Here is a 67599-nt window from a genome sequence, read left to right as displayed (position 1 = left end):
TTCAGCCTCTGGGCTGCATGTTTGACACCCTTGGGCTAGGATCTGGGAAACCCAGATTGGAACCCCCACTCTGCCATGGAAATTTATCCGCTGATATTGGAGCAATCATTCTGTCTCAGCCTAAACTAGGGATGCCAGCCTCCAGATGTGACCTGGGGATCCCCCGGAATTACAGCTCATCTCCAGACTACAGAGATGTTTTCCCTGGAGAAAATGGATGCTCTGGTGATTGGACTGTAAGGCATTGTACCTCACTGAAGTCCCTAGCCTCCCTAGGCTCCATTCCCAAATCTCCAGGAGTTTCCCAATCCTATCTGGCAATCCTATCCTCCCTTCCCATCCCCAGCCGGTGGCCAGAGAGGACCTGGGGACCCTACCTGAGATGGACCGGAGAAGGCTCTACCCTCTGTTCTTTCTGGTCAGAGCAGACCAATCAGATTAAAAAGACAAATGGAACTCTGAAGGGAAGGGAAGAGTAACTGTCAACAGCCAGCCAACCACAGTTGGGTTTTGGATGGAGAAGGGGGTATCCTTGACCTGACATGGAATCCTGTAGAACTGGTTGTTTGCCACTTGTGAGATAAGTTAGGCTGAGAGTGTATGTCTGGCTCAAGGTCACCCAGCAGGTTTCCATGGCATGAGTTAGGGTTCCCAGCCTCCCGCTGGGGGCAGGGGTTCCCCTGGTTTGGGGGTTTCCAACCCACCAGCATGGATCTGACCAGCATGGGAATCCCCACCCCCAAAGAGCTCCATCATCACCAACATGCCCAGCGCAATGGTGTCACCCAGAAGTGATGTCATCACATCAGGAGCATCATGCGAGAGATGCTCTAGCATTTGAGTAAAAACTCTATGGCATCATAGAGATTTTAACCCAAATGCTAGAGTGCCCCTGTGTGACGTGCCTGGCATAATGATGTCACTTTCAGATGATGTCATCATGCTGTTCACGCATCCTCCCTCACAGCAGCCAGGTAAGAGTGGGGATTTGGACCTGGATTTCCCAGATCCTAGTCTGAAACTTTAACCTGTACACTGTGCTGGCTCTCTGTTGCTGCACTGTTCTTCTACAAGTGCCTTGACTGCTTCTACAGAACCAACCTTACCTGTGTTATCACAAGAAGGATGGACTTAATTGAAATTCTCTCTCCAAAGCTGCATTTGCTTATTTTGTGTGCTGTCCACCCATAACCTAAGAACATATTCATCTTCCTTTTTACTAGCCTCAGACCTTTACAAAGTCACTTGTGGCTCTCTGCTTTAAGTGAGTTATAAAGGGCACCAGTAATTCATGAAAATAATGGCGGCTCTGTCAGATCACCGTGGCTCATGTTGTTCCCAGGGTATTAGGCTTCCTCTGATGCAATTCGGGAACTGGTTTCTTTGATTATGGAGAGAAATAAAACTGGCAAGGAAAGTTTTGACACTTTAAAAAAGTTTTGAATGGGAGAGGCGCAAATAGTGTTGAAGGCCCAGCTCATTGATTCAGTGCACAAATGAGACAGGAGTCTTGGGATACAAGCAATGAGACCTGTGTCAGCTTCACACCTCATTTTCCATGTGGCTTTAGAGCAGGGGTGGGGAACCTCCATCCCGAGGGCTGTATGCGGCCCTCGAGGTCACTTGGTGTGGCCCTCAGGGATTGCTGGGCCAAACCGAGCCATGTGGCAGCTTCTGTGGGGCCTGGCTAGGGTGGCCATAATGTCTGAAGGCCAGCCAGGGACACCTTGGGGGGGGGAAGGCAGGAGTGACGTCACTTCCGGCGACGTCACTTCCGGCGACGTCATACCACCGCCGGAAACAGGAAGTGACATCACTTCCTGTGACATCATTTCCCCCGCGCCACCTGCCGGAAACGGGAAGTGACATCACTTCCTGTGACATCATTTCCCCCGCGCCACCTGCCGGAAGCAGGAAGTGACATCACTTCCTGTGACATCATTTCCCCCAAATGGCATCATTTCCCCCAAATGCCACTGCCGGAAACAGGAAGTGACTTCACAGCACTTCCTGTGACGTCCCCAAAAATCCCCCAAATATCACCGCCGGAAACAATTTTGTTCTCAAATCCTGTATATACTTCATCAGTATATGGGATAAGGCACTTTCTCAACTGTGCTGCATAATGCAGCCTATTTATTTTGTCCTGTTGGCTCTGTTGGCTCTATCTGCGCCACCTTCATCACTTTCGGGGTGTGGATCCCCCAGTGGGGTGGGCTCCCGACTCCCTCCGCCGGCTGTTTCTGATAGCCCTGCGCCCCCTCTTTCATTTGATATGTGTCCCGTGCGGGTGCCACCCTCCTGCCGGGAGATGCCGCAAAATGAGCCCCCTTGAGGCTTATGGCGGCAGGGCTCGGGGGAAGCAAGCTAGACTGCTGTTCTTTTGAGGGGTTATAGAGTGTTTCGAGCCCCTCCCTGTGGCATTGGTCCCATCGTCGTGGGACCCAGGGGGCCGGCGCAGCAGCCTGCCGAAGCAGCCTGTCACTAATAACACAGGTCGAGATGCGGAAGTGACTGACAGGCTGCTTCAGCGGGCCGCTGCGCCGGCCCCCTGGGTCCCACAACGATGGGACCGATGCCACAGGGAGGGGCTCGAAACACTCTATAACCCCTCAAAAGAACAGCAGTCTAGCTTGCTTCCCCCGAGCCCTGCCGCCATAAGCCTCAAGGGGGCTCATTTTGCGGCATCTCCCGGCAGGAGGGTGGCACCCGCACGGGACACATATCAAATGAAAGAGGGGGCGCAGGGCTATCAGAAACAGCCGGCAGAGGGAGTCGGGAGCCCACCCCACTGGGGGATCCACACCCCGAAAGTGATGAAGGTGGCGCAGATAGAGCCAACAGAGCCAACAGGACAAAATAAATAGGCTGCATTATGCAGCACAGTTGAGAAAGTGCCTTATCCCATATACTGATGAAGTAAATACAGGATCTGAGAACAAAATTGCACCAGAAGACACAAACACAAAGCTCCCTTACACTGAATCAGTGCTTGGGTCCACCAAAGTCAGTATTGTCCACTCCAGTCACAAACACAAAGCTCCCTTACACTGAATCAGTGCTTGGGTCCACCAAAGTCAGTATTGTCACATAAGAACATAACAGAAGCCCTGTTGGATCAGGCCAGTGGCCCATCCAGTCCAACACTCTGCGTCACATAAGAACATAACAGAAGCCCTGTTGGATCAGGCCAGTGGCCCATCCAGTCCAACACTCTGCGTCACATAAGAACATAACAGAAGCCCTGTTGGATCAGGCCAGTGGCCCATCCAGTCCAACACTCTGCGTCACATAAGAACATAAGAGAAGCCCTGTTGGATCAGGCCAGTGGCCCATCCAGTCCAACACTCTGCGTCACATAAGAACATAAGAGAAGCCCTGTTGGATCAGGCCAGTGGCCCATCCAGTCCAACACTCTGCGTCACATAAGAACATAACAGAAGCCCTGTTGGATCAGGCCAGTGGCCCATCCAGTCCAACACTCTGCGTCACATAAGAACATAACAGAAGCCCTGTTGGATCAGGCCAGTGGCCCATCCAGTCCAACACTCTGCGTCACATAAGAACATAACAGAAGCCCTGTTGGATCAGGCCAGTGGCCCATCCAGTCCAACACTCTGCGTCACATAAGAACATAACAGAAGCCCTGTTGGATCAGGCCAGTGGCCCATCCAGTCCAACACTCTGTGTCACATAAGAGAAGCCCTGTTGCATCAGGCCAGTGGCCCCTCCAGTCCAACACTCTGCGCCACATAAGAACATAAGGAGGGAAGGAAGGGAGGAGGGAAGGGAGGAGGGAATGGAAGGGAAGGGAAGGGAAGGGAAGGGAAGGGAGGAAGGAAGGAAGGAAGGAAGGAAGGAAGGAAGGAAGGAAGGAAGGAAGGAAGGAAGGAAGGAAGGAAGGAAGGAAGGAAGGAAGGAAGGGAAGGGAGGGAAGGAAGAAAGAAAGGGAGGGAGGGAGGAGGGAGGGGAGGAGGGAGGGAAGGAAGGGAGGAGGGAAGGGAGGAGGGAAGGGAAGGGAAGGGAGGAGGGAAGGGAGGAGGGAAGGGAAGGGAAGGGAGGAAGGAAGGAAGGAAGGAAGGAAGGAAGGGAGGGAGGGAAGGAAGAAAGAAAGGAAGGAAGGGAGGAGGGAGGGAGGGAAGGAAGGAAGGGAAGGGAGGGAGGGAAGGAAGGGAGGGAAGGAAGGGAGGAAGAAAGGAAAGAAGGGAAGAGGGAGGGAAGAAAGGAAGGCCGCCCCCCCCCGCTTTCGGCCCCCTTACCTGCGGTGGCGGTCGGCGGCGAGTCGGGCGGCGGCGGCGGGTCGGGCGGCGGCGGCGAGTCCAGCGGCGGGGGCGGCGGCGAGGCCAGGGAGGCGTCGGAGAGGCCTTCCTTGGCCGGCGCTGGCCCGGGAAGGCCTTCCAGAGGCTCTGGAAGGCCTTCCCGGACCAGCGCCGGGTGCTCCGCGTCCTCCCCGCGGCCTCCGCTGGTCGCTGGGGGCCTTCCAGACACTCTGGAAGGCCCCCAGCGACCAGCGGAGGCCGCGGGGAGGCCTTCGCTGGCCGGCGCTGGCCCGGGAAGGCCTTCCAGAGGCTCTGGAAGGCCTTCCCGGACCAGCGCCGGGTGCTCCGCGGCCTCCCCGCGGCCTCCGCTGGTCGCTGGGGGCCTTCCAGACACTCTGGAAGGCCCCCAGCGACCAGCGGAGGCCGCGGGGAGGCCTTCGCTGGCCGGCGCTGGCCCGGGAAGGCCTTCCAGAGGCTCTGGAAGGCCTTCCCGGACCAGCGCCGGGTGCTCCGCGGCCTCCCCGCGGCCTCCGCTGGTCGCTGGGGGCCTTCCAGACACTCTGGAAGGCCCCCAGCGACCAGCGGAGGCCGCGGGGAGGCCTTCGCTGGCCGGCGCTCGTCCGGGAAGGCCTTCCAGAGGCTCTGGAAGGCCTTCCCGGACCAGCGCCGGGTGCTCCGCGGCCTCCCCGCGGCCTCCGCTGGTCGCTGGGGGCCTTCCAGACACTCTGGAAGGCCCCCAGCGACCAGCGGAGGCCGCGGGGAGGCCTTCGCTGGCCGGCGCTGGCCCGGGAAGGCCTTCCAGAGGCTCTGGAAGGCCTTCCCGGACCAGCGCCGGGTGCTCCGCGGCCTCCCCGCGGCCTCCGCTGGTCGCTGGGGGCCTTCCAGACACTCTGGAAGGCCCCCAGCGACCAGCGGAGGCCGCGGGGAGGCCTTCGCTGGCCGGCGCTGGTCCGGGAAGGCCTTCCAGAGGCTCTGGAAGGCCTTCCCGGACCAGCGCCGGGTGCTCCGCGGCCTCCCCGCGGCCTCCGCTGGTCGCTGGGGGCCTTCCAGACACTCTGGAAGGCCCCCAGCGACCAGCGGAGGCCGCGGGGAGGCCTTCGCTGGCCGGCGCTGGCCCGGGAAGGCCTTCCAGAGGCTCTGGAAGGCCTTCCCGGACCAGCGCCGGGTGCTCCGCGGCCTCCCCGCGGCCTCCGCTGGTCGCTGGGGGCCTTCCAGACACTCTGGAAGGCCCCCAGCGACCAGCGGAGGCCGCGGGGAGGCCTTCGCTGGCCGGCGCTGGTCCGGGAAGGCCTTCCAGAGGCTCTGGAAGGCCTTCCCGGACCAGCGCCGGGTGCTCCGCGGCCTCCCCGCGGCCTCCGCTGGTCGCTGGGGGCCTTCCAGACACTCTGGAAGGCCCCCAGCGACCAGCGGAGGCCGCGGAGAGGCCTCCCCCACCGCTGCCGGCCCCGCGCGCGGGCGGGGAAGGCGGGGAGTGAGGGAGGGAGCGTCCCTGCGCGTGCGCAGGGGCCCTGCGCAGGCGCAGGGACGCTCCCTCCCTCACTCCCCGCCTTCCCCGCCCGCGCCCGCGGCCCACCGGCTCCTGGGCTGCCTAAACCGGGACCTTTAATGGTCCCGGTATAGGCAGCCCGGGATCCGGGATTGGGTGGCCAGATCCGGGAATGTCCCGGGAGACCGGGACGGTCTGGCCACCCTAGGCCTGGCTGGCCAGCGAAGATCATGGGGACCAGCTGCGCTGTGCAGCAGCCTCCCCAGGGCCAGGCAGGGATCACAGGGCCCGATGTACTGTGCGGCAGCCTCCCTGGGGCCTGGCTGGCCAGCCAGAATTGCTGCAGGGCCTGGAAAAGTTACTGCCACAGTTCAGTTTGCACTTGATTATCCCAGATGGTGTGGCCTAATATGCTAATGAGTGTGTGACTTAATATGCTAATATTAGGGGATGTGGTCTAATATGCTACTGAGTTCCTGCTGAGTTTTTTCTACAAAAAAGCCCTGGACCTATGCATTTGCCTAGGGCAGCGGGCCGTGTGTGTGTGTGTGTGTCAGATTAGGCTCTCCCTACATGACTTCAAATAGAAAAACAATTATTTGCATTAATTTAGCTGGCCTGAATCGTTCTCCCTCGGCAGAGCACTCTTTTTTAAGTTGATAATTTTTCATGGCCCACAAATGATGTTATAAATATCCAAATGGCCCTGCTACAAAAGAAAGCCCTGCTGGGTACAGACTTTTGGGATTCCTTCGATAGAAGTATCTTCTCAACATTACAGTTCTGAAAGTATCCTTTGGATGGATGCAGAGGTTGTTCATCAGTGTTAGCTATTACCCCACTGCTTCCCCCTCATGTAAGTGACAGTCATTGAAAAACTCCTCCCCCCTCCACAAGGGGTTATAAATTATATTGCACATCAAACCTAAGTGAAATGGGACAAGATTGGAAGGGGCTGGGGTCAAGAAGACTACATTTGGAGTTAAGATGGCTATTCACCATGGAAATATCTTTTTTTTTTTAATAAGCACATGGAAATTGGTATGCCAGCGATCGCAATGTTTAAGGAGGGAGGAGGTCATTTGAGGCCATTCACTTAACGCTTTTTAGCGTGGTCTCAGCCTTTTATACAACAAGCACACTGCAGCTCATTATAAACCAAAGCAGAAGTGTACTTCCGACAAGGATCATCTTGACTGCGTAAAGCATGCACCTCTGGAGTGGCTTTCGCATAGTTGTAATGAATGACGCACGTGGAGTGGAAGCCATTAACATTTTTCCAATTACCGTATGGAAAAATAAACAAGAATCCAGCCATGCTGGGCTTAGGCGATGCTTGTAACCATATCGTCCCGCATTTTGAGGAATGATAAGTGGATCCAAAGCAGCTTCGTGGTTTGACGTATACCTTTCCCCCACAGAATTCTCAGAGCCATACCAGAAGAGATGCTGGAAAGTTCCTGAAGGAAATTCGCACAAGTTTAAGAATGCCTCGGGGCCTGATTCTGATTAGGGTTGTGGCTAGGGTTGCCAGGTCTTACCCGGCTGCCGGCAGGGGACTTTTTTTCTCATACACATAGTGTGCATGCTGCAATGCCATCACCCGGAAATGATGTCATTGTGCCAGGCATGTCATGCGGAGGATGCTCTAGCATTTGGATAAAAATTCAGTTTCAGTTTATTTCAATTTATATCCCGCCCTTCCCACCGAAACGGCTCAGGGCGGCTCTCACTCTCTCGGCTTGACTTCGCGAACGAAGATTTAAGAAGGGTGCAGTACTCCACGTCTGCTGCAGGCTCGCTGGTGGCTGACAAGACCAATGCGGGACAGGCAGGTCCAGCCACAGTGGCTGCAGGGAAAAGTCTGATTTGGGGTTGGTGCTGTAGCAGTGCGATTCTTCCTCAATCTCCTTTTGTCCTCCAGACCAGCTATGCGTGCGTTCTCAAAGGAAGAGACAGCCTGGTGGATGGTGTGCCTCCATGCTTTGCGATCTGAGGCTAGGTCAGACCACTGGTGATGGTTGATGCAACAGGTGCCAAGGGATTTCTTCAAGGAGTCCTTGTACCTCTTCTTTGGTGCCCCTCTATTTCGATGGCCGGTGGAAAGTTTGCCATACAGAGCAATCTTGGGAAGGCAGTGGTTTCCCATCCTAGAGATATGCCCTGCCCAACGCAGCTGCGTCTTCAACAGCAGTGCCTCGATGCTTGTAACCTCCGCCCTCTTGAGGACTTCAGTGTTGGTCACAAAGTCACTCCAGTGGATGTTGAGGATGGTGCAAAGGCAGCGCTGATGAAAGCGCTCAAGGAGTCGTAGGTGATGACGGTATAAAACCCATGATTCGGAGCCATAGATGAGGGTTGTCATCACAACCGCTTTGTAAACATTGATCTTTGTGCCTTTTTTCAGATGCCTGTTGCTCCACACTCTTTTGTGCAGTCGGCCAAATGCACGGTTTGCCTTTGCCAGCCTGTTGTCAATCTCCTTGTCGATCTTGGCATCTGAGGAGATGATGCACCCTAGGTAGCTGAACTGCTGGACTGTCTTCAGAACTGATTCACCCACAGTGATGCAGGGAGGGTGATAATCTTCCTGGGGTGCAGGCTGGTGGAGAACTTCTGTCTTCTTCAGACTAACTTCTAGGCCAAATAGCTTGGCAGCCTCTGCAAAGCAGGACGTCATATGCTGCAGAGCTGATACCGAGTGGGAGATGAGTGCAGTGTCATCAGCAAACAGTAGCTCTCGGATAAGTTTTTCTATTGTCTTGGAGTGAGCCTTTAGTCGCCTCAGGTTGAACAGGCTGCCATTGGTGCGATAGCGGATGTAGACACCATCATCTAGATCTACTGCGGCTCTTTGAAGCATCATGCTAAAGAAGATCATAAAGAGAGTTGGCGCGAGAACGCAGCCTTGCTTTACATCTGTGCCTATTGGGAAGGGCTCCGAGAGGTCGTTGCAGTGTCTGACTTGGCCTCGCTGGTCTTCATGTAGCTGGATGATCATGCTGAGGAACCTTGGGGGACATCCTAAATGTTCCAAGATTTGCCACAGGCCTTTCCTGCTAATGGTATCGAAAGCTTTGGTAAGGTCGACAAAAATCACATATAGACCCTTGTTCTGTTCCCTGCATTTCTCTTGGAGCTGCCTGAGAACAAATACCATGTCGGTGGTGCTCCTGTTAGCTCTGAAGCCGCACTGGCTCTCTGGGAGGAGTTCTTCTGCAATGGTGGGCACCAGTCTGTTCAGGAGTATTAGGCTCACAATGTATAAAACAGGGCGGCTCACAACGTATAAAATCTAACAGTGGTTTTAAAAATACATCAATTTGCAACAATTTAAAACAGTAAAATAGAAAACATAGAACAAATGATTTGCCAAAATGCTACACTACAACCTTCCATAAAGTTTCCACTGTCAGTTAGTTGTAAGCCAGCCGGAAGAGGGCTGTCTTACAGGCCCTGTGGAACTGCCCAAGGTCCCGCAAGGCCCTCACCTCTTCCGGCAGCTGGTTCCACCAGCAAGGAGCCATTACCAAAAAGGCCCTGTCCCTGGTGGATTTCCGATGGGCCTCCTTTGGCCCAGGGATTACAAGCAGGTTTTGAGAGCTCAATCTCAGTACACTCTGGGGAACATGTGGAGAGAGACGGTCCCTAAGGTAGGCAGGTCCTAGGCCATATAAGTTATTACCTTTAAAGCCCCATATAGGGCTTTAAAGGTAATAACCAGCACCTTGTACCGGACTCGATATATTATTGGCAGCCAGTGCAGATCCCGGAGCCCCGGCCGAATGTGCTCCCATCTTGGGAGCCCTAATAACAGCTGGGCAGCGGCAGTCTGCACTAGCTGCAACTTCTGGGTTCAGCACAGGGGCAGTACCATGTAGAGGGCATTACAGTACTCCAACCTCAAGAACAGAAGCATCCTCCAGGAAACTCTGTAGCTGCAACGCCACTGCCCTCTCGATAAGTTTGCCCAAAAAGGGCAAATTTGAGATCGGCACCATAGAGTTTTTTATCCAAATGCTAGAGTGTCGCCTGCATGACATGACATTATTGCGCCAGGCATGTTGGGTGATTATGGAGCTCTCTGGGGGACAGGTTGGAGGCCCCACAATCGAGGAAACCTCCTATGGGGTGGGGGAATGGGAAGCCTAACTGTGGCATGAGGGGAATGCCTTCCCCTCCTTGCCATTTCCCCAAGTTGAAATGGCCCTGAAAAGCACTTTTGAAGGGACCATGGCTCAATGGGCCCTGATTTGGGTATCTTAGGCTAGACCAGTCTCATCAGATCTTGGAAGTTAAGCAGGGTTGGCCCTGGTTAGTATTTGGATGGGAGACCACGAAGGAATACCACAGTCGCTATACAGAGGCATGGAATGGCAAAGTACATGTGAAGATTTCTTGCTTTGAAAACCCAACTGGGTCACAATAACTCAGCTTTGATTTGATGGCAGAAGAATAAGGCTCAGTGGCAGAGCATCTGCTTGGAATGCAGAAGGTCCCCAGTTCAATCCCAGGCACCTCCAGTTGAAAGGATTAGGTGGTATGAAAGACCTCTGCCTGAAACCCTGGAGAACTGTTGTCAGTTAGACTGGACAAGACTGTCCAGGCACACCTATGGTCTGACTGTTGGAATGAGTGGTTCAGCATGCCTGGACATTAAGGGGTGCTACATCTCTCAATGAGAGCCAGTTTGGTGTAGTGGTTAAGTGTGTGGACTCTTATCTGTGAGGACCAGGTTTGATTCCCCACTCCTCCATCTGCAGCTGCTGGAATGGCCTTGGGTCAGCCATAGCTCTCGTAGGAGTTGTCCTTGAAAGGGCAGGTGCTGTAAGAGCTCTCTCACCCCCCCCACCTCACACGGTGTCTGTTGGGGGGGGAGTAAAGGAGATTGTGACCATTCAGACTCTGAGGGTGCGGTCAGACGTCCAGAAAACCCCGCTACGGGCATGAGTTGACACGTCCGCATCTGTGAAGCGTGCTTAGCCCGTGCGCGTCCCACGCTGATGCGCCTTGCTCGCGGATTAATTTGCTACTGCTTTTAATCCGGAACAAGACGCTTCCTGAGCGCTTCCTGAGCGCTCTAGAGCATCTGAACGTGCAATCGTTGCTGAGTCGCAACAGCGCTTCCCGCTTCCAGCTTCCCGCCACAAACAAAATGCATATCACTGCACGATCGAAGGAAGGAACTCGAAAAAATTGCTTATTAGCGGTTATTACCTTTCCGAAAAGTAGTGCAAACCGATGGCGCAGGTGTGTCCTGATTATTGAAGTTTTAATGGCTTTGCTTAATGTGGGGGGGGCCTTCCGAAACGTGCGTGCCCGGCCGTTTTTTTTTTATATTTTAGTTTATTGCGTAATAGCGATATATCGAAATAGCGATAGACCAGCCGGGGGGGGGGGGAGGTTTAAATAGCCGGAAACCCCGCCACTGCAAACGCGCATGCGCTCAGCAGAAACACACCCTCTGTAGCACACAGCAGTGCGCCTGCGCAAATAGGCAAACACAAACGCACACGCGCTCAGCACGAAACACACCCTCTGTAGCACGCAGCAGTGCGCTGCGCAAATAGGGAAACACAAATGCGCATGGGCTCAGAAAGAAACATAGCACGCAGCACCGCGCCTGCGCTACTTTGGATTGCCACCATTTTAAATTAGGCCAGCCAGCGCAAACACAAACGCGCATGCGCTCAAACGAATCCCAAACCCTCCTGTTAGCGCCCAGCACTGCGCCTGCGCTAATGCGGATTGCCGCCATCTGAAAATAGTTCCGGTAGGGTGCTGTGTGATCGAGCAGCGACGGGATCAACATGGCATAGCATCGGAACTCCATGCTGTCTGATCGGGAAACAGGATGCGGCGGATTATCTGAGATACGAAATAACGGTGCTATAAAGATGGGTTGCTGATGGATTTAATGTAAGTGTGACCGCACCCTGAGATTCAGAGTATAGAGTGGGATATAAATCCAACATCATCATCATCTTCTTCTTCCTGTGTACAAATGTTATCTCCTTGAATGGAAGCCTTTATGACTTTGTGATTTTATGACTGATCAAAACTCTGCTATATTAAACAAACATCCCAGTACTGACTTGGCATAATTATTTTTATCTTCCCCCCTTATCAAGATGGTCTTGGGCCTATTTTATTTGCATTGAGACTTGGGCATTCCCCCCCCACCACCCCCAGTTCAACAGGTTGTTACAAATCCGTGACCTGAGTAAAGCAGCTTATAAAGGAAGGCACAGTGGTGTATGAAGCTCAGATCTCCAAGAAATAAACTGTTATCCTGGGGGGGGGGGATTGCCTCAGAAACTACATTCAAAATCTACAGCATATATAATGTTGTTGTGAGAGAACTGTGACTGGCCTAAGATCATCCCGCAGGCCTGATGTGAAGGAGGATTAGAGAATCAACCACAGTTCTCCAGATTAGAGTCCACTGCTTTTAATCTCTACACCATGCTGGGTCTCATCTGGAAGGCTCAGGTTCAATCCTTGTTAAAATCAGGGGTGGAATTCTAGCAGCAGCTCCTTTGCATATTAGGCCACATACCCCTGATGTAGCCAATCCTCCAGGAGCTTACAGGGTTCTTTTTTGTAAACTCTTGGAGGATTGGCTACATCAGGGAGTGTTGCCTAATATGCAAAGGAGCTCCTGCTAGAATTCCACCTCTGGTTAAAATAATCAGGTAGCAGGTGATTAGAAAGACATCTGCCTAAGACTCGGGAAATTCCGACACAAGTAGAAACACTGACCTTGATAGACAACAGTGTGACTCAGTTTAAGGTAGCAGCATCTGACTGAGAAGGAGCTATTTGCTTGGGGGCAGAGCAACTGGAAGTCTACCTGGGGCTGCCCTTATTGTGAATCCAGAAACTACAGCTGGTGCAGAATGCGGCAGCCAGGCTGTTATTGGGGCTCTCTATGCGGGAGCACATACAGCCAGGGCTATGGGAACTGCACTGGCTGCCAATAGTGTACCGGATTCGCTTCAAGGTGCTGGTTATTACCTACAAAGCCTTATATGGCTGAGGACTTGCTTACCTTAGGGACCATCTCTCCCCACGTGTTCCTCAGAGGGTACTTAGATCTGGATTACAAAACCTATTATCAGTCCCCGGGCCGAGGGAGGCAAGACTAAAATCCACCAAGGAGAGAGCCTTCTCGAGGGCAGCCCCCTAATGGTGGAACCAACTGCCAGAAGAGATTAGAACCTTGCGGGACCTCGCCCAGTTCTGCAAGGCTTGTAAGACAGCACTATTCTGGCTAGCCTTCAACTAAAGGATATCTAGAGCACTGAATACCATCAGATATCAACAATACTGGCACCAAACTGTTTTCATTGTTAGTTATAGAATGTTGTATTATTTTAAATGTACAATGAATGTTTTACTGTGATTTTATTCTTGTGAGCCACCCTGAGCCTGCTTCAGCGGAGAGGGTGGGATATAAATCTCATTATTATTATTATTATTGATGATGATGACGACGACGACGACAATATGGCTCAGCCCTCTCCCAAAACCTGGGAGTGGTCCTGAATGACAGGACTGCAAAATACTCTAAACCTGCTTGAATTAATGGTGGCATTATGCCACAAAGAAACTTTCTGAAAAGAGCAGCAAAATCTGACAACTGCATAGGGTTGATAATGCCAAGACTTATAATAACTCAACTCTCCAAATCACATTAACAAGAAATGGGGTAGAGCAACAAGGGAGAAATGAAAGGAAACAGGAGAAAGGAACACGTCTCTGTGGAGGCAGGTGGATAGAATTGGTACTTCCGAATATTCAGTTCAAATTATAGTGAAGGCAACAAAGAGAAGGTCTTGCTAGCTTTGCAGCAATGGCCACAGGATCGAACACTGGTGCATGTAGGGTTGCTGAACTCCAGGTGAGACTTGCAGCTCACCCAGAATTACACCTGATCTCCAGACTGCAGAGATCAGTAGGGATGAAGATGAAGATGAAGAAGATATTGGATTTATATCCCGCCCTCCACTCCGAAGAGTCTCAGAGCGGCTCACAATCTCCTTTACCTTCCTCCCCCACGACAGACACCCTGTGAGGTGGGTGGGGCTGGAGAGGGCTCTCACAGCAGCTGCCCTTTCAAGGACAACCTCTGCCAGAGCTATGGCTGACCCAAGGCCATGCTAGCAGGTGCAAGTGGAGGAGTGGGGAATCAAACCCGGTTCTCCATGCACTTAACCACTACACCAAACTGGCTCTCCTACACCAAACTGGCTCTCCACAAACCAGCTGATGAACTAAAGTTCATTAAAAGTTTTGGACAGTTCATGGGACATTCACGAACTGAAGAGTTGCCATGAACTTCTATGGAGTTTGATGCAGTTTGTGGTGGTTCATAAAGAGCAGAAAGCAAGGGTTTATATGGCTTGAGTCATTCATGAGAAACAGCTAAGTGGTGGGGAGCGGATAGAAGAGGTTTAAATGACTCAGAGCCTGCTTTCTGTTCCCTGTTGGTTTTGTTGGGGAGTAGAAAGCAGGGGCTTAAGTGACTAGGGTTGCCAAGTCCAATTAAAGAAAAATCTGGGGACTTTGGGGACGGAGCCAGGAGACTTTGGGGGTGGATCCAGGAACAAGGGTGTGACAAGCATAATTGAACTCCAAGGGAGTTTTGGCCATCACATTTAAAGGGACAGCACACCTTTTTAAATGCCTTTCTTCAATAGGAAATAATTAAGGATAGGGGCACCATCTTTTGGGGCTCATAGAATTGGACCCTCTGGTCCAATCATTTTGAAACTTGGGGGGTATTTTGGGGAGAGGCACTAGATGCTATACTAAAAATTTGGTGCCTCTACCTCAAAAAATAGCCCCCCCCAGAGCCCCCAATACTCGTGGATCAATTCCTCATTATTCCCTATGGGAATCATTCTCCATAGGGAATAAAAGAGTGCCCAGTAGACATTTCCCTCCCCCGACACACTTTCCAAATCAGGGAATCCCCTGCCCCCTCCCTCTCTCACACACACAAATACTTACTAGATCTTCTTCCTGCAGAACTCTACTTGCTGTGAAAACAAAAGCAAAAGAAAGGGAGGGGCCGTTCTCCATGGAAACTATTACTGACTCTTTCCAATGAAGCCCTTCCTGTTTCCTGTTTCCTGCGCAGCCTTAAAGGCACACATTTTACAAATGGATCAGGAGCTCTACAACTACATGATGCCTACACGCATGTTCTTCCCACCCACCCCTCCGCTTCCGGATTTTTGGAGAGCGGGAGAGGAGGCTGCAAAAACAGGGGTCCCCTGCCAGGGTGGGGGGTGGTGGTTGGAAAGCCTATAAGTGACTTATGAACCATATGAACTGATTCAGTTTGCAAACTGATGTATAAGTTTGTGGTTTGGTCCGTGGTTCATCCACAAGCCAAACTGCAAAAATGTGTTTTGTGACCATCCCCGTTCCCCTGGAAAAAAGGACTACTTTGGAGTGTGGACTCTCTCTGGAGTGTGGACGCTCTCTACTTTGCTGAGGTCTCCCTTCACCATTCCCTGGGTTAACCTCCACATTCCTAGAAATTTCTGAACCTGGAATCAGCAACCCAAGTTCAGAAAGATAGCTACTCCTCTTAAAAATCTAATTCTAATGGTGCTATTCTAGTTGAGCTATGCCTTTTTAAGTCCATAGAATAATTCCATCAGATCACTTGGTTTGTTCTTCAATGTATGTAAAACAGAGAAGGGTCAGTGATATCCATTACTTTGTTCTACAACATCCTGTTGAAGAGCCTTCCATACTCCAGCTGTCTAGGCCTCACCATCATTCCTCAGAACCTCCAAAGCAGCAACCAAGTGGAGACCCTGTCATCTGTTCATCATGCTGGAGGCATCTTGCATTGAGCAGCGGGTTGAACTAGATGGCACTTCCAACTCTGCGATTCCATGGTCTAAGCAGGGCTTTTTTTTTGTAGCAGGAACTTCTTTGCATATTAGGCCAAACACCCCTGATGTAGCCAATCCTCCTGGAGCTTACAGTAGGCCCTGTACTAAGAGCCCTGTAAGCTCCAGGAGAATTGGCTACATCAGGAGGGTATGGCCTAATATGCAAAGGAGTTCCTGCTACAAAAAAAGCCCTGGGTCTAAGCATATAAGGTAAGACCCATCTTGGTCTTGGATGGCCTTCAGGTTGTGCTACACTGGCCTAATGCCATTTCCAAAAAGAATTTAGTCATATCCTTTCTTGAGCCCATTCTGGGAATGGTCCAGATTAGGTTTCAACTGAAACATAGCATTCTTGCCAATATGCCAACTGAGATGAAACTGCCATGCTACCTAGCATCACAAGACCTCCATATGATCAGCAGGCTCAGAGGATCTCCATTTTCAGATGTCCTCTGAATGCACCGTTGCTTTTTCTAGTGTGAATGTATGAATCATCTACTAGACACTCCAAGGAACAACAGTGAGAGCTTAATACCAGAAGTTTGCAAAGAATATCACCAACAGTCATCCATTTCATGAGAACTTCTTAATGTCAATATTGGTGGAGACATTATTGCTCTACAATAGAGTTCTCTCACTCATTTTTGCCTTGATGTTTGGCAAACGTCGGCTCTTTTAAGTGGCGAAGCCTCCCCCCCCCAACCCCGCTTTCTCTTTCCGAATTGCAGGATATGACTGATAAACTGCCCCTGGAATTCCTAATAGCTAAATTACAATTATTATGCAAAGTCCTATAATAGACAGCTATATGGCTTGTTAAATGACTTTGCCTTTTCCCCTCTTTTTTTTGTGCAAAGCATAATCATTTTCCTTTATTAGCTGAAGGATTTCATAATTTAAGGAAGATGAGAACCTATAAGTCACACTTTCAAATAAGGAACATGGATATTGCAAACATTAAATTCTCCCATAAAAATCTTAAGGCATCATTAAACTAGGATCAGATTAATACAATCCAGTCAACTCTGGATAGACATCGCCTGTAATAGGCTGAAACAATACCTGGTGATAGAAGATGCATAAGATTTTTACTATAACAAATTTATACTCCTATAAAACATACAGGTATCACTCAAAGCTGTCATTAACCAGTCAGGCCTCGTATTAAACCAAGCGAGTTTGATAGGAGAGAGAGGGGAAAAAGTTCCTCCCGTCTTATGTCTCTCATCTCTATTATCTGTCACCAAGCCTCTCATTTCTAATTTGAGACAAATAAGCACTCTATTCTGGTAACAGTTGACCTGAGAGCGCTTGACTTATCAATCTATTTAGATGTCTGGAGGATTTATATGTTCCTGCTAAGATCGCAGCATGATTTTATTACTTTCCCTTACAACCGTTGAGACTCAATGTGGTTCCTTTTCCAAGAGAACAAGAGGATGGGACTAGATGTTATCTCCACAAAGGGGTATTATCAGGGCTTTTTAGGCAGAAAACCCCTAGCAGGGACTTATTTGCATATTAGGCCGCACCCCCTGACATCACCATTGTTTCACACACACCCTGACACCAATCTGGAACTGCATTCCTGTGTGTTCCTGCTCAAAAAAAGCCCTGTTGTGCAGAGTGGTAAAGCTGCAGTACTGCAGTCGGAGCCCTCTGCTCACGACTTGAGTTCGATCCCAGCGGAAGCTGGGTTCAGAGCACTGGCTTAAGGTTGACTCAGCCTTCCATCCTTCCGAGGTAGGTAAAATGTGTACCCAGATTGCTGGGGATAAAGTGTAGATGACTGGGGAAGGCAATGGCAAACCACCCTGTAAAAAGTCTGCCAAGCGGGTCCGGAGCTAGGAGTTCCTGCGCCCCAGGCCTGACCCCTCTCCTCCGCCCCCTGCCCAGGGCTAAAATTGATGACATCATGAAGGCAGTGAGCACGCTCAGAGCACACTCACTGCCATGCCCCCTGACTTTGTCGAGGCCTCCTGAGCCTCCGGAAGCCTCTGTGAAGTCAGGACGGCAGTGGGCACAGGGCGTGGGGAGAGGGGGTGCCTCGTGGTGCCCCTAGGCCAAGTGACACCCCAGGTGACTGCCTACTTGGTCTACTCCCACATGCCGGCCCTGCTGCCAAGAAAACATTGTGATATGATGTCACCCTATGGCTCGGTAACGACCCGGTGCTTGCACTGGGTGCTTTTTATCATTCAGGAAGATGTTATCTCCACAAAGGGGTGCTTCATAACCCAATTTGTTGACATGCAAATGCATGTTTACTAAGAACTCCCACTGGTCTAGAGGTAGCATATGTACTTGGGTGCTGCTTAAGTTTGCATAAGATTGCAGCCTTACTGCTGCTTCGCATTATTTCTGGAACACAACCAGATGATAGTTGGTCACAAATGACCAGTTGACCACTTAGAGGACATTCCATACTGATGGCACCTGGATACAGGCCAAAAAGTAATTATGTGGGCCAGTTTGCCAACATCTTGTCAACATGGGTGACAGATTGCACCCAAAGAGTGCTTGTTATTGGTTCTTCATCCTCTTGGAGAGGAGTGACAAGTGGAGTGCTTCTAGGGTTCCCAATCCCCCCGCTTTAGCGGGAGACTTCTGGGTTCCCAGCTTAATCTCCCGGTCTTCAAAAATTGAGAAGCGGGGTGGGGGGGGTGGGGGGGGGAGAACATACCTATAGAGCTCCTGTTGTAGAGCTCCTGAGCAGTTTGTAAAATCCCTGTCCCTTTAAGGCTGGGCAGGAAGGAGGAAACAGGAAGGGCTTCAGAGAACGGCCCCTCCCTTCTTTGCTTTCGTTTTCTCAGCAGGCACAGTTCTCCGGAAGAAGACCAAGTAAGTATTTGTGTGTGTGTGAGAGAGGGAGGGGGATTCCCTGGTATGGAGGCCCTCCCTCTTTTTAGAAAGTGTGTGTGTGTGGGGGGGAGGGAAATGTCTACTGGGAGAATGATTCCCATAGGGAATAATAGGGAATTGATCCGTGGGTATTGGGGGCCCTGGGGGGACTATTTTTTGAGGTAGAGGCACCAGATTTTTAGTATAGCATCTAGTGCCTCTCCCCAAAATACCCCCCAAGTTTCAAAACGATTGGACCAGAGGGTCCAATTCTATGAGCCCCAAAAGATGGTGCCCCTATCCTTAATTATTTCCTATGGAAGAAAGGCATTTGAAAAGGTGTGCTGCCCCTTTAAATGTGATGGCCAGAACTCCCTTGGAGTTCAATTATGCTTGTCACACCCTTGTTCCTGGCTCCACCCCCAGTGTCTCCTGGCTCCACCCCCAAAGTCTCCTGGCTCCGCCCCCAAAGTCCCCAGATTTTTCTTTAATTGGACTTGGCAACCCTAAGTGCTTCACAGATCTGTCCTGGGACTTATTTTGTTTAATAGCTTTATAAATAATCTGGATGAAGGAATAGAGGGAATGCTTATTAAATATGCAGATGGTACTAAATTGGGAGTAGTAGCAAATACAGTAGAAGACAGAGTCAGGATACAGGGTGATCTTGACAGGCTGGAAAACTGGGCTAAAACAAATGAAATGAGTTTTAACAGGGATAAATGTAAAATTCTTCATTTAGGTAGGAAAAATCTAATGCATAATTATAGGATAGGGGAGACTTGTCTTGGCAGTAGTATGTGTGAAAAAAATCTAGGGGTCTTAGTGAACCATATGCTGAACACGAGTCAACTATGTGATGTGGTGGCTAAAAATGCAAACTCAATTTTGGGCTGTATCAACAGAAATATAGTGTCCAGATCATGGAAGTGATGGTATCGCTTTCCTCTGCTCTGGTTAGGCCTCACCTAGAGTATTGTGTTCAGTTTTGGGCACCACAACTTAAGAAGGATCTAAACAAACTGGAACACTTCAAGAGGAGGGCAACAAAGATGGTGAGGGGTCTGGAGACCTAATCCTATGAAGACAGGCTGAAGGAGCTGGGTGTGTTTAGCCTGGAGAGGAGATGACTGAGAGGTTATATGATCACCACCTTCAGATACCTGAAGGGCTGTCATCTCCCGTTACAAGAATCAAGTAGTAGGCTGGGATTTTTTTGCAGCAGGAACTCCTTTGCATATTAGGCCACACACCCCTCATGTAGCCAATCCTCCTGGAGCTTACAGGGCTCTTTGTACAGAGCCTACTGCAAGCTCCAGGAGGATTGGCTACATCAGGGATGTATGGCCTCATGAAATGGAGTTCCTGCTACAAAAAAAGCCCTGGGAGTAGGTAATGTGAAAGACCTCTGCCTGAGATCTTGGAGAGCTGCTGCCAGTCAAAAGGCTGATGGTCTGAGGCATGGAGATCCCAGGCTAAGCATGATCTTGTCAGATCTCAGAAGCTAAGCAGGGTCAGCCCTGGTTAGCATTTGGAAAGAACACCAAGGAAGTTGGGGTTGCTACACAGAGGCAAGCAGGGGTGGGATTCTAGCATGAGCTCCTTTGCGTATACACCCCTGACGTAGCTAATCCTCCAAGGCTCTTTTTAAAAAGCTCTTGGAGGATCGGCTACATCAGGGGTGTGTGGCCTAATGTGCAAAGAAGCTCCTGCTAGAATCCCACCCCCTGGAGGCAGGTAATAGCAGGAACCTGAAAACATCAGTGCCTGACAGATGGTCTAGACTGATGCTGCTCCTGATACATAAGAGCAGATCTAATCCATCATAAAAAGAGGCATTAAATTTTTTGCACGATTCAATTAGTTAGGTTTTGGGAGGTATTTACAACTGGCAGAGTTTCTTTGCTTTAGCTCAAACTTGCTCTATAATCCTTGTGGTACCCAGATGCTCAGAAATCCTTTCAAAACTACGAATATCACCAGAATCTTCGGCTCAGGATTTCAGAACACTATCCTGCCAAATCTCCATAAAGACTTTAGTTTTTTTCCCTGTGGCCCAGTTGTTTGGCATGGGCATTTAAATTCCAGCCTGGGGTGCTGAGAAAGGTGTCATCAGGGTTGGCCCTCCAACTAGGCAAACTAGGTGGTTGCCTAGGGTGCCAACCTTCTGGGGGTACCAAATTGGTCGCGCCCTCCCCGTGTCACTTGGTGGTGTTATCAGTGCAGGGGGGGGGGGGTGTCAGACTTTAGCCTTGTCTAGGGTGCCAGACAGTCTAGGGCTGGCTCTGGGTGTCATTAGTAACTTGAGTTAAGATGAAGGGAGGGGGGCAGGCCAATTTCACACAGCTCCATTTCTTTCAGCTATGAATCACAAACTGAACCACAAAAATGGGATTCATGCCCACCCCTAACCTCTATTCCACGCTACCCCAAGGGAGGATACTGCGTCGATTTTCCATTAATGTGTCCAATGAAAGTCAGAAATTTGGATGTGTTGCAAATGAACGGTGATTAAATACAAGGATGTCAGAGAAGCGGTCTAACATAATCAAGGATGATGTATCCAATCAACTCTGGATTTCTAGACATAAGGAATTGTCTGTGATTCAGATCCTTAATACCCATTTAACTCAGTGGATTCAGGATACTGCAGAACAGGGGGGGTTGTAGCCGGATCTTCTTTGCATATTAGGCCACACCCCTCTGATGTAGCCAACCCTCCAAGAGCTTACAGGGCTCTTCTTACAGGGCCACCTGTAAGTTCCAGGAGGATTGGCTACATCAGGGGGTGCTGCCAAATATGCAAAAGAGTTCCTGCTACAAAGAAAAGCCCTGCTGCGGTGGTAGCATCAGGAGATCAGATGCTACTGGTCTCTACATTTGACCAGGAGGCAACCCATTAAGAAGCAGACTAATGTATTTGTACACTCCATTCGTCTTTTGAGAGGCTATATGTTTTAGCGAGCTAATGAATTCTTTCATCTCCGCCCAGCTTTACAGCAACCTCTTGAGATCTTGTCACAACTGTGACAGCCGCTGCATACTGAAGGATGGTATTTTAAAATTCTTCTACTTGTGTTTGCATATAGAGTTGAACCACATGACTGTTCTTTCAGGCGTGCCAGGTTTTTAAAAAGATATTGGATTTATAGCCCGCCTTTCACTCTGAATCTGAGTCTCAGAGCGGCTTACAATCTCTTTTACCTTCCTCCCCCACAACAGACACCCTGTGGAGCGGGTGGGACCAGTGGCGTCACTAGGGCGGGGCCAAGGGGGCCATTGGCCCTCCCCCAGAGCATTCTCATTGCCCCCCCTAGGGCTCTTTGAAGGCGGCAGGCGGCAAGCAATCACAGCGGAGGAAAACGGTCTTTATTGGCGGGAGACGCGGGGAGGCTCTTTCAAGGCAGTGGCGACCGCGGACAAGGTTGGGAGAAGCGAGAGAAGGCCGGGAGGGAAGAGGAAAGCGCAGCTCTCCGCAGGCAGGCGAAAGTCTCTGAGAAGAGCCCTCCTCGGGTTTGGGGGGCTCGCGCCGAGAGGCACCTGAGGCGAGGCGGTGCTGTGGCGGCCGCCGCTCGGAGATAATGTGGTTCCCCGCGAGGTGGAGTGCGGGGCGGGCAGCCGAGGGCCGGCTTATGAAGCAGGGCAAATGTGCAGAGGCAGGGAGAGGTGGCAGGGGAAGGAGGGAGGTGGTGACATCAGAGCCCAGAAGGTACAAACAGCCCGGATTTCACTTTTAAGGCAAGCAGAGTTTAAAGAGCGCCATTCGGCCGAGCTCTTTTTTCGGGTCGCTTCCCTCCGGCGCACTTGGCCCCAGGGTGCAACCCACCCTAGTGACGCCTCTGGGTGGGACTGAGAGAGCTCTGACAGAAGCTGCCCTTTCTAGAACAACTACAAGAGCTATGGCTGACCTAAGGCCATTCCAGCAGTTGCAAGTGGAGGAGTGGGAAATCAAACCCGGTTCTCTTGGGTAAGAGTCTACGCATTTAACCACTACACCAAACTTTTAAAAATTCTTTAACAATTTTCAGGCTTCATAGCTAAGGATGGGTGTAACAGGAGATTCCTGCTAAGTCAAACCAGTGGTCTGTCTAATCCAGCATACTGTTTCATACAGTGGTCAACCAGTTGCCCTGGAGGGCCAACCAGGCTTGGTGCATCCAATTAGACCAGGTAGGTGACCACCTACAGGCATCACCTGGCCTACAGAAGCACCAGGCAAGACTGAATCTACAAGTTTTTTTGAGGGGGAGCAAAATCTAAAGATGACGCCCCCTTATGGGCCCATTCTATTTTATGGGCCCATAGAATAGAGTGGGCTCCATACCCAATTTGGTGCCCCCCCCTCTGTTGGCACCCGGGGCAAGCACCCCCCTCTGCCCCCCCTAGATCTGGCCCTGGCACCAGGTGCCCCCTCCCACCACCACCCTCTCCCAGCACAAAGCACGAGCAACCTGTGAAAGAGGCTGAGCCGCCAGCAAATAAAAGCAGCCACCAGCAAGGCAAGAGGCAGTGAGGCAGGAAGGAAGCTCTCAGCTCCTACCTGCCACCGCTCCACCAGTTTTGTGTAGTGGTTAAGTGCACGGACTCTTATCTGGGAGAACCGGGTTTGATTCCTTACTCCTCCACTTGCAGCTGCTGGAATGGCCTTGGGTCAGCCATAGCTATCACAGGAGTTGTCCTTGAAAGGGCAGCTTCTGGAAGAGCTCTCTCAGCCTCACCCACCTCACAGGGTGTCTGTTGTCGGGGGAGAACATATGGGAGATTGCAAGCCGCTCTGAGTCTCTGATTCAGAGAGAAGGGCGGAGTATAAATCTGCAGTCGTTGTTGTCTTCTTCTTCTTCTCTTCCCTTCTTGTTCTGGCTTCAAGTGGTGAGGGCCAGTAGGGGTGATGGCAGGTTGGTGGATGCGCTCCAGTGCAACTACTAGAGCCTGCCACCGCTGTGTTTGGGTGGGGAGGGGAGAAGATCATGCGGCGGGAGAAAAGTCGGGTGTGGGGGTGGTTTGCCTGAGTAGGGTTGCCAAGTCCAATTCCAGAAATATCTGGGGACTTTGGGGGTGGAGCCGGGAGACACTGGGGTGGAGCTGGGGGGGGGGGAACGGTGCCAAGGAGCGTGGCGAGCCGCCCCATCTCGGAGCGGGCGACACCGCTGCGATGCTGCCGCCTCTTCTCTCTTCTCACCATAGCTGCTCCTCCGAGATGGGCTCAGGCTGAGCCCATCTCGGAGGAGCAGCTACAGTGAAGCAGAGAAAAGGTAGCGGCAGCACAGCGGCGTCGCCTGCTTCGCTCCGCCTCTGAGGTAAAATCAGAGAAGGGGAGGGTGGAGGCAGGCTAGGAGCGTGGCAAGCTGCGCTGCTACGCTGCCGCCGCCTCTTCTCCGCTTCATCTTAGCTGCTCCTCCGAGGTGGGCTCAGCCTGAGCCCATCTCGGAGGAGCAGCTACGGTGAGCGGAGAAGAGGCGGCAGCAGTGCAGCAGCGTCGCCTGCTCCAAGATGGGGCGGCTCGCCATGCTCCTTGGCGCCGTTTCCCCCCTCCTCCCGCTTCTATTTTTTTGGGGAGCGGGGGAAGAGGCTGGAAATTCTGGGGTCTCCCGCCAAGGCAGGAGGGTTGGGAAGCCTATGCCTGAGGGGGGGGGGCAACCCAGCACCGGCACCCTAGTGCCAGTGCTGGAGCTAAAAGACTCAACATAGAGGCGAAGGCTTTCCCCCAACAGTGCCTCTGATTACTCCAGGGTTTGCTGTCTCTATATATGGAGGATCTCTTTAGCTAGTAGCAATCAATGGCCCTTTCCTGTGTGCGAACCTACTTCCCTTATGAAACCATCTATGCTTGAGGCCATCAATGAATGGCAGTGAATTTCACAGTTTAGCTGTGTAAAGTGCCATCAAGTCGTGGGTGACCTTTGGTGACCTCACAGGGCTTTCAAGGCAATAGACATACAGAGGTGATTTGCCATTTCCTGCCTCTGTGCATAGGGGTTGCCATGTCTAACTCATGAAATAGCTGGGAATTAGTGGGGTGGAGCCAGGAGGCTAAGGGTGTGACAAGCACGATTGAATCCCGAAGGGAGTTCCAGCCTTCACATACCTCACTTCCATTATAAATAATGGAGGATGGAGCACCTTCTTTGGGGGTTCATATAATCGGACCCCCTTGGCCAATCTTTTTGAAACTTGTGGAGGGACTTTTGAGGAGAGGCACCAGATGCTATGGCATTGTACCCTATTGAGATCTCTCTTCTCCCCAGGTGCCACCCCCAAAATCTCTAGGAGTTTCCCAGCTAGAAGTTAGCTACCCTAGCCCCCCATCGCTCACCAGTGGCCACGGAGGACTTGGCAAACCTAACATGGATTGAGGAGGGAGATGTTCCCGCTGGCTGGGTGTGGGACCTTGTGGAAAGGAGGCCCAAATCCCCTCCCTTCTCAGTTCTCAGGCCTTGTGGGCACCTACCACAACATTCAATGAAGATAGGATTCCTAGACTCCTGCTGGGAGTGGGGGTTTCCATAGTTTGGGGGCCCCCAATCCACTGGCATGGAACTGGCCCTCGGGGAGAATCACCTCCTCAAAGAGCCCCATTGCGCTGACATGCCCAATGCAATGACATCACCTGGAAGTGACATCAACACACCGGGCACATTGTGCAAAGGACACTCTAGCCACTTGGGTAAAAACTCTATGGTGCCATAGAGTTTCAACCAAAATTGCTAGAGCATCCCCCGCATGACAAGCCCATCATGTTGCCATCACTTCTGGGAAATGTCATCACACCACATGTGCTTTGTGCACATGAGGATCATCCCCCACCCGGAGTCAGGTAGGACCTGGCAGCACTAAATGGAGATGGACGGGAGCTAATGACCCGATCCTGGCCAGGCCCTTCCAGGTGGGAGCACCAGCAGCCCACAGCACAACAGGGAGCTCTCAGCTGCAGCTGGATCTGACAGTGATGGAAGGATGTCTGGCTGCTGTCTCTTCTCCTTCTTCCTACATGATGATTTGACAGGGCTGGCTTAACAATTGGGTCAAGTAGGCACTGGCCTATGGGCCCCCATGCCTTTAGGGGCCCCAGGCCAGCTTTCCTCCCTGGTTTCCCCCTGCTTACAGCCTTCCCAGCCTGCACCCACGTTCTTTGCCTGACTTGCCTGGTGTGGCTGCTTCTGGTGTTGTTGCCAAATTTGCCTCTCTCTGCCTCTCCCCTGCAGTTTTCTCCAAGGGGCTTTTGAGAAGGTGCCTGCAGGCTGCAGCAGGGGCCACGGGTGGCGGGGTGGGTGCTCCGACTCTGAGATAATTTGCAAGGGTGCTCCTGAGATTTTGACCGCCTAGGGGCCTCCACAGGGTTTAATTTGGCGCTGCAATTTGACGTCTCTGGAGAGAAAATTCAGTAGTTTGGATCCAGCAGCTCCAGCTTGGCTTCGATTGCAACGTAGTGGATACCTATAAGCAGTACGTCATCAGCGCCATGCTCTGTTTGCAGCAGAGCAAGAGAACCTTGAAAAGCAACTACTCACCACGCAAAAGATGGAGGGAAGCGATGCCAGCGCTGAATGCAAAAGCTCACTAAACCTCGGGATGTTATGTCGAGCGTGTGCAGCCAAGGGAGAGAAACATCTGTCAGGAAGCAAAACAGCCCGAGATGAAAGCCAGGCAGCAGCCCAAGAGAAGGTTCCCACTCCGGTGAAAGTCTTGATTGAAATATTGGAAGCCAAGAAGGATCAAGGAGATGGTGTTGCCCAACCGGACGCCTTCAACATAAAGCAACCTATCGATGTGGACGTTTTTCTTTCCATCCTGAGCCTGATATTCAGTTAGAGCTGACAGAAACCCTGTCGGGTAGCATTGCAGAGTACTGTTGATGAGACTCTGGTTGTAAATATGAGTGCTGTGGAACTATATATTGTATTTATGCTCTTTATAATCACAGGGAACTTGTGTGTAAAAGCATGGGTAAGATTTTTTAGATTTTCAAGAAAACAATAAAAGACACCATAATACAAGTGTGACCAAACTGTGGCTCTTTCACACATATTGTGCAGCTCTTGAAACCCACACTCATCGGTCAGTTTGGAGAAGGCATTTCTCTCTTTAAATCACTTCTCCAAGCCAAGCCAGCTAGTGGCCTGGAGAATGCATTTAAAGTTAAAGTTGCTTTCTTTCCACCTCTCCTCCCTCCTTTTATTTTCCTTCCTTCCTTCCTTCCTTCCTTCCTTCCTTCCTTCCTTCCTTCCTTCCTTCCTTCCTTCCTTCCTTCCTTCCTTCCTTCCTTCCTGCCTGCCTGCCTGCCTGCAGCTCTCAAACATGGGACATTCATGTCTTGTTGATCTCAAACATCTGATGTTAATTCAATGTGGCTTTTACTTGAAGCAAGTTTGACCACCCCTGCCTTAGTACATAGTGTTTTCAGTGTCCAATAAAGTTGCAAACTCTAGATGGGGAATCTTCTGGATAAATGGAGGTGCATTTGGGCGGCCAGGTCTCCCCAGCCTCTGCCAAGGGATGGGGAGATAAATTTGCCAGATCCAGGTTGGGAAACTCCTGGAGATTTGGGGATGGAACCTGGGGCAGACAGTGACCTCAGTGGGGTAAAATGTCATGGAGTCCACCTAGGGCTGCCTAGTGGACAATCTGCCTCTGAGCAGAGCACAAGGCTCTCCGAGGTACATATGGAGAGTGATCACCCTGCTGCCTAGCCCTTAAGTGGTGTGGTGGAGATTGAACCTGGAACCTTCTGCGCGCTAAGCAGATGTCCTACGAAACCTCCAACAAAGAAGCACTTTTGCTACTCAAGAGCTTTTCCACTGGAGATATGAGGGACTGAACCTGGGACCTTCTGCAGGCAAAACTTGCAGAACATCTCTTACCTTGAAAACCCTACAGCAGGGGTGGCCAATGGTAGGTCTCCAGATGTTTTTTGCCTACAACTCCCATCAGCCCCAGCCAGCATAGCCTACACGGTCACCAAAAGTCAGTTATGACTTGACAGCACCAAAAGTCAGCTATGACTTGTTGAATTTTCATAGAGTTTATGGGACACAAGTTCATCCTGAACCCCTCATCTTAATTTCATCACCTCTCTCTCTCTCTTTCTCTCTCTCACACACCCCCCCCCCCCAAAAGAGAAACTGATTGCAATGCAAATGTTATCTTCTCTCATGTTTATTTACAAATCTGCTATCAGGCCATTAGTATTATTTTACAACATATTGACATATACGGACAGCACTTCCTGCACTCCACATACATTGTCTTGCCACGTATCGTACAATAGCTCCATAAGGCAGGCCAGTATTACATTGCGGAAGGTGGGAAGGTAAGGATGAGAAAGGTTAGCTTGCCTGACTCTACCGAGTGAGTTTGTGGCAGACCCAAGATTTGAACCAGGGACCTCCCAGGTCACAGTTCAGTTCTGTGCCCTGCCCTCTTATGCGAATATGCTCAGTGGGGCTTACTAAGGTTGCCAGGTCCCCCCCGCTGCCCAGTTCATAGGTGGGGGGTGAGGTGGTTGGGTTGTCAGATCCAGATTGGGAAACTCTTGGATTTGGGGGCAGCACTTAAGGAGGACAGGCAGTGGTTTAGAATGCCATAGAAGTAGGGTTGTCAGGTCTGACTCAGGAAATATCTGGGGACTTTGGGGGTGGAGCCAGGAGACTTTGAGGGTGGAGCCAGGAGCAAGGCTGTGACTGGCATGACGGAACTCTGAAGGGAGTTCTGGCCATCACATTTAAAGGGACCACGTACCTTTTTTAATGCCTGCCTTCCGTGAAGGATGGGGGCACCTTTTTGGGGGGTTCACAAAATTGGACCCTCTGGTCCAATCTTTTTAAAATGTTGAGTGGGGTTTGGATAGAGGCAACAGATGCTATGCTGAAAATTTGGTGCTTCTACCTCAAAAAACAGCCCCTAAGAGCTTCAGATACCCATGGATTGATTCTGCATTGCTTGGGTTAGAACTGCTAATAGGAAGTACTTCTTCACCCAAAGGGTGATTAACACATGGAATTCACTGCCACAGGAGGTGGTGGCGGCTACAAGCATAGACAGCTTCAAGAGGGGATTGGATAAGCATATGGACAGAGGTTCAACAGTGGCTATTAACCACAGCGTATTGTTGGAACTCTCTGTCTGGGGCAGTGATGCTCTGTATTCTTGGTGCCTGGTGGGGAGGCAACAGTGGGAGGGCTTCTAGTATCCTGACCCCACTGGTGGACCTCCTGATGGTGCCTTGTTTTTTTGGCCACTGTGTGACACAGAGCGTTGGACTGGATGGGCCACTAGCCTGATCCAGCATGGCTTCTTTTATGTTCTTATCTCTGTAGTCTGGAGATGAGTTATAATTTCAGGGGATCTCAAGGCCTTACCTGGAGGTAGGCACCCCCCAGCTTACTCACATGCTCCTGTAGGATTATGGTCACAAAACTCCATCAGCTCCGGACTTCATTGATTGTATTTATTTATGAGATTTTTTAATCCCACCCTCCCCTGCCTGTTATTTTGTGCAAAGATAAACTTGTTCAGACCTCCTTGGCTCCTCCATCGTTCTAACATATAAAAGGCACTGAAACAGGATCTAAGAAAATAGATTATTGCAGGTAACATAGAGCTTTACATGGAGTTAGGCAAAGCAGTTCTAGGAAGACAAGAAAACATGCCCTTGCTCGGGGCTTTTTTTGAAGAGGAGGAACTCACAATAACACAGTTCGCATCGGGGGTGTGGCCTAATATGCAAATGAGTTCCTACTGAGCTTTTTTGGCAAAAAAAGCCCTGTGTGAAACAATGGTGATACCAGGGCGAGTGGCCTAATATGTAAACGACTTCCTGCTGGGCTTTTTCGACAAAAAAGCCCTATGTGAAACAACGATGATGCCAAGAGGTGTGGCCTAATACGCAAATGAGTTCTTGCTGGGCTTTTTCTACTAAAACCGCCTGTGTGACACAATGGTGGCCTCAGGGGTGTGGGCTAATATGCAAATTAGTTCCTGCTGTGTTTCCCCCCTCAAAAAGCCCTGTGAAACAATGGTGACACCAAGGTGTGTGGCCTTTTAGGCAAATGAGTTCCTGCTGGGCTTTTTCTACAAGAAAAGGGCCATGCCTTTGCACTTAAAAGCTGTATACATGAGAGAAGGCTTGAGAGACAATTTCATGCGGCTGCTTTCTGAAACTGCAGTCAATTAAAGGCAGATTTGGGTCCCCAAAACTTAGAATCTCTGTGCAACCCTTATAGAGTCAGTTCACAACATCTTTCTGTGCTGTAAGACTGGTTCTCACATGCAGGATCTGATTCTGCCACAGTCACCGTTAACGTAAGTCCTGCTGCTTTCAGCAGGAGCTGCAGTGCAATCTGATCCATGCTTACGCAGAAGGAAACCCCACTGTATTGAGTAGGGCTTATTCCCAAGAAGCAGCATATAGGATTGCAGCCTTATTTAGAAATAGCCGTAGCTGGATAAAGAGCCAATGTACTATTCACCTGTCATTGATGGTAGTATGAGTGGTGCTACCTGCATGTGTGAACCAGTCTTCACTTGTTAATTTAGAAGAAGAAGAAGAATTGCAGATCTATACCCCGTCCTTCTCTCTGAATCAGAGACTCAGAGTGGCTTACAATCTCCTTTATCTTCCTCCCCCACAACAGACACCCTGTGAGGTGGGTGGGGCTGGAGGGGGCTCTCACAGCAGCTGCCCTTTCAAGGACAACTCCTGCGAGCGCTATGGCTGACCCAAGACCATTCCAGAAGCTGCAAGTGGAAGAGTGGGGAATCAAACCCAGTTCTCCCAAATAAGAGTCCGCGCACTTAACTGGGTTCTCCCAGATAAGAGTCCACGCACTTAACCACTACACCAAACTGGGTCTCAGAACTTTTGAATTGCTGGACATCAACTCAAAGACATCCCTTTTTGGTGGTGCTGAGTCATACGTTTCCCTGAGAAGCCCTCAAGCAACGACAGGTCAAGTGATAAACACACATGTGTCAGCTGCTCCATATTCTCCCATGATTCCCCTTCAACTGGATTGAACCCAGTCTATTGGAAGGGTCAACGTACATTTTGAACTCTCTTTTACTGTGTGTCTTCTGCGCAGACTGGCCATCATGGAACTTCTGCTTAAACAGACTTCCTCCTCTTCCCAAACATGGTGTTGATCAATTTGGCCATGGACCCACTGGGCCGTCGCTTCTCCTTCGCTTTGGAGCTAGAGGTGGTGTTCTTCAACAGTTTGGTGAACATGGCCACCACCTCCTGACTGTGTTCCGCCGCTGACAGTTCGCAGAATTGGCATTTATAATCCAGGGCCAGTTTCTGCCCTTCCTCCCAACCAACTTCTCTTATATGGCACAGGTCTTGCTTGTTGCCAACCAAAACTACGGTGGACTCTGAAGCTCTGAGGGAAGGGAAGAGGAAGGCGGGTGAAAACTTGGCACACAAACTGAGCCCTGCAGATACTATAAATCTATTTCAGGTTTGTCGTACTTGAACTGCCGTAGCTTCCTTTAAAGAAACCTGGGGACTGTAGTCTGCAGTAGAACAGCAAGATTAAAAGCCAGTACTGCCGAAAAAACCAGAAAGATTTCTAAGGTATAAGCTAATAAGAGTCAAAGCTACCTTTGTCATGAAGGCAGCTTTGACTTGTGGAAGCTTATATCCTAGAAAACTTGTTGGCCTTTCACAGGGATTTTTTCTTATAGCAGGAACTTCTTTGCATATTAGACCTGAGGTAGCCAATTCTCCAAGAGCTTACAGGGCTCTTAGCACAGGGCATACTGTAAGCTCTTGGAGGATTGGCTACAACAGGAGTGTGTGGTCTAATGTGGAAAGGAGTTCCTGCTACAAAAAAGCACCCTGATGCCACTGGACTTGAATCTGGGAATTGTAGCTTTAAAGATTGTTAAACTTCTCTGTTTACACCTCAGAGAACGACAGTCTACAGCGGAAAGGGCAATGGTTCTCAAGCCAACTTAGCTTCTTGCATGAGGATGTGGTTTCGAGCTCCCACATGTTAAAGTTTGTAACCAGGGGTGGAATTCTAGCAGGAGCTCCTTTGCATATTAGGCCACACACCTCTGTTGTAGCCAATCCGCCAAGAGCTTACGAAAAAGAGCCTTGCAAGCTCTTGGAGGATTGGCTACATCGCAGGGGTGTGTGGCCTAATATGCAAATGAGCTCCTGCTAGAATTCCACCCTGTTTGTAACCAAATAGGAATGGGAATTGCTCCTACAGGAAGCCGTAAGACAGCTGCCTCTCTCTGTCATCACTCATGTTCATCTCAGGCTTCAGGACCGCAATCCTTTGGCAACTTGCCTTTTGGAAGCACTCGCATGGCACTCTCGTATCCTGTACAGCAGGGCTTTTGCGAAAGCGAAGGAGGTTCTGTCGCTGATGTCGTACACAATGACAAACCCGTCAGCCCAATGGAGCTCATCTGTCAGGGACAATTTCCCGTGCCGAGGCTGGAAGAGAGCAGAATAACTTGAATGGGGCCATTGACATGAGAAGGTAAACCTGATGGATCAAACCCATGCAAATGTGTACAGAGCTCTGCTTTTTGGATTCTGAGTGAAACAATCAAGCATCAAAATACTTCCCTGCCACCTTTCTTTTCTCATAGCTAGCCCCAGACAGTTTGCATCCATGAGATTTTGTTTTTAAGGTAGCTCAGATTCCCAAGGCGTAGAATATATTCCACCTGATGGTTCTGCAGAATTGCATTGTATGGACTGCTCTGTGCTTAATCCCAATTGATAGGTGGGGACCCAGTCTGTGGTTTCTCAGTAGAAAGGGAAATCACTTTGCACATGTTTGTGGGCATTGCTTTTTTTCTAGGGCTGCCAGGTGTAATTCAAGAAATATCTGGGGACTTGGGGGTGGAGCCAGGAGCAAGGTTGTGGCAAGCTCCAAAGGGAGTTCCGGCCATCACATTTAAAGGGGCCACACTCCTTTTAAATGCCTTCCCTCCATTGGAAATAATGAAAGATAGGGGCACCTTCTTTGGGGGCTCATAGAATTGGACCCCCTAGTCCAATCCTTTTGAAACTTGAAAGGTGTTTTGAAAAGAGGCATCGGATGCTATGCTGAAAATTTGGTGCCTCTACCTTAAAAAAAAAACAGCCCCTCTCAGAGCCCCAGATACCTGTGGATATATTTTCCATTATACCTTATGGGAATTGGTCTCCATAGGGAATAACGGAGTGCCCAACAGCAATTTCCCCCCACCCAGCTTTCTGATGACCCTGAAGCAGGGGGAGGGCCTCCAACCCAGGGGATCCCCTGCCCCCACCTGGGGATTGGCAAGGCAACCCAATTTTTTTCCCCCCACTTCAGCCCTGCACACTCTTCAGTTGCTTAAAATCCATGTCAATCAGTGGGATTCCAGCAGCTTATCTGAGTTCGGGCTTTCAGATTTCATTATTTCAGAAGCTCTCAAGTTCTGCCCTGATGTTGCCAACAAGTTCCTTGACTAATTCCTTAGCTCAGGCGAGCCTTGCAAATAACCAGCCTCATAAGATCTCTTTGCATATAATATTTGTCTTTATAGCAAACACGTCTGTGCCTTTCTATAAAACGCCCAAGATGAACAGCTTTTGCCAATAATTTTTTTTATTATTATTGTTGCTATTACTAAAACTTGCAGACAGCCTTTGTTTCATTGACGGCAGCGAAGCCACAGCAGCTGAACACAGGCTCGGGGTCTGATTTTGAACTTTGTACTGATTTTGCCAGAGGTCTGGTGCAACAGAGATAACGTTAAGCACTACCGAAGTCTGTGGGACCTGCAGTGAGATCCCAAGCAGATCTGCACACTTCAAAAATCAATAGTCCTAGAAAGGTCTAACTCTCCTAAGGACAGCACTGGCGTGCACTCTATTGCATTCATAAGAACATAAGAGAAGCCATGTTGGATCAGGCCAATGGCACATCCAGTCCAACACTCTGTGTCACACAGTGGCCAAAACAACCAGGCACCATCAGGAGGCCCACCAGTGGGGCCATAAGAACATAAGAGAAGCCATGTTGGATCAGGCCAATGACACATCCAATCCAACAGTCTGTGTCACACAGTGGCCAAAAAATATAGGTGCCATCAGGAGGCCCACAAGTGGGACCAAAAGAGAAGCCATGTTAGATCAGGCCAATGCCCCATCCAGTCCAACACTCTGTGTCACACAGTGGCCAAAAAACTCAGGTGCCATCAGGAGGTCCACCAGTGGGGCCAGGATACTAGAAGCCCTCCCACTGTTGCCCTCCCTCCCAACTTCTCAACTTCCTAACTTCTCAGTCTTAAATAATATGACTTGGATACCAATGGATATGTGGTCAGTTCCGGTAGCCAGTTCTGGGTTGGGAAATACCTGGAGATTTTTTTTTTTGGGGGGGGGGGGTGGAACCTGGGGAGGGTGGGGTTTGGGAAGGGGAGGGATCTCAGTAGAGTTTAATGCCATAGAGTTCACCTTCCAAAGCAACCATTGTCTCTATGGGAAACAATAGACCAATATTTCTGAAATGAAAAATAACTCTCCAAAGGTTAAATCATATGCGCTAGAAGGCTTGGACTGGCTTGGGCTTGAGAATGGGGACTGTTTCTACATAAAGATGATTCTCTCCTTGCTGCTGTCAATGGAGAAGCATTTGCAGTGTCAACAGAGCATCCACATAGAGGTTTCCCTTCCTGTTTCCTTGCCTCACTCATCTGTGGCTGCCATTTCCCCACTGCTGCCAAAGGGCTTTTTCTGGCTTTAAAAAAAAAATCAGGAATAATTATAACTTTATAATAATCTGTTGGAATAATGCACTAGTTCCCAGATTTCTTTAAAAAACACTAGATCGCTAGTTCTTTTGGTTGTGAAATTAAAAGGATAAATGTGCAGTCCGTACCTTTCCCTTTATATCACCAGCAAGAAAAGAGCTGGAGTTCTTTTTTTTTAAATCTCGGAATTAGCGTGTCATTGTACTAGACTATTATAACATTATAACACTGTAGATATATTTCTATTACCATTTTTGAAGCCCCAAACTCCAACGGTGCGAGAAGGGCAACATTGTAGGAATCGAGGCAAGGCAAACTGCACCAAAGCAAGAGGAATGTGGGAAAAATGTGCATTTTCCCTTCCACGAGGCACCCATAGACAGTTTGGCTATATTCTTTCCAGAAAGACTGTATCTAGCCTTCCCAACCCTCCCGTTCTGGCAGGAGTCCCCTGGGTTTGCAGCCTCATCTCCCGGTCTTCAAGAAGTGAGAAGCGGGGGGTGGGGGTGGAGGGGGGGGAGAACATACCTGTAGGCTTCATTATAGAGCTCCTGAGCCGTTTGTAAAATGTCTGCCGCTTTAAGGCTGGGCCGGGAGCAGGAAGGGCTTGGGAGAACAGCCCCGCCCTTTCTTTTGCTTTCACTTTCACAGCAAGAGTTCTCCGGAAGAAGATCTGGTAAGTGTGTGTGTGTGTGTGTGAGGGAGGGGGCAGGGGATTTCCTGGTTTGGAGGCCCTCCCCCCTTTTAGAAAGCGTGCGGGGGGGGGGAGGGAAATGTCTACTGGGCATTCTATTATTCCCTATGGAGAACGATTCCCATAGGGAATAATAGGGAATTCATCCGTTGGTATTGGGGGCTCTGGGGGGGCTATTTTTTTGAGGTAGAGGCACCAAATTTTTAGTATAACATCTAGTGCCTCTCCCCAAAATACCCCCCAAGTTTCAAAACGATTGGACCAGAGGGTCCAATTCTATGAGCCCCAAAAGATGGTGCCCCTATACTTCATTATTTCCTATGGAAGAAAGGAATTTTAAAAGGTGTGCTGTCCCTTTAAATGTGATGGCCAGAACTCCCTTGGAGTTCAATTATGCTTGTCACATCCTTGTTCTTGGCTCCACCCCCAATGTCTCCTGGCTCCACCCCCAAAGTCTCCTGGCTCCACCCCCAAAGTCCCCAGATTTTTCTTTAATTGGACTTGGCAACCCTAACTGTATCAAATTAGGTTTGGGAAAGATCACAGCAAAGTGTGTGGGGAGAGCATGGAAACAGAACGGGCAGAAGCTGATGTCACACAGCTGCTTCTGAAAACAGCAAGGATTTTGCAGGGTGGAACTTTGCTTAGGCCTGCACTGTAAGCCTCGTTTTCTTTATTTTCCCACCATGCAAAGACCTTTAGGACTGGCTGCACTTAAATTGGAGTCTGCTTTAAAAAAAAAAAAACTTACTTGTGAACAGGGGTCATATATTTCCAGGTTAATTTGTTTCCCATCCAGGCACATATGTTTGGTATAGATGCATTCTGTAAGACGACAGAGGAAGAAATATGATCATGGTGACTCACATGCATGCTTACGCAGAGACGCTATAAGACCAAGATCACTAACACCAGGGCTTGGCCCTGCCACTAAGCAAAGTAGGTGATTGCCTAGGGTGCTGACATTCTGGGGACACCAAATTGGGCACCCCCCCCAGGTGGCTTGATGATGTTATCAGTGTGTGGGGGGGGGCACCAGAAGTTAGCCTTGCCTAGGGTTTCAGGCAGTCTAGGGCCAGCCCTGACTGCCACATAATCTGGCTGACTTCAGGGTAGGGTTGCCAAGTCCAAGTCAAGAAATATCTGGGGACTTTGGGGGTGGAGCCAAGATCATTAGGGGTGGAGCCAAGATCAAGGCTGTGACAAGCATAATTGAACTCCAAAGGGAGTTCTGGCCATCACATTTAAAGGGATGGCACACCTTTTCAATTCCTTCCTTCCATAGGAAATAATGAAAGATAGGGGCACCTTCATTTGGGGCTCATAGAATTGGACCCCCTGGTCCAATCTTTTTGAAACTTGGGGGGTAATTTGGGGAAAGGCACTAGATGCTGTACTGAAAATTTGGTGCCTCAAAAGTACAGAAAGAAGACACGAGGGGAGGAGGGAGAGACTGTTCCTTTCCTTTCTAATACTTCCAGAGGACTTAGAGGTAGTATCAGGACTTTTTTTGTAGCAGGAACTCCTTTGCATATTAGGTTACACCCCCCTGATGTAGCCAATCTTCCTGGCGCTTACAGTAGGCCCTGTAAAAAGAGCCCTGTAAGCTTTTGGAGGATTGGCTACATCAGGGTGTGTGTGGCCTAATATGCAAAGGAGTTCCTGCTACAAAAAAAGTCCTGATACTACCTCTAAGTCCTCTGGAAGTATTAGAAAGGAAAGGAACAGTCTCTCCCTCCTCCCCTCGTGTCTTCTTTCTGTACTTTTGAGATCCACTTATGTGTTCATCCCAATTCACGATCACATCCTTTTAAAAATTTTCCACATACTTGAGCACCCATATATGTGGTCATATCAGGGGTGGAATTCTAGCAGCAGCTCCTTTGCATATTTGGCCACACACCCCTGATGTAGCCAAACCCCTGAGAGCTTACAAAAAAGAGCCTTGTAAACTCTTGGAGGATTGGCTACATCAGGGGGTTGTGCCCTAATATGCAAAGGAGCTCCTGCTAGAATTCCACCCCTGGCTCATATATATATATATGGGCTGACTTTTAGGTCAGCTCCCACATTCCTTTAATGTTCTAAAAGGTCGTCACAAGATTATCCACTTAATGTGGGGAAAAAATGTTTGCTCACATATCCCAAGAGGATTAGTGAACAGAGACTGAAAACTCTTCTCTCCTGAGATCTACAAAGACTGAAGTGCCCAAACAGTGGCCTCATCCAGATACCCCTTTGTGGGCCAGCCTGATAGCTATAGTTGTGCAGAAGCAGCAGCAATGTATGAACTGAGGCAACCATGCTTCATGACAGAGGTCCACAAAAGTTGCAGTGGTGGTAGAAGCAGGGCTGGTGTGTGGGAGTAGGCAAAGTAGGCACTCACCTGGGGCACCACCTGGGTCCTGACCACTGGGTCCTGACCACTGTCGCCTTGTCATCTCCCACCACCGAGCTTCCCTCAACAAAGCCAAGCCACCTCTCTCTCCCCGATGTGTGACTTGGCCTCCCACTTCATCCTGTCCTGCCACCCTCCTTCCTGGCGTGGCCGGCAAGCACTTGTTCTCACTATTTTTTATAACTTCTCACATTTTTGGGGGAGAAATTAAAATTAAAAATTAGCAAATTAAAAATTTGAGAGGATTCAAGTTTGGCACTCTTCGTTTTCCCTATTTATTTATTTTTTAATAATGAGGGGGCACTAGTGGGTGACACGCCTAGGGTACCAGAAAGCCTAGCATCGGCCCTGGGTAGAAACGCCTGTCACGTCACAGCCAACTTATGTCAACCATGTAGACCAGGGGTGGCCAATGGTAGCTCTCCAGATGTTCTTTGCCTACAACTCCCAGCAGCCCCAGCCATCAGCCATGCTGGTTGGGGCTGATGGGAGTTGTAGGCAAAAAAACATCTGGAGAGCTACCATTGGCCACCCCTGCTGTAGATTTTCAAGGCAAGGGGGTCTGCCATCCCATTCCTTTGATTTCCTTGGGGGTCTCCCATCCAAATACTAACCAGAGCTGATTCTGCTTAGCTTCCAAGATCTGTAGAGATGAGGCTAACCTGGGCCACCCCCAGGTCAGGGCCCACAAAAGGGTAGGAGCTGAACAAATGTGTCCTGCGCAAAGAATATGGAGCTGTCTTCTACAAAGTTAGGCCATTGGTCCATCTAGCTAGGTGTTGTCTACTCCGAGCAGCAGCAGCTCTCTGGGGTCCTTTTTACCAGTGATTGAATTTAGAACCTTCTGAATGCAAGGCATGTGTTGTACCACTGAGCCACAGACCTTCACAATCTGCTACTGGTAGCGTGTGGCTCATACATGACTTCTTCTTGATTACCATGCAGATAGTTGTTCCCTAACAGAGTCGTCATCATCACTGGTATGGGCTTAATTGAACTAATATGCGGCATTCCCAGAATACAACCTTCCTGGAGGACTTACCAGAGTCTGAGGCATATTCTCCAATAAAACGTCTGGTGAGAAAGCGCACTGTAAGGGCTGCAACAACAGAACAAAGTCCAATATGAGAAATTGCCTGCTAGTGGGCCTTCGATGTTGAGTCAACTGTTTGTGCCTAGCTTCTCAAGTTATCTGCCTAACGGAGGGTACAGCTTGGACAAGGGCTTTTTTTGTAGCAGGAACTCCTTTGCATATTAAGCTACACCCCCGCTGATGTCGCCAATCCTCCATGAGCTTACAGGGCTCTTAGTACAGGGTCTACTGTAAGCTCCAGGAGGAATGGCTACATCAGGGGAGTGTGGCCTAATATGCAAAGGAGGTCCAGCTAGAATTCCTTACAGGGCTCTTCGTACAGGGCCTACTGTGAGCTCCAGGAGGATTGGCTACATCAGGGGGTGTGGCCTAATACGCAAAGGAGGTCCTGCTAGAATTCCTTACAGGGCTCTTCGTACAGAGCCTACTGTAAGCTCCAGGAGGATTGGCTACATCAGGGGGTGTGGCCTAATAGGCAAAGGAGTTCCTGCTAGAATTCCTTACAGGGCTCTTCGTACAGGGCCTACTGTGAGCTCCAGGAGGATTGGCTACATCAGGGGAGTGTGGCCTAATATGCAAAGGAGTTCCTGCTACAAAAAAAGCCCTGGCTTGGACAATCCTACAATACATACTGGAGTTCTAGGATAAAACCAAAGCTAGAGTATTGTCACCTAGGGACAAAATAATGACTATGTCACTAAACTGCCTTACAGTGAGTCATCCCATCTGTCTATCAAAGTCAGTATTGTCTACTCTGACTGGCAGTGGCTCTCCAGGGTCTCAGGCAGAGGTCTTTCACATCACCTGCTACCTTTTAAACTGGAAATGCCAGGGTTTGGACCTGGCACCTACAGAGTGCAAAGTATATGCTCTACTACTGAGCCATGGCCCTTCCACAAATGGCTATGTAAGATGTTTTTGCACATGATTTTCAGAAAAAAAGTTAGCTCTAGAATCTAGATTGCATTTTCTTTTCCACACCATCCAGGACTACTCCCCAAACCACTGGAAGTTATGTGGTGCAACTCGGAGGGCATCTGCTGCAACGCTATGATGCTCAGCTTTGGGGTTGGTGTATAGTACTGTGGAAATGCGGTGCTTCAGGGTGGCACAACAGCCCGCATGTCCACAGACTTGATGTCCAGCTCAATACAATAATGAGAACCAGGGGTGGAATTCTAGCAGGAACTTCTTTGCATTTTAGGCCACCCCCCGCCCCGATGTAGCCAATCCTCTTTTTTGTAAGCTCTTGGAGGACTGGCTACATCAGGGGTGTGTGACCTAATATGCAAAGGAGCTCCTGCTAGAATTCCACCCCTAATGAGAACCATCAGTGGATGTACTGAACCCACTCTGACGACCTATCAACTAACCAAATTGTGCCACATGGCTCCCCTGTATCTGCAAAGGCAAGATGTTCTTCTTCGTGAATATGGAAAGATCGCTGAAAACAGAGAGTTGCCTATCCACAAAGACATGGCTGATACGGGTCTATCCAGACTAAGATTCTGACACACAGAAATCAGATCTGCACAAATCCTGCAATCACAAAATTTCCATGTACGCAATGAATTGCCGTAGACATGGATGCAATAAGTTCCATGTGATGTCCATAACCTGATAAACACCAACAAGAAGCCTGCAGGATTTGACTTGCCACGAAAATATGGGAAATGGCTAATATAATAAAAGCAGACTTTGGCAGCCGTGCAGACCTGTTGTTTAAATGGGGCAAAATTCCAGGACCCAAATGCGATTGTGGTGCAGCCTGCCAAACTATTTTCCATCTGTCAGGAATGTGAGTGTCGTGCTTTCTGGGGAGATGTAATGGAGCACTTTGAACTCTCCTCAGCTGCAATTGCAATTGGAGTGTGTTTGTGTGTGTGTGTGTATTTTGGCCACTGTGTGATACAAAGTGTTGGACTGGATGGGCCATTGGCCTGATCCAACATGGCTTCTCTTATGTTCTTATGCATGGATTGAAAAATTAGTATTTAAGGGGATTATCCAATTGGTCTGCATACACAGACTAACTTGCTATTGTATTTTATATTATTATATACTTCCTATGTGTCACTCTGCCATACAATAAATAAATAAATAAAAAATAACTGGAGTATGTTTTGAGCTCTTTAGCACTGAAATTAATTTCAAAAAATAAATCTTTATTAATATTATTTCTGCCCATTCTTGAATTTCAAAAAAATCAAAGTTCTCTAATATTTCCAGTTCTGAGGGTTTTTTAAAAAAATATTGTTACTTCCTGCCGACTTTTCCTCCAATTGTGAATTGCCCTCACGACATGAACAGATCTGAAGCCACATGCAAGAAGTTCAAATTTCCACTTAGCATTTCAGCATTCAAATATAACTTCTAAAATTGCTTGCTGTTTTCAGATTTCAAATCTAACAGTGAACGCTAAATTTCAAATCTAAATTTCTTGGTAAACATGTAAAAAACATTGAATTTTGAGATTTTTCCCCAATTCAGAACTCATTCCAGCTCTTATTCTAACCCATTTTTCACTCACTCTCTCTCTCCCATGTACCATCCTTTCAGATTAGTTGTCCCCTTGTTTGCTCTGTTCCTCTTCTTTTAATGATAGGACGACAAGTAGAATTTGAAATAGGAAACACTAAACTTTTCTAGTCATGGAAATGGTGGGGAAATGGAGGGGAAGGAGCTTACAGTGTTCCCTCTAAGCTAAGTTAGTCTGAGCTAGCTCACAGATTTTTAGCCTCCAGCTCACACATTTTTGCCTTAGCTCAGGAAGGATGACCCCAGAGCACACTAATTTATGCAGCAGCTCACAATTTTAATGACAGTGGCTCACAACTTTAATGCCAGCAGCTCACAAAGTAGAATTTTTGCTCACAAGACTCTGCAGCTTAGAGGGAACATTGCTTACTACCCAAAACTGTGTGTGGTGACTAAACTTGAAGCCCACTGAAAGGATGAATTGCAGCCAGCCTGTTAAAGTTTGGAGGGGGGCGTGACTCAGTAATAAAACATCTGGCAACAGAATATCCCTTGTTCAGTCTCTGAAATCTCCACTTAGAACGATGTGGAAGACTTCAGCTCTGAGACTCTGCAGAACACCCTCCTGAGAGTGGACAAGACTGACTTCAACAAACAAATTGTCTGACTCAGCGTAGTGCCTCTTCGTGTGAAACTGTTTCATGTTACAGTACTGCTGAGGGCAGGAGAAGAAGCAGTGTGCAAAGCTGGCAGTCCTAATTAGGCACAAAAAATGTTTCAATAAAAGGCCGTCTTCCTTTTTTAAAAAAAAGTCATAAACATATGAGGAAGATCTTTTAAAAATATCTATACACATAAGTATCAAGTGTCCATTTTGTAACATATATGAGAACCAGAGACATAAAATCACAGAGTTGGAAGGGACCTCCAGGGTCATCTAGTCCAACCCCATTCACAATGCAGGAAATTCACAAATACCTCCCACAGGCACACACACACATCCCCAGTGATCCCTGCTCCATGCCCGGAAGATAGTAAAAACTCCCCAGGATCCCTTGCCCAACTGGCCTGGAGAAAAATTCCAGACTAACCTCAAAGTGGCGATCAGCATTTCCTTGGGTGGGTAAGAAGGGGCCACAAGAACTAAGCACTGATGCAACCCTTCCTGCCCTCTCTCTCAAGATCTGCCCAAATTCACAGAATCAGCATTGCTGTCAGAGGGCTAACTAGCCTTTGTTTAAAAACCTCCCAGGAAGGAGAGCCCACCGCCTCCCCAGGAAGCTTGTTCCACTGAGGAACGGCTCTAATATATACCAACACACAAGAAGAGTCACCCGGAGTCCAGTAGCTACTGAAGGCTTTTCTTAAGTATTAAAATCAATTCTGCCTGCAAATCAACTCAATCTGGGCGGAAAGACAGAGGGGGCTCTTGCTTCCAGTCCTCACCAGCCTCTGCTAGCCAACTCCACCAAATTGGGGAATCTTACCAGATTTTCCCGTTCCTTCACTTCCCAGAACTGCAACTTTGAGCTCATTCATCCTTGAAGCTAGCAGGCGACCCCGGGAGAGTTTGCAGGTGACTCAAGGGATCCAAACTAAAAACTTTCAGGCAGGACTGCTTCAAACAGCGCCTGTTCTCTCTCTCTCTCTCTTCCCCAGAGAACAATCCTGAGCTGTGTTGACCACAAACTGCGCGTCTATATAGTTCCCTGGGTTGAGGACGTCAAGGGAGAGCAAGCTGGTAACATTCCATGGCAACGCAGTTCAAAAATCCGCCCACCCCTCTGAGCAGGGCGCTTTTTTTCCTTTCCCAGAGAAAGAAGCTAAAGAATCACTCCCTCCTGTGATCGTAGCTAGAAGGATGGATGTTAGTTTGTTCCTTTTCTTTTCCAACCCAGTCCATTGATTTCAAATTGCCCATGAGTTCAGAGGGGAATTCACTATAGGATCTCAATGTACTGGTCAATTTCTTTCTGGTCAGTTAGAGCTGGGACCTACCATTGAAAGAATGTGAAATTGACCTGGGTTTTGTGCAATTGACCTCCTGTGTTGGTTATCTGGCCTGCAGTGTGTTTTTCTGGGGTTTCCTGCACAAAAGGTCTCTGGTACCTCCCCGCCCCCCACCCCCATCCCAGCACAGAGACTTAAAATTGATGTCCTCTTTCGTGCTTATGCAGAACTACTTGAATTCCTATAAACAATGTTTTATTTTTTAAAAAAGAAAAAGTCGAGAGGTCAGAAGCTTTTTGGAAGCTAAATCTTCTGATTTAGAAGCCCTGGCAACTAAAATCAAGTATTTAAAGGCAGAAGTGAGCATTCAGGCAATTTTTATCTTTAGATGCAACATTCCACAGCTATTCACTAGCGCTGAAAAGAGATTCTCTGTGCTTTATTGTTGTTGTTTTTAAAAAAGTGCTCATGCTCATATATAAGATTGCACCAGTTCTTCCCCCTCAGGACATGGGAGAGCTCTCTCTAAAAAAAGGTGCTGGTACTCATGAAGTCTGCTGGGTGACCTTGGGCCAGCCACAGTCCTCTCAGAACTCTCTCAGCCCCACCTACCTCACAGGGTGCCTGTTGTGGGGAGAGGAAGGGAAAAGTAATTGTAAGCCACTTTGAGTTTCCTCAAGGTAGAGAAAGCTGGGGTATAAAAACCTACTCTTCTTCATCTTCCTCCTCCACATGAAGCCTGCTGGGTGACCTTGGGCCAGTCCCGGTTCTCTCAGAACTCTCTCAGCCCCACTGACCTCATGAGGTGCCTGTTGTGGGGAGAGAAAGGAAAGGTAATGGTAAGCTGCTTTGACTCTTTTTAGGGTAGAGAAAAGCGGGGTGTAAAGCCTTTCTCCTCCTCCTCAAATTTGATATATCAGCTCTCTACAATCTCTCATACGATATTCTTGTAGCAGGGACCATATGAATTCTTTGCGTGAATTCTTTAACATGAAACAGTTAACATGAAGAGGCACTACAATGAGTCAGACAATTTGTTGAAGTTGGTCTTGTCTGCTCTGACAGGCGGGTGTTCAGCAGAGTCTCAGAGTTCAAGTCTTCCACATCATTTTAAGTGGAGATTCCAGAGACTGAACAGGGGATATCTCCCAAGCAGAGTTACACCTTTCCAGGGGTGGAATTCTAGCAGGAGCTCCTTTGTATATTAGGCCACACACCCTTGATGTAGCCAATCCTCCAAGAGCTCACAAGGCTCTTTTTTGTGAACTCTTGGAGGATTGGCTATATCAGGGGTTTGTGGTCTAATATGCAAAGGAGCTCCTGCTAGAATTCCACCCCTGCATCTTTCTAAATCTACTAAGGGACTTAGCTGAAGGGTTCTATTTTGCCCAGGACTACACTGCAAAATGTGTAAGCCACTTTGAGCTTCCTCAAGGTAGAGAAAGCAGGGGTTCAAAAACCTGCTCTTCTTCATCTTCCTCCTCCGCATGAAGCCTGCTTGACAAACCCCTGCCGCGAGGGAGTTCCACAAACAGGGTGCTACCACAGAAGTGGCTATCTCTCTGGCATCCCATGCATCCTCTGCATCTCGGGGCACACACAGAAGACCCGGCTTGGCAGATCTGAATTGTTAGGCGAGGACACATGGGAAAAGATGTCACGATGGCCAACAACAGATGGCTGGCTTGGGGCAGCATGAAGCTGCCCAAAGAGAGCCAGCCAGAAACAGAGCAGCCAGAAGCCTCTAGATAATGCAATAGCACAGGTACTGGTGTATTAAGCACAATATATTCTTCGAAACCTCACCGGTTGAATTATCACTCTCACACAAAAAGTGTGTAAACAAACATTTAGTGCACAGTTTATAGTAAATCCATACAGCAAAATAATAGAATGAACGCCCACAGGATGTTCCCCAAACCTCTAGATGGCATGCAGCCCACTCCCAAAACAGGGCACCATAGGACCTTCTGGAGCACTTGTGCACCTCCTGGTCGCTCCCCAGGCACTTCCCAGACATCCAGATGGCCCAGAAGCACCTCGAAGCCACCTCAGACATTAGGCAGCACTTTGTAAGTGGTGCCTTTCCACGGCGGCTTCGATCCAGCTCCACGAAGAAGAAGAATTGCAGATTTATACCTCACCCTTCTCTCTGAATCAGAAACTCAGAGCGGCTTATAATCTCCCATATCTTCTCCTCCCCCACAACGGACACCCTGCGGTCAGGATGGGGATGGGAAACAGATGTGCGCGTGTGGATACACTTTTTTGGTCTGCCTGCCTCCTGTCCCTGGGGTGGCTTAAACCGCCAGTCTGTTAAACCGCCAACATGTACTTTTCAGTCAAGAGAAAAGATGACAAGGGAGAGGCCATGACAGAGGTTTATCAAATTGGTGTGGTTAGAGTAGTTTCTCAGTGGAACAGGCTTCCTTGGGAGATGGTGGGCTCTCCTTCCTTGGAGGTTTTTAAACGGAGGCTAGATGGCCATCTGACAGCAATGAAGATCCTGTGCATTAGGTAGATCATGGGAAGGAGGGCAGGAAGGGTTGCATCAGGGCTTCGTTCTCGTGGCCCTTTCTTACATGTCCAGGGAAATGCTGATTGCCACTTTGGGGTCAGGTAGCAATTTTTCTCCAGCCCAGCTTGGCCAGGGATCCTGGAAGGTTTTTGCCATTTTATGGGCATGGAGCAAGGGTAACAGAAGAAGATATTGGATTTATATCCCGCCCTACACTCCGAAGAGTCTCAGAGCAGCTCACAATCTCCTTTACCTTCCTCCCCCACAACAGACACCCTGTGAGGTAGATAAAGATACTGGATTTATATCCCACCCTCCACTCCGAAGAGTCTCAGAGTGGCTCACAATCTCCTTTACCTTCCTCCCCCACAACAGACACCCTGTGAGGTGGGTGGGGCTGGAGAGGGCTCTCACAGCAGCTGCCCTTTCAAGGACAATCTCTGCCAGAGTTTTGGCTGATCCAAGGCCATGCTAGCAGGTGCAAGTGGAGGAGTGGGGAATCAAACCCAGTTCTCCCAGATAAGAGTCCGCACACTTAACCACTATACCAAACTGGCTCTCCAGGGGATGAAGGGGAGATATTTGTGAATGTCCTGCATTGTGAAGGACTAGGTGAACCTGGAGATCCCTTCCAACACTATGAGTCTATGAAATTATGGATGGGTTCAAGAAAGTGGATATAGAGCACCTCTCTCTCTCTCTCTGCCCCCCCCCTCATAATAATATGCAATATGCTTAGCAGAGGAGCCATGGCTCAGTGGAAGATCATCCATTTGGCATACAGAACTTCCTGGGTTCAATACTCACCATCTCCAGGATCAGGCAATAGGTGTTATGAAAGACCTCCACCTGAAATTTCAGAGAGTAGCTGCCAGTTTGAGTAGACAATACAGAGCTTGATGGACCAATGGTCTGATTCAGTAGAAGGCAGCTTCATGTGCCCTGTGTCTTGGTCCCAGACTATAAGAACATAAGAGAAACCATGTTGGATCAGGCCAATGGGCCATCCAGTCCAACACTGTGTCACACAGTGGTCCAAACCCATGTCCCATCAGAAGGTCCACCAGCAGGGCCAGAACTATTTAGGGTTTTTCAGGTAATGACTGTACCTGGAGAAGATTTTGAGTCAACTCTTAGTGCTGCTGCAAGTTGCAGCAGGAAACAGTTACAAGGCTCAATCCACCCCGTCCTATATGTCCTGGGACCAGAAACCTGAGCAACACAACCAGCCCTAAAACAACATTTGAGTACAAAGTTCCTATTCAGGAACTATGTTGTAGAGTAAATGGGGATACTGTGCGCATATTGTTGCCCCAGGTCTTATTTTTAGCATTGGAATGCCGACTCCCTTTTCTTTTTTTAGGTCTTCTGTTGATACATACTGCACACAAACAAAATATCACTAACTGGGGGCAGTGCCTGGAAAAACTGCCTTTTTGCCCTCTGCTTTAGAAAAGCAAAATATTGTGAATTCTCACCGCAAAGGAAGCATTTAATAAACTCAAAAAGGAAAAGGTGGCTGAAAGAACGAGGAATTTTTTTTTTTTTTTGTCCTATGGGCAGTTTCAACTGTGTGTTTAAAGAACACATATAAAGTTTCCTTTTAAGGTTTTTCTCAGGTAATTAGCTTTAGAAACACACTGCATCCTGGAGGAAAGACAGTGAAAGAATAGGGCTGGATTAAAAATTAGGCCAAGTAGGCGCTGGCCCATGGGCCTCCATGCATTTAGGGGCCCTGGGCCAGCTCCCCCCTCGGTTTCCCCTCTGCTTGCAGCCCTCCCAGCCTGCACGTGCAGTCAGCAACTGAGCTGCTCTTCGCCCAACTTTGCTGCTGCTGGTGTTGTTGCCAAGTTTGCCTCTCTTTGCCTCTCCCCCACAGTTTTGTCAAGGGGGCTTTTGAGAAGGTGCCTGTAGCGGGGACTGTGGGTGGAGGGGCGGGTGCTCTGACTCTGAGATAATTTGCAAGATTTTGACTGTCTAGAGACCTCCAAGGGGTTTAATCCGGCACTGTGAAAGAACTATGGCAAGTTAAATTGAAAATGCAGTCCCCCCATTAATTGATCAGGGGCATACAAAGGTGTAAGAGCCCTGTGGTGCAGAGTGGTAAAGCTGCAATACTGCAGTCAAACTCTCTGCTCATGACCTGAGTTCAATCCCAGTGGAAGCTTGGTTCAGGTAGCCGGCTCAAGGTTGACTCAGGCTTCCATCCTTCCAAGGTCGGTAAAATGAGTACCCAGCTTGCTGGGGGGGGGGGGGGAAGCATAGATGACTGGGGAAGGCATTGGCAAACCACCCCATAAAAAGTCTGCAGTGAAAACATCATGATGCGATGTCACCCGAGTCGGAAACGACTGGTGCTTGCACAGGGGAATACCTTTACCTTTATACAAAGGTGTAGGTCCACTACATAATGGATAAAATTGCAACTGGTTATAACACAATTCGATCCTGATTGCAGTTATTGTAAGTTTGATTGGATGGCCTGAGCTATCACTCTGTATTTTGTAATGGATAAAATAGTTTCTTTTTTTATCATATTACTTGAAACTGATGTTTTTGTGACCGTATGTAACTCTCTTTCCTCCATTCTAGGTATTTGTTTGTTATTACTGTGGAAAATATATTTTTAAATGCAGTCCCTAGCCAAATAAATGTTACCCTGTAAATCAGGACTAGGAAGACCTTGGATCCAAACCAATCCTCACTGTTCCCACAAATTGAGTTAGTGTATGAGCTAGCTCACAGTTTTTTAAGCTTCTGGCTCACACATTTTTGTCTTAGCTCATGAGAAATGGCCCCAGAGCAAACTAATGTATGCAGGAGCTCACAACTTTAATGCCAGCAGCTCACAAAGTGGAATTTCTGCTCCTGAGACTTCACAGCTTAGAGGGAGCGTTGGCTCCTGTCTAACTTGTGTGTTAAAAACTGAACATGGGAACATATGTTTTGACCAAGGACTCCTTTTTTCTAAGTTGGTCAAGGGCGAAACAATATGTTATGACAAAAATAGGACACTGCCAAAATTACATGGAGAAACTTCCTCTGTCATGCCCAAGAAAACCTGGTGCCACCATGGCTTAATGCGATCCCATTGGTGTGTTCCCCCATCCCTACTCTACATAAATAGGCTGCTATGAATGGGGATGTGAAAATGACATCAGGGCACAGAGTAAGCCCCCCTAGATATGGTAAAGGCAGGGCTTTTTTTTTTTTAACAGGAGCTCCTTTGCGTATTAGGCCACACACCCCTGATGTAGCCAATCCTCTAAGAGCTTACAGGGTTCTTTGTACAGGGTCTACTGTAAGCTCCAGGAGGACTGGCTACATCAAGGGTGTGTGGTCTAATATGCAAAGGCGTTCCTGCTACAAAAAAAGTCCTGAGTAAAGGGGAATAAATCAAGCAGGCAGAGAGTAGTCTAGAAACAGGAATCCAAGAAAATAATGGAAATTGGAAGCATGGAGATGGAAAAAATGAGGAGAAAAGGCTGGAAGGGACAGGGGATGGTAGAACACCAGCTTTGCATGCAAGTCTCAAGTTCAATTCCAACATCTCCACTTAAAAGGATCAGGAAGTAGGTGATATGAATAGGGATGGGTATGAACCTGCTCAAGAATGAAAGTTCATGATGAATATTGGCTGGTTCATGGTTTATGAACTGAAAAGCCACTATGAAATTCCATGAATTTTAAGGCAGTTTGTGGTGGTTCGTGAAGAAGAAGAAGAAGAAGATATTGGATTTATATCCCGCCTTCCACTCCGAAGAGTCTCAGAGCGGCTCACAATCTCCTTTACCTTCCTCCCCCACAACAGACACCCTGTGAGGTGGGTGGGGCTGGAGAGGGCTCTCACAGCAGCTGCCCTTTCAAGGACAACCTCTGCCAGAGCTATGGCTGACCCAAGGCCATTCCAGCAGGTGCAAGTGGAGGAGTGGGGAATCAAACCCGGTTCTCCCAGATAAGAGTCCAGACACTTAACCACTACACCAAACTGGCTCTCAGAAAGAAGAGCCATTTAACATTCTGCATTCTGCTCTCTACCAAATCAGAAAGCAGAGGTTTAAATGGCTCTGAGCCATTTAACCCCCTGCTTTCTAGTCCTCATGAAAAAGTGGCAGGGAGCAGAAAGCATGCATCACAAATGGATGCAAACCTGTTCATGTCAAGAACCAACCTCCTAGTTCATATCATATCAATTTGTGGCTGAGGTCGTGGTTTAACCACAATATCATGCTGGCTTCCATGACTTCCATCCCTCAGTTTAAAAGAACTCACTTACATAAGAACATAGCAGTAGCTAACCAATCATCCATCAAGTTCATCATTCTGCTTCTGATTAGGGTTGCCAATCCCCAGGTGGGGCAGAGTTATCAGAAAATGGGGGGGGCGGATTGCTGCTAAGAGCAATTCCCATAGGGTATAATGGATAATTGATCCATAGCTATCTGGGGCTCCAGAGGGGCTGTATTTTGAAGTAGAGGCACCAAAAATTCAGCATAGCATTTGGTACCTCTCCTCAAATCACCGCCCCCCCCCCCATGTTTCAAAAAGATTGGACTAGGGGGTCCAGTTCTATGAGCCCCCAAAGAGGGTGCCCCTATTCTCCATTATTTCCTATGGGAGGAAGGCATTTAAAAGGAGCGTGGTCCCTTTAAAGGTGATTGCCAGAACTCCCATTGGAGTTCAATTGTGCTTGTCACACCCTTGCTCCTGGCTCCACCCCAAAAGTCCCCAGATATTTCTTGAGTCGGACTTCGCAGCCCTACTTCTGATAGTAGCCAATCGAATGTCCTAGAGAAGCCCAGAAACAAGACCTCTAGGTAATATAATAGTCACAAGGGATTTGAACTTGGGTCTCCTACTTCTTAGTCCCACTCTCAGTCAATTGCTGCTTTCAGTGAACCATCAAAGGCTGAGATGAACCAATGCACGTGCATCTCTAAAAGGCCAGCAAAGGCCAAGGAGAATTATTGATGTTGGGCTGGATTTCAGGTATTGATTTCCAAGGGATGAATTTCTTATCCCTGATGGTTTAACTTGAAAATCTTTGTCTCAGTTTTCCTCACCACGAATCATGAGCTTTTATTTGTTTCCTAGTCTGTTTTTCATGCTGAATTTTCCCCATTAAAAGCATCATTTGGCATGTCACTTTTTTGCATTAATGGTATAGAGTTGACTTCAAAGAAACAAATACATTGGAAACACCAGGAATTAAAATGTATGGGATTTTTAAAAAGACAATAATACAGAAGAACAGTAGGCCCTGTATTAAGAGCCCTGTAAACTCTTGGGGGATTGGCTAAATTGGGGGGGGGGGTGGCCTAATATACAAAGGAGTTCCTGCTACAAAAAAAAAAAGCCCTGCAGAAGAAAGAAATTGAAAAGGGCATATGGGGGCTTCCCTAACTTGAACTAACCACTCCATTCTTTGGCTGCAGGCTCTTCAAATCCACATGGATTCTTTTCAAGCAAGATTCTTGCCTCCATTTGCTCACACTGCCTTTTCAGCAAACCCAGCAACTGGAATGCAATCATGTCCATGTCTCATTACTGTGGATGCTCTTCCATTGAGTACCCTTGCATTATTTAGGGTTTTCAGGAAACCCTTCCCCCCGTCCCCCGCCACTGGTAGGGAATAGGGGCTAAGGCTGCCAGATCCAGGTTGGGAAACTCCTTGAGATTTGGGAATTGAGCCTGGGAAGGACAGGGACCCAGGACCAGCGTGTGGGAGTAGGCCATGTAGGTGGCTGCCTAGGGCACTGCATGGACTACTAGGCGCCCCTCCCCACACGCCAGTGGGCGCGCTTGGCTACCCATGCTACGGAGACCGGAGCATCCCAGTGTGCAAATGGGGCCAGATCTGGCCCTGCTTTGCCTCCCTGCACCACAGGGAGGTGGGGCGGGGCCAGGCTTTTGCTCGCCGGGTTCCCCGAGAGGAGCCTGGCGTGCAAACAGGGCCAGATCCAGGCGCCTTAAAAAAACTACAGTCCTTGGAGGCTTCCAAGGAAGCCTCCAAAGAGTGTAGTAGAGGGGGAGAGTGGCCTCGCGATGACATCACATAAAAAATGAGGGAGCTGGGAGGGTGGGGGGCGTGGCAGAGGGGTCTGCCTCTAGCGGCAGAACCCTTAGCACCAGCCCTGCAGGGACCTCAGTGGTGTACAATGTCATAGAGTCCCCCTCCAAAAGCAGGCATGTTCTACAGGAGATGAGATATAATTTCAGGAAGTTCCCAAGATCCCACCTGGAAGCTGACATCCCTAGCATTATGTGAGAAATAGTCTTCGTTGTGTTCAACATGAAATAATTGTTGAAAGGTATGCTTCTGGTTATGGTTGGTCAAGTGGCACTGTCAAGATGACATTCTGGAAGCATCAACTCTGTTCTTTCTCAGTCATTAGAGCAGTTCTCCTCTGTTTATAAGCCAAACTCTATTGGATGTGCCAAAAAATTGTGACAGTATTTGGTTGAAGGGAGAAAAACAGAGCTTCTATTTCAATCCTTGTTCCATCTAAGCACTAGTAAAAACATTCTACATTTAGAGTCTGAAACTGACATGTTGATGCACACCGACAGAAGCCAGGGCACCTTTATGAAGATAAATTGGCCCCGTTACCTCACGTACATTAGGGTAGGCCGTGAATCAGAAATTTCAGAGTCTAGGAACCATAATGCATGGGGGAGTGTGGGGATATCATAAATTAACACACAACAGCAAAAAAAAAAATGACAAGCTGAATATGTTTAGAGCAATATTTGAGTCCAGTAGCAACATGATTTCCAGGGTATAAGCTTTCAAGAATCAAAATTCACTTTGCCAAATATGTTTAGAGCAAAGATCCCCAACATGGTGTCCATGTGTGCCACCGAGTCCATTGTGACTTTTCTTGTAAAGTGTTTTTTGAAAGTAGTGTGCCACTAAGTCCATTGAGACTTGTCTTGTCAAGTGTTTTTCAAAAGTAGGTGCGGCCAGCTGGGGTGTTTGCCCAGCAAGGCTTCTGATTAGCCATTGGATGTTTGATTGGCTGTACAAACTTTTTGAGATATTGCATTGGCAGCAGCTGTCATCACAGCACTGTTGGTCTGCAGGTGAGCTGTGGCAGCCATTTTGCACCTAGCTTCACCTTCTGTGGTGGCCATTTTGTGGTAGCCATTCCATGGCTGTGCCCACCATGCTGTGTCAGAATTACAAAAGTGCCCACAGCATCAAACATGTGGGGACTCCCGGTTTAGACTTTAGAGCTCAGTAATTAAATAACTGTAAATATTGTGAAATTAATCTCTCACACACATATAACTACGTGCTTAGTGCCTTTGTATACCCAGGACAGAGCATTAAAATCCAGAAGACAAACGTTTAGCCATTTCCCCTTGCATTTTATAAATAACAGGGCCAAAGGAGACTTCAATCAAAAATCTTTGAAAGGGATAAAACAGATATGGCAAAGAAAACAGTGAGGCCACAGAAAATGACTCCTCATAAGGCAACCTCTATAGTGTTGATTTTTGGAAATATTAAAAACTGGGTTGCTTCCCAAAACAAATAATTGAGATATCATATTTGGCAACTGCACTGCTTTGGAGAGTGGGAGGAGAGCAAATAAGATGCACTTCTAATAAGTAAAATTCTTTAATGATGGCACAGCAAATCAACAAATCATTTCTCAAGGAGCCATTACTGTTTAATAACCCAAGTGGTGAAAGCTGCTGGCATCATTTATTATGTAGTGGTGAGTCACGAGGGTTTATAGCCCTCTAGCTGGGGCTGTAGCAGGATAACAATTAATAAGAGCTTGCAAAATATGCATCATAATTACTCGTATATCACAAAAGGACTTTGCGGGGAGTGGTATGGTGTGTCTCTGTACTCTTGCACACAGGGTCATTTCACTGATCCCCTGCAGGATCACTGCTTGTGGGAAATAGGCCACTTAGCAATAGGGTGGGTGCCAGATTTATGCTCACCCTAATGGAATATGTACATCTCCCTTTACTCCCACATCTAGGAAACAACTGGCAGCCACTAAGACAGAAGGATCTGTATGAAGGTGCAGCATTGGGGGCGGGAAAGGAAAGGTCCCCTGTGCAAGCAACAGTCATTTTTGACTCTGGGGTGCCATTACTTTCACAATGTTTTCACAGCAGAGTTTTTACGGGGTGGTTTGCCATTGCCTTCCCCAGTCATCTACACTTTCCCCCCAGCAAGCTGGGTGCTCATTTTACTGACCTTGGAAGGATGGAAGGTTGAGTCAACCTCAAGCTGGCTACCTGGAAACTCAGGTTGTGAGCAGAGCTTAGAACTGCAGTACTGTAGCTTTCTCTATGTCATGGGGCTCCTCAGCATTGGGGAGGGGGGGATAATAAATAAGCTTGATATTTCCTTTTTGGAATGAGTTAAGTCAGAAAGTAAAGTTGGGGTTCAGGAACAAAATCATATAAGATTGTATATGGCTCATGGAGAGAGAGAGGAAACAAACTCTGGGTAGGTTTCCCTTTTTCCCAGTCACTCTTGGAGGAGTTGACTTCCTTGCTCCCTCTAATCTGTCCATCCATCCATCTGTCCACCCACCCACTCATCCATCCATCCGTCCGTCCGTCCATTCACCCACCCACCCACCCACCCATCCATCCATCCATCCATCCATCCATCCATCCATCCATCCATCCATCCATCCATCCATCCAGCCAGCCTCATAGAGTGGCAATTTGAGCCTGGTTCAACAATCTAACCACTGCACCAGACTATGCCAGACTATGCCCCCCAACAGATTGTCAAGTTTACTGTAGCCAGATATTGTCCATCCCTGAGAGAGTGTAGCTTCATCCTCTGTGCAGGAATGATGGAGGGGTGACATACTGCTGCCTCCCATCCATCTGATGGCTTTGATGGTGGCAACTGGAAGCTGAAAGGATGGAGAGGGTACTTTGCAAACGGTGGGTTCAGTCCCGGTACTGGGCTAGGTGAACCAGTAGTTTGACTTCATATTTGCTCATGGTGGCAATGCCAAGAACTGCTTCCATGTTGCCCTGGGAACATCACTGAATTCTCATATATGAGGTGTCTCACATGGAAAATCTGGTTCAGATATAATTTTTTTAACATATCTAGCAAAACAGGGCTGAGTGTTTTCTTTCCCATTCTGATCCGCTTATTCCTAATCAGACTATCAGGCTGGGGTTGTATCTGAATGGAGTCTCAGATAAAAAAATGAAAAACCCTCCTTGCATGTTAAAAACCTAGTGTGTAAAGATCAGTTTTATTTTCAACTTGGCATGCTAGTTTTCTATGGGGAGGGAGGGTTTTTGTTTTGCAAAGCAAGGATTTAAACAGGTGAGCCTTTCCTCTTCTGTACCCTGAGACAGCAAACTACACAACCACTGTTCCCTGTTCTGTTACACTGTTACCTGTTAGGCTCTGGCTCTGTGGTAAAACAGATGTTCCCAGGTTCGATCCCCGGAATCTCCAGTTCAAAGAATCAACAGTACATGATAAGAAAGGCCTCTGCCAGAGACACTGGACAGTTGCTGCCAGTCTGAGTAGACAACACTGACCTTGATGGACTGAAGGTCTGATCCAGTATAAGGCAGCTGCATGTATACCTTGTGTGTCTCCACATTTTTGATGGCCCTCTGTCCTTTGTCATTGTAATAAACAGAAAACAGTCAGAAGCAAGTCAGCATGAACATTTCAAGTTCAGTTTCAACGAATTCCCCGCAGCCTGCTATAAAAGAGCATCACCGGTTCGACGCCCATCTTTCATAAGCGAGGAGTTTATTCCTGATTTAAGCAATCGCGCAGAATGCCACACTTGTGGCGTATTTTTTGCCTCTCACCAATAACCCTGCGAAGACGAGTGCTTTATCATCTGACATGCAGCAATTAACCCAGTTAAGTCTGCCCATAAGTTTTTTTTTATGGCGCAGCGCAATGATGCTAATATGGTTTCATATGCGGCCTGCCAAAATTATCCTTTTATGACCAGATCCCAGCCACACAAAGGCACAGTTTATGACCACAGTTAAGAATAAAGACGAATGCTTTTTTTTGAGTGTCCTCCAAAAAGATAACTGAAATCTCAGAGGCCTCAGAGCTGATTTAATTCAAATGGAAGCACGCTCTCTTCCTGCAACTTACAGGCCATGGTCTTGAGGTCAAATGTTCTCCTCAAATAGGAAAGGGGGTGGGCATTTACAGACCTCTCAACAGTACATGCCCTGATCTGGGTAGCCTGGGTTAGTCCCCTTTCTTCAGATCTTGGAAGCTAAGCAGGATTGGCCCTGGTAAGTTAGGGCTGCCAAGCCCCAGGTCTGGGTGGGGAATCTCCCGCCTGGGAGGTTCTCAACCCGCTGACCCACATTGGCCCAGTGGGGGGGACCTCCCCCTGCATCGCTGGCGTGATGTCGTCACCCGGAAGTGATGTAATCAAAATGGTAGTGCCCATGTGAGGCCACTCTAGCCATTTCTGGGGAAACGCTATGATTTCCCTGGACACTCTAGCCATTTGGGAGGCAAAACTCTATGGCACAATAGGTACCATAGAGTTTTAACCTCCCAAATGGCTAGAGTGTCTGGGAAAACCATAGGCGCCACCATTTTGATGATGTCACTTCTGGGTGACGTCATTTCGTCATGCATCACGCATGCGAATGTCCCCCACTGGGGGATGAAGAGGACTTGGTAACCCTATGGTAAGTACTTGGATGGGAGACCTCCAAAGAAGTTTAGTGTTGAGATATATAGGCAGAGCAGGCCTTGGATTCAGCAGGAGCTCACAGGAGCACAGTTCCTGAACCTTTTTGAGGGTTCCCCCTCCTCCTCCCCATCTTGTTCATTGAATAGTAGGTGCAGCTGCATAACAATCCCTGGATGAGCTCCACCACCTATTTTTCTACAATATGACCCCTGAGGCAAAGGCAAACCACCTCTGAACATCTCTTGCCTTGAGAACCATTTGGAGGTCACCGTAAGTCAGCTGCAACAACAAAAAGCTTTTGTATCTATTTCAGCCTCGTACACATTCTGGGATCTGCAACACAACATCTTCTTGTGGTCCCTGGTCCTAAGGACGTCTGGCTGGCTTCAACAAGGGCCAGGGCCTTCTGTCCAAGCCCCTACCTGGCGGAATGAGCTCCCACTAGAGATCTGGGACCTGCAGGACTTATCAAAGTTCCACAGGGCTTGTAAGGTGAAGCTCTTCCGCCAGGCTTTTAACTGATCCGGTGGGCATCCTCCTGTTACCAGCTGCCTCCCCAGTATTTTTCCCCCCATTCCTGTGACTGTGCTATGTTGCCAGACATTGGCCTATACATTGCTGTGTGGACATTGCTTCTTGCGCCTGTTGGTTGATATGTTGTACTGCCCTCAGATTGTTATGCTGTATGCTTTTAGGATGTTTTATATTTTAATCTGTAAATGTGTTATACTTCTGCCTTAAGCTGCCCTGAGCCTGCTTGCGAGAAAGGGCGGGATATAAATCTAAAAATTTAATTTAATTAAATTCTGTGACTTCCAGTCCATGAGTCCTGTACTGTAATTTGGCAGATGCTTAATAGCATCTCCCCATCCTCCATTTTGACTGTCCCAAGAAAAGCAGCAAATATGGAAAACTTATAGAGCCCCGGTAGATCACAATTCCTAGGCTTGCCAACTCTATCTTGGGAGAATCCTGGAGATTTGGGATCTAGTGTCTGTGGAAAGTGGAGTTTGGGGGCTTGAGGAAAATCTGCGTGGATGTGATACCCTAGAGTCATCCCCCTCCCCAAAGCTGCCATTTCCTCCAGATGGACATATGGACATATGAAGCTGCCTTATACTGAATCAGACCCTTGGTCCATCAAAGTCAGTATTGTCTATCCAGACTGGCAGCGGCTCTCCAGGGTCTCAAGCTGAGGTTTTTCACACCAATTTGCCTGGACCCTTTTTTTTTGGAGATGCCAGGGATTGAACCTGGGACCTTCTGCTTACCAAGCAGATGCTTCACCACTGAGCCACCGTCCCTCCCCTATCAGTTGTAATTTCAGGAGAACACCAGGAACCACCTTGAGGCTGGTAACCTGGGCTACATTCAGCTTTAGTCAGTCAAACAGTTCAGGCAGATTCATTGGGGGGTGGGGGTGGGGGGCGGGAATCTGACATTTGTGAATTTTCCCTCAACTGCCAGTGCAGTAATTCATTTATTCGCAGAACTAAGAAGTGTCTGGCTCTCATAAGTGTAGCTGGGAGGGGGTGGGGGACTAGGTGCCACCATGACCGCTTCACCTCATCTTCCTTCTCCCCGCCTCTTATTTCCTCATCCCTTGTACCTTCCAGGAGACCCCTTTCCAGTCTGCCACTGACAGGGATGAGGACAAGTGTGGAAGGCAAGGCAAGGTGGCACCTCAGTGTGGAGCCCTTCCTCCTCTTTCCTTTCAACAAGCCCCTGGGAAGCAATACAGCTGCCTGGCCCACACAGAGGAGACTGTAGGTTTCTTCATTTTTTATTGAATTATTGTTTGAATTGTTTCTATCTTATTTTTGTGATGTTGGAAGTGATATCATGTCCCAGTTGCTTCCCCCTTCCTTTGCTACAGGCCTGGCACCAGGAAAGGTGTTAGCAAGAGTCATGGTGTCCATGGGCACCATAGGGTTGCCAGGACCAACTAGGGTTGCCAAGTCCAATTTAAGAAATATCTGGGGACTTTGGGGGTGGAGCCAGGAGACTTTGGGGGTGGAGCCAGGATACATTAGGGGTGGAGCCAAGATCAAGGCTGTGACAAGCATAATTGAACTCCAAAGGGAGTTCTGGCCATCACATTTAAAGGGACAGCACACCTTTTCAATGCCTTCCTTCCACAGGCAATAATGAAGGATAGGGGCACCTTCTTTTGGGGCTCATAGAATTGGACCCCATAGTCCAATTGTTTTGAAACTTGGGGGGTATTTTGGGGAGAGGCACTAGATGCTATACTGAAAATTTGGTGTCTCTACCTAAAAAACCCTGCCCCCCCCAGAGCCCCAGATACCCACTGATCAATTCTCCATTATTTTCTATGGGAATAAATCTCCGTAGGGAATAATAGAGTTCCCAGCAGACATTTCCCTCCCCCCCCCCCACTTTCTGATGACCCTAAAGCGGGGGGGGGGGCTCCAAACCGGGGGATCCCCTGCCCCCACCTGGGGATTGGCAACCCTAGGACCAACTCAGGAAATGTCTGTGGACTTTGGGGGTGGAGCCAGGAGAAAGACTATGACAAGCATGATTGAACTCTGAAGGGAGTTCCGGCCATCACACTTAAAGGGACCGGCGCTCCCTTTACATGCCTTCCTTTCATTGGAAGCAATGGAGGATAGGGGCATCTTCTTTTGGGGGTCATAGAATTGGACTCCTTGGTCCAATCATTTTGAAATTTGGGGGGGGTGGGGTTGAGGAGAGACACCAGATGCTATGCTGAAAATTTGATGCCTTCATCTAAAAAACCAGGCCACCCAGAGCACCAGTTACCCACTGATCGATTCTCCATTATACCCTGTCTCCATAAGACCCCTGTAAGCTCTTGGAGGACTCACTACATCAGGGGATGTGGCCTAATATGCAAAGGAGTTCTGGCTACAAAAAAAGCCCTGTCTGAAGCAGGGGAAGGGCCTCCAAACTGGGGGATCCCCTGCCCCTAATTGGGAATTGGAAACCCTAGGCCACCATGTTGGGAACTCCTGTAGTATTCAGTCACTCATGTGAGGACCAGGCACTGGAAGCACTGGTCAGCTACTTCAAGAACCAGACCTCAAATGTGTAGGCTCCAGCTCTGGATCCTGTGGTGGTCAAGAGTTGGGGACCCATCCAGGAGCTCATAAGGCAGAATAGTGGCATGTTTTCCTGCAAGCTTGAGAAGGGCAGCCAGTATGTGGGCAAAGGGGATGGATTTCTTGGTGACTGAAGGAATGGCTTGCCAGGGCATCTCTTCCATCGCAAGAATTCTGATTCTGTCCGGTGGCTGCTTCTCAAGGCAGCTTGTCACACATTGATACACGCTTTGCATGAAAGTTTCATTGTTTCTGGTGGATTTCACACACAGCTCATTTATTACACCGGTTCCAGTTGTTTTGATCACAACCTTCAGATGGCAGCTGGAGGAGATCTCCCACTATTACAACTGATCTCTGAGCAAAACTTGGAGAAAATGGCTGCTTTAGAACAGCGGTCCCCAACCTTTTTGGCACCAGGGACCGGTTTTGTGGAAGACAATTTTTCCATGGACTGGGGTGGGGGTGGGGCGATGGTTTTGGGATGATACAATTGTGCACTTTATTTTGGTGTGGTGGTTAAGTGTGCGGACTTATCTGGGAGAACCGGGTTTGATTCCCCACTCCACTTACAGCTGCTGGAATGGCCTTTGGTCAGCCATAGCTTTCTCAGAGCTGTCCTTGAAAGAGCAGTTCCTAGGAAAGCCCTCTCAGCCCCAACCACCTCACACGGTGTCTGTTGTGGGGGAGGATGATAAAGGAGATTGTGAGCCACTCTGAGATTCTGAGTGGAGGGCAGGATATAAATCCAGTGTTTTCTTCTCATTATTATTATTACTGCATTGTAAAATATAATGAAATAATTATACAACTCAAGGCCTGTTTGCTAATAGGCCATGGAGCCCGGGGGTTGGGGACCCCTGCTTTAGAAGATGGACTCTATGACATCAAGCACCATCAAAGTCCCTCCCAGGTCCGTAGCTACAGTGGGGCCCCAAAGGACCCAGGCCCCACCAATCAACCCCCTGTGTAACCTTTCTGGCCTCACTAATCAAGTCCCCCATTGCTTGCTGCAGCTCTATTAAGAGGCCTTAATCCCTTTCTTTCTCCTCCCCGCCGCCCCTTACCATCCAGCCTGAGAAAAAGTTCAGGGGATGATGAATGTTTGTTCATAATTTTGTGATAATAAAAGGGATAATGTGGCATTTGTTTTTTTAGGGGCATTCACAAGATATTTTGAGAGTTGACACTGAGAGTATGCCCCTCCAAAAAACAAAAAACCCTTCCTGTGGCCCCACCAAATTTAAAATCCTGGCTATGGCCCTGATCCCTCCCCTCCTCAAACTCTGCCCACCTCAGGATCCCCCCCCCCCAAAAAAACCTTCAGGTTATTTCCAAACCTAGAGATGACAGCTGTAGTGTTGAGGCAGAATCTTTGCCTGATATCCTACTGGTTGCAATATCGAGACCTGCTTGTCCTAGAATCTCCGAGAGAGGCATCCACTTTATGTGGGGTCTCTGAGGGACCATAACAGACAGATCCTGGAGGGTAGACCAAGCATGTTTGTCGAGAGTTCAAGGTTTCCGTAGCATTCATCTTCCCATATGCATTTTTTTTAATTGCTTGCAAATGAGAACAGTTACCAGATCATTAAATATGGAAGGCTGTTTTGGGTGTCTTAACACTGTGGTTTATAGCCTCTGAGAGGCTTTTCTTTTCATTCTCCACAAGATCTCTGCAATTAACAAAATAACACTCTTCCAGTTAAAAACCTCAGCCCCTGCTTTTGTAGGCATTGTGTTGTGAAGAGCATTCAAAACGTCATTGACATTCAGTAATGTTGAGGGGTGTTACTAATTACTCCCAGCAGGGAAGCTTATTTATACCTATGATTTATCGGGAATACTTATGATTTGATCATCATTCTTTTCGACATTCACTCAGAACCGAATCTTTTCATCTAGAGAAATTTCTTTCTTTCAGAAGCTGGAGAACACCCTGCTGCCTTGGAAGGAGTAGCTAACGCGTACCACCTATTGGAAATAATTATATTTAATTCTTTTACCCTTTTGAAGGTATTAATACTGGAGCTGAAACTTGCCCTTGTTTCTTAGCAGTTGTATGGCTGTTTTCAGTGGACACACTACTAAGGTTGCCAGGTCCAACTCAAGAAATATCTGGAGACTTTGGGGGGTGGAGCCAGGAGACATTGGGGGTGGAGCCAGGAGCAAGGTTGCGACAAGCATAATTGGACTCCAAAGGGACTTCTGGCCATCACATTTAAAGGGACTGCACACCTTTTAAAGACCGTTCCTCCATTGGAAATAATGAAGGATAGGGGTACCTTCTTTGGGAGCTCATAGAATTGGACCCCCTGGTCCAATCTTTTTGAAACTTGGAGGGTGTTTTAGGAGTGGCATCGTATGCTATGCTGCAGATGTGGTGTCTCTACCTCATAAAACAGTTCCCCCAGAGCCACAGATACCTGTGGAACAATTCTCTGTTATACTCTATGAGAATTGGTATCCATAGGGAATAATGGAGTGCCCAGCAGACATTCCCTCCCATGCTTTCTGATAACCCTAAAGTCGGGGGAGGTCCTCCAAACCGGGGGATCCCCACCCGGTTTGGTGGGGGTAAACCGGGTGGAAAAGAAGAGAAAAGTAAACCGGGAGGTAAACCGGAAGAAAAGAAGTACTTTTCTCCCTTTCTCACAATACAAAAACTCGTGGGCATTTGATGAAATTGCGGAGCAGACAGGTTAAAATGGATAAAAGGAAGTACTTCTTCACCCGAAGGGTGATTAACATGTGGAATTCACTGCCACAGGAGGTGGTGGCGGCCACAAGCATAGCCACCTTCAAGAGGGGTTTAGATAAAAATATGGAACAGAGGTCCATCAGTGGCTATTAGCCACAGTATGTGTGTGTGTGTGTGTGTATATATATAAATTTTTGCCACTGTGTGACACAGAGTGTTGGACTGGATGGGCCATTGGCCTGATCTAACATGGCTTCTCTTATGTTCTTATGTTACACACTACTGACAGAGCAATCCAAAGAAGATTTACATACATGTGTGATGTCACTGGGTTTTGAAAAGGAGTAACTCTGCATAGGATGTACCATGAATTTCACAGTCTGTTTTCTTTGTCTGGAAAAATCCCAGCTTTGCTGTGCCTTGTGTCAATCAAACTCATTAATCTATATCTTCATGTCATTTTCTGTATCCTCGCGCCATTTCCCCTTTAAATTTACACAGCTGTGATCTTATTTTTGTGCCAATAGCATATACATATTATGTAATGTATAAGTGGGTGCAAAGCGGTAGGAACATGGTGTGAAAAGGCAGAAAAAAAGGAACGAGTGGTTTAGGAGTGCCAGCTGTGAAAATGGGCAGACTGAAAAGACTCACACCAACTATATCTGAACATAAAAAGAAAAGAAAAGGGATAGATTTGTACAGTATTAATGATCTACAGATCTTCCAAAATCTGCATCCTCCTCTTTAGCCCAGGCTCTCAAGGAACCATTACCCAGTTCCATCCAGCTACCACCTCATAGAATTTGCCATCACCTATTAAGATACATCAGGGGTCGTTTTGTAGAAAAATAGGTGGTGGAGCTCATCCAGGGATTGTTATACAGCTGCACCTTCTATTCAGTGGACAAGGTAGGAAGGAGGAGGTGGAAGTCTCAGAAAGGTTCAGGAACTGCACTCCTGTGAGCTCCCGCTGAATCCAAGGCCTGAGATACATCTTTTTGTCTAACACATGGGAGAACATAGGCCTTGTTTTTGTCAGGATCTCCTGAAAACCACCAAGCTTTTTGTCATATTAGTCCATTTGCATTAACATACCTTCAGGACACATTTTTGGGCATAAATGTGTCCCATTTTTGACATGATCCCTGTTCTGCTGTCCGCTCACAAAGCAGCACCCTGATCCATGCTAGGTCTCCCCGTGTACAGTGCTGGTCGTTCTACATGCTCCCATCCTTTCAACCATCTTCAGGCTAAACCATTCTCCAAGATCTGGTATGGTATTACCCAAGGGTGGAATTCTAGCAGGAGCTCCTTTGCATATTAGGCCACACACCCCTGATGTAGCCAGGAGCTTACAAGGCTCTTTTTTGTAAGCACTTAGAGGATTTGCTACATCAGGGATGTGTGGCCTAATATGCAAAGAAGCTCCTGCTAGAATTCCACCCCATCTCTCCTTCCCCTTCTGCACCCATTCCTTTCTGTGTTTCTATATCTTGTATGAATTGTATATCTTGTATATTTGAATTTTATTATTTTCTTTTATGAATAAAGCCCAGGGCTCTTTTTCCAGCAGGAGCTCCTTTGCATATTAGGCCACACACCCCCGATATAGCCAATCCTTCAAGAGCTTAGAGTGCTCTTAGTACAGGGCCTTCTGTATGCTCCAGGAGGATTGGCTACATCAGGGGGGCGTGGCCTAATATGCAGAGAAGCTCTTGCTAGAAAAAGAGCCCCGATAAAGCCCATTTTATTTTACTACTTGCCCTGGTTATTGGCTCTAATATTTGGGACTCTCTCCGTAAACGTAGATAATAAGTCCTGCATTGCCCCACCTCTGTGAAAAACCCAGGAGTAACATTGGATCTGATGTTGTTTGTTGAAAAGAAGGTTGGGGAAGTGGCTAGGAGCACTTTATAGTATCTATACCGAAAATGCCAACTGGCCATCTATCTTAATAGCATTCATCTTCACATGGTGGTTCATGCCACTATCTCCTCAAGGCTGAATTATTCTAATACAAGCGAGGCTGCCCTTGAAAACTGTTCAAAATCTTCATCTCGTACAGAATGCTGCCACTGGGTGATTGACTGGTTTATGTGTGTACAGCACTTGTGTTGTGGCAACGTCACTTGTTACCAGATTGTTTCGGGGCACAATTCAAGGTACCAGATGTTACCATCAAGGTCTGAGACCCCCATATCCAGTGGACCTCCTTTCCCCATGTACCAGCGAAGGTCATCATCAGGCACCTCACTTTTTTCCAGCCCCTTCTATTGCGGAGCTTTGACCTAGATGGCTGAGGTTAGCCCAATCTCATCTGACCTTGGAAGCTAAGCAAGATTGGTTCTGCTTAGTATTTGGATGAGAGACCACCAAGGAATTCCAGGGTTGCTGTGTAAAGGAAGGCAAAGGCAAGCCACCTCTGTTAGTCTCTTGCCTTGAAAACCCTATAGGGTTGCCATAAATCATCTGAGACTTGATGGCTCTTTAAACATACTATTAAGGAAGGACGCCCATCTACAGCTAGTGCATGCGTGTCTTTAGTGACTGTGCAAGAGCCAGTTTGGTGTAGTGGTTAAGTACGCAGACTCTTATCTGGGAGAACCAGGTTTGATTCCCCACTTCTCCTCTTGCAGCTGCTGGAATGGCCTTGGGTCAGCCATAGCTCTTTTATTTATTTATTTAATTTTTAATTAACTCTTGTAGGAGTTGTCCTTGAAAGGGCAGCTGCTGTGGGAGCCCTCTCAGCCCCACCCACCTCACAGGGTGTCTGTTGTGGGGGAAGAAGATATAGGTGATTGTAAGCCGCTCTGAGTCTCTGATTTAGAGAGAAGGGTGGGGTATAAATCTTCAGTCTTCTTAACATAAGAACATAAGAGAAGCCATGTTGGATCAGGCCAACAGCCCATCCAGTCCAACACTCTGTGTCACACAGTGGCAAAAAATTTTATATATACACACACACTGTGGCTAATAGCCACTGATGGACCTGTGCTCCATATTTTTATTTAAACCCCTCTTGAAGGTGGCTATCCTTGTGGCCGCCACCACCTCCTGTGGCAGTGAATTCCACATGTTAATCACCCTTTGGGTGAAGAAGTACTTCCTTTTTTCCATTTTAACCTGTCTGCTCAGCAATTTCTTCTTCTTCTGCACACACTTTGGAACAGCTTGCTGGACTGGCAAAGAAGGTCTCACGTTCTTTCATAAAAGCTGCAAAGCAGAATTATTTTGATGTGTTGTTGGACAGAAATAACTAATAAATGTCTCTGACTGGGAGCTGGTGGTGTTATATACTACAGGAGTTGCAGTTGGAATTCAATTTAGTTTAATTTAATATTGGGAATTTATATCCCGCTCATCCCACCAAAGCAGGGTCAGGGTGGGTAACAAGATGAAACATATACATTAAGATCAATTAAGACCGTAAAAATTCATCAATAAAACAATTTACAATTTACAATCTAACAACAATAAAACCAGATGGCAGCATTCCTTAAATCTGCTCAAGCCTACAAATAATAACTACGTTTACAGTATAGAAACAGTCTGGGCCTGATTTTCAGAGTGAAGGGCAGCGTATAAATCCAATATCATCATCTGCATATCAAGCCAATGCTATATAGCAGGAAGGGGAAAAGAGGTCAGGCAGACATCCCCATCTTCAGTGAAGAACATCACTGAAAACCCTGGCAGAAGAGCTCCATCTTGAAGGCCCTGTGGAACTCCAAGAGGTTCCACAAGTCCCTCATCTCTATATGGGAGCTCATTTCGCTAGGTGGGTGCCAGAGCCAAAAAGTCCCTGGTCCTAGTAGCCGCTAGATTTTATGCGTTTCAGCTTTATTATATGTGTTTCAGCTATGCTTTTAATTGTATATATTTATATTTTGTAAGCTGCCTTGGGCACTGCAGAAAGATGGGATATAAATATTTTAAAGGAATAAGGCAGACTCATGACTAATGGATTCAATCCCATACTTAACTTAAGTCTCTCGGCTTGACTTCGCGAACGAAGATTTAAGAAGGGTGCAGTAGTCCACGTCTGCTGCAGGCTCGCTGGTGGCTGACAAGACCAATGCGGGACAGGCAGATCCGGCCACAGTGGCTGCAGGGAAAAGTCTGATTTGGGGTTGGTGCTGTAGCAGTGCGATTCTTCCTCAATCTCCTTTTGTCCTCAAGACCAGCTATGCGTGCGTTCTCAAAGGAAGAGACAGCCTCTATGTAGACTCTACATATTAAGACTTGCATCTATGAGTAAGCTTGTATAAGGACGTCAGATCTGTAATACACACAAAGCTGCCTTATAGTGAATCAAACCTCCATTCTGGCAGCAGCTATCTAAAGTCTCAGCTAGCAGACTTTTACACCTTCTATTGTCTGATATTTTAAATGGAGATGGTGGGAATTGAACTTGGGATCTCTGAGAGCCAGTTTGGTGTAGTGGTTAAGTGTGCAAACTCTTATCTGGGAGAACCAGGTTTGATTTCCTCACTCCTCCTTTAATTTTATTTTTCAGTTTATAACCTGCCCTATCCCACAAGCCTTGGGTCAGCCATAGCTCTCACAGAGCTGTCCTTGAAAGAGCAGCTTCTGTGAGAGCCCTCTCAGTTCCACCTACCTCACAGGGTGTTTGTTGTGGGGGAAGAAGGAAAAGGAGATTGTAAGCCTCTCTGAGACTTTGAGATTCAAAGAGAAGGGCAAGGTATAAAACCAATATCATCTTCTTCTGCATATCAAGCAAATGCTATGCCACTGAGCTGTGGTCTCTCCCATAACTGAAGACTGTCTCATATGAGCTAATCTATCAAGGAAAAACTATGCCACTTTGAGCTCCTTGAGAGAAAATCCTAATCCATAACTTTGTCTTGGAGCAAGAAGATCCCAGGTTTGATGTTTATGGGCTACCTATTTGCTTCCAATGATAGGACTGTTCTGGACTAGTCAAACTGGAGGACAGGATGGAACAGAGATCCATCTGTGGCTATTAGCCACAAAGTATAGCAGCAACACCAGGGCTTTTTTTGTAGCAGGACCTCCTTTGCATATTACGCCACACACCCCTGATGTAGCCAATCCTCCTGAAGCTTACAGTAGGCCCTGTACTAAGCCCTGTAAGCCCTTGGAGGATTGGCTACATCAGGGGTGTGTGGCCTAATATGCAAAGGAGTTCCTGCTACAAAAAAAAGGCAACACTATGTCTGGGGTAGTGATACTCTGTATTTTTTGTGCTTGGGGGGGCAACAGTGCAGGACCGGATTTACATACTTTTTGAGGGGGGGACAAAATTAAAAAATGACTCCCCCTTATGGGCCATTCTGTCTTATGGTCCCATAGAATACAATGGATTCATTCCCATTTTGGCGCCCCCCCCCTCTTCCGGCGCCCGGGACAAGCATCCCCCTCTGCGCCCCCCCCCCCCCCAGATCTGGCCCTGCAACAGTGGGATACTTTCTGCAGTTTTGGCCCCACTGATGGACATCCTGATAACGCCTGGGTTTTGGACACTGTGTGACGCAGGGTGTTGGACTGGATGGGCCATTGGCCTGATCCAGCATGACTTTTCTTGTATCCTTACAGTGATGTGCCATTTTTAGAGGAATATTCCAAAGAACATTCATTTCCACTGCCTCGAGAACCAAGTGAGATTTGTTACTCGCCTCCCAGATATTTGCATTGACTCAAGCACACAGCATTTTGTTTGTATCGCATAGCAATATAACCAGTCTTCCCTAATTTAAAAAAAAGATGATGT

General features: G+C 48.2%; 1 protein-coding gene across 1 annotated transcript; it reads right to left on the bottom strand.

The window, feature by feature from the left end:
* Positions 1–30559: 30559 nt before the first annotated feature.
* Positions 30560–42502, bottom strand: RERGL (RERG like). The gene is made up of 5 exons (XM_060244603.1): positions 42389–42502; positions 38373–38429; positions 35684–35757; positions 31796–31944; positions 30560–30877 (listed from the first exon to the last, which is right to left on the bottom strand). Exons 1-5 carry the CDS (start codon positions 42438–42440, stop codon positions 30601–30603), a joined length of 609 nt encoding a protein of 202 aa, XP_060100586.1. The 5' UTR covers positions 42441–42502; the 3' UTR covers positions 30560–30600.
* Between the last annotated feature and the right edge of the window lie 25097 nt (positions 42503–67599).

Source organism: Heteronotia binoei, chromosome 8 (genome assembly GCF_032191835.1).
Source record: "Heteronotia binoei isolate CCM8104 ecotype False Entrance Well chromosome 8, APGP_CSIRO_Hbin_v1, whole genome shotgun sequence".
Lineage (NCBI taxonomy): Eukaryota > Metazoa > Chordata > Lepidosauria > Squamata > Gekkonidae > Heteronotia > Heteronotia binoei.
This window is presented reverse-complemented; position numbering and strand designations above follow the sequence as displayed.

Bases quoted from the DNA above. Each gene is read 5' to 3' on its own strand.
- RERGL (XM_060244603.1), bottom strand. From the start codon at position 42,440: ATGAATGAGCTCAAAGTTGCAGTTCTGGGAAGTGAAGGAACGGGAAAA. The intron at 35,758-38,372 runs GTAAGTCCTCCA...GTCGTCTTACAG, and splicing joins AGAATATGCCTCAGACTCTG to AATGCATCTATACCAAACAT. The intron at 31,945-35,683 runs GTAAGTTTTTTT...GCTCTCTTCCAG, and splicing joins TATATGACCCCTGTTCACAA to CCTCGGCACGGGAAATTGTC.